The 71,767-nt window shown below is 44.7% G+C and overlaps 2 protein-coding genes across 2 annotated transcripts; both read right to left on the reverse strand.

Annotated features, from left to right (window-relative positions):
- Positions 1 to 9,383: 9,383 nt before the first annotated feature.
- On the reverse strand, positions 9,384 to 48,092 carry Gpat4 (glycerol-3-phosphate acyltransferase 4). The gene is made up of 13 exons (XM_050146729.1): positions 47,972 to 48,092; positions 31,647 to 32,633; positions 23,389 to 23,458; positions 21,665 to 21,965; positions 20,807 to 20,881; positions 19,779 to 19,868; positions 19,567 to 19,660; positions 18,928 to 19,043; positions 18,508 to 18,563; positions 17,624 to 17,709; positions 13,601 to 13,729; positions 13,438 to 13,517; positions 9,384 to 12,768 (listed from the first exon to the last, which is right to left on the reverse strand). The coding sequence occupies exons 2-13, from the start codon at positions 31,809 to 31,811 to the stop codon at positions 12,660 to 12,662; spliced, it is 1,371 nt and encodes a 456-aa protein (XP_050002686.1). The 5' UTR covers positions 31,812 to 32,633; positions 47,972 to 48,092; the 3' UTR covers positions 9,384 to 12,659.
- Positions 48,093 to 61,804: 13,712 nt separating this feature from the next.
- Positions 61,805 to 71,604, reverse strand: Gins4 (GINS complex subunit 4). The gene is made up of 8 exons (XM_050146880.1): positions 71,404 to 71,604; positions 70,932 to 71,045; positions 67,963 to 68,049; positions 66,104 to 66,217; positions 64,837 to 64,934; positions 64,515 to 64,603; positions 62,228 to 62,318; positions 61,805 to 62,155 (listed from the first exon to the last, which is right to left on the reverse strand). The coding sequence occupies exons 2-8, from the start codon at positions 71,025 to 71,027 to the stop codon at positions 62,059 to 62,061; spliced, it is 672 nt and encodes a 223-aa protein (XP_050002837.1). The 5' UTR covers positions 71,028 to 71,045; positions 71,404 to 71,604; the 3' UTR covers positions 61,805 to 62,058.
- Positions 71,605 to 71,767: the final 163 nt, after the last annotated feature.

The raw sequence follows: 71,767 nt of genomic DNA on the forward strand, positions 1-71,767 counted from the left end.
TCTTCCGGAGGGCCCGTGTTCGGTTCCCAGTTTTAGACACCTCACACCTGCCCTGTAACTCCAGCGCTAGCTGAGCCGACGCCCTCTACTGGCCTACTCAGGTACTACATGCGTGCTCGCAAACGCACAGACACATACACAATTAAAAATAAAAATAATTTTTTTTTAAATTTTGGATTTTTCGAGACAGGGTTTCTCCGTAGCTTTTGGTTCCTGTGCTGGAACTAGCTCTTGTAGACCAGGCTGGCCTCGAACTCACAGAGATCCGCCTGCCTCTGCCTCCCGAGTGCTGGGGATTAAAGGCGTGCGCCACCACCGCCCGGCTAAAAATAATTTTTTGTAAAATAAATAAATCTAAAAAAGATGCTGAAGCCATCAGTCATAAGCCCAATTGTCACCTTCAGTCACAAAGGGACTTCTAAGAGGCTCTGTGTTTAAGCAAACAAACCCAAGAACTTTCTGGAGACGAGTTCTCCTCCTGAGTTCTCTCCCTTCCTTCTGCATCACAAATGTATCAGAGTTAAGGGGAAGGGAACAGGCCTGTGCTCATAGCAGCCATAGAATCTTCCCTGACAGCTCAAGCGCTAATAGGTGACCACAGATTTGGGGCACAGTTCTCAAGTATGCCGTTCATACTAGAAGGGCTTGGCTCATGCATTAGATTAGGGGTTCAAGAACACTGAGGTGGGTGGGCTCCCATGTTGAGTACGTGACTGATTAAGAGAGTTATTAATTCCACAAAAAGACAGAACAGTGGGAGCTCTGAGCAGAGAGTTCCAGACCAGGAGTTCTGGCCTTGAGGCTAAGTGCAGGTCCTGTCTAGATTTCAGGAGGGGGTGGTCCCATGAGAGTGCTTCTCAACCTGTGGGTCATGACCCCTTGGGGACCAAATGACCCTTTCACAGGGGTCATCTAAGACTACTGCATATCAGATATTTATATTATAATTTATAACAGTAGCAAAATTACAGTTGTGAAGCAGCAATGAAAATAATTTTATGACTGGGGGGTCACCATAACATGAGGAACTGTATTAAAAGGTCACTACATTAGGAAGGTTGAGAACCACTGTCCCAGCCCACATAACTGACAGCGTACCATAGTGTTTGCTTACAGATTCCTGGGCAACAGGGGGTGGAGGGAGATTCAGCCCTTAGCTGCTGTGTGCTCATCACACATGTACCCAGATGTGCCACCTGTACCTCCGACAGCTGAGGTTTATAATCATTCTTAGGGGGAAGGAGGGAGAATGTAGACACACAGACAGCGATGGCAGGGTGCCAGCCACGTCTTTTACTGCAGCTATGGGGGCAAAGAGAGGGAAAGGCCTGAATAGTCTCAGCTCTAACCGAATCCTCGCAGGCCAGGAGAGGATAGGCAGCTGCCAACGTCATGCCAGGCTCAGAATGACCATACCCTGACAGCAACGATCAAAAGGAGGGGCAAACAAGGGGCTGCCACTTCTGGAACCTGACCTCATGCTCAGGCCATCCTCGGGGTTTGAGTGTGGAGCTTCATAACCCTCCGAGTGACACAGCACAGAGAGGCCCGTGGACTGAGTTCGGCCGTCCTCTCCACCCTTGGGTGGACTGTTTACTCATCTCTGGGACTTAGTTTACTCCTCCGTAAATGGGGTAATAATTGTGCTACTGTGTAGGGTTGAGTAAGACTAGAATAGATGAGCCTGGCACGGCAGAGCAGGTCTTTAATCCCATCGTTCAAGAGGAAGAGGCAGGTGAGGTCAAAGCCAACCTTTGTTTGTTTACATAACAGTTCCAGGCTAGCCAGGACTCAACCAAATAGAGGAGAAAATACTGAGCTTCTACTTCAGGAAGATAGTGAAACTTATTGGAAGCGAGGAACCAGGGAAGTCAGGTGGCTTGCTGGGCATTATCCTGCTCGACCCAGGCTGACTCCAGAGTGCCCACTTTTAACTATGGTAAAAACACAATAATAAAAAGTAAGGGAAAACGAAACTTTAAATAACAAAAATAGATTATGATTTCAGAATGACCTGGTCGCAAACACCTGTAAACAGGAGAGTATGAGTTCGAGACCAGCCTACACTTTTACCGTCAGAGCCTTCATCAGATGAGAAATTCGGAAGTGGCTTTTTCTGTAGAGAACAAGAATAACTGCATCCAAAGTAGAGAAGACACCAACTAGGTGACAACCTTTGTGCAATGAAATTCTGTCTGAATTTTTTTAAAGGAAGAGTCTAAGCGATAGGGTAAACTCCTGTCTAAAACAAAACAAATTATTAATAATAATAATAAAAAGTCGAATGACAGTCAGGGCTGGGACACAGTTTAGTGGCAGAGGATATGCTTAGAAGCCCACCCTGGGTTCAAGCCTCAGTCCCAAAGCTAAGTAAATAAAGGCAAGATTAAAAGAATAATAACACCAAGACAGGACAGAAGGAGGGCCAATTAAATATACATACGTATGTGTGCATGTGCATGCTTGTGCATGTGTGTGTGTGAGTGTACGTGTGTGTGCGCATGTGTTTGTGTGTGTGTGCGTGTGTGTACAAGACTCCCGTTTAGTCGCATCCACAGCAAACAGTCTGAAGATGATGTCTCATCCAGATTTCAATTCGCATTCCCCAGGACTGGGCATGAGGCTCAGTGCTTGTCTGGCGTGCACAAGGCTCTGGACCCAGGCAGCACTGAAGGGAAAAGTTGGTCTCAATTTGCAGTTTCCTCCCGGTTAGCTGCGGTAGGAGTTTTCAGGTATTTGTTAGTCACTTTCCTTCTTTAGAGAAGCATTTCTCCAAGTCGTGTAAGTTTTACCCGAGCTGTTTGCTGTCTGGCTATTGAGTTGAGTCCCTTATATCGTCCGGGTACGAACCCTTTCTGAATGTATCACTTGAAAGTACTTTCCCATGATGATGGAGAATTATGATCAACAAGCTGACTAGGAAAATAATAGTTTACGCAGGAATAAGAAAACAGAAGGAGAAACTGTCAGGGTCCTGAGACAGCAGAGTCAATGCTGATCCACTGACTTCCGCTCTGTGATCCTGCCGCCTTCCAAAGTGGAACGTTTCCTCCTCTCCCTTGAGAAGGGACCACAGCCGATACCCGCTTAGGCAGCAAGTCCTGTTTGCTAAAGGTAAAACTGTCTTAACTAGAAACCGGCAAATCTCAACTCCTGGAAAACCTGCTCAGATCTTGGGGAAAAAAAAAATCTCCTTTGGGGCAGAGATAAAAATGCCACCCCAAGACGGTCACAAGATCAAGACAATGCCTAACCGCATAGAAACCACGAGGTAGTTCTGGTGTTTTAGGCGGGGCCCGTACTCCTGCTTTCACGTCCTCAGGGTTGGTTCTCCCATACCTAAACCTTCAGGGCTAGTTCTTCTGTGGTGCCCAGGCAAGGTGCGGGGGGGCCTCACTCCTGAGTGCTGCAGCTGATGAGGGGCGGGAACAGCTCTCCCGCTTTTACGACCTCAAGGCCAGCTCTTCACCTGCCTCAGGCACTGATGGGGGTGGGGGTCACCCACATCTCTCCCCTGCCCATGCTGCCACACGACAGATGAGCAGCGAGAACCGCTCTCCCACGCTTACAACATCGGGGCTGGCTCACTCAGATCTCTACCAACAGGGTCAGCTCAACTGTGCTGCCCAGGCAAGGGGCGGGGCACACGTTTTTGAGTGCTGCAGCTGGTAAGGGAGAGTGAGCTTGCTCCCTGTCACTGGCAGTAGGGGTGAGGGGTAAGGTGGTGCATCTCTCTCTCCCTGCCACATCACTGCATGGCAGACAGCAGCGGGGACAGCTCTTCCGCACTCACAGCTTCGGGGCAGGCGCAGCTTCACCTCCGCCAACAGGATTGTACGCTGCAGGTTTTAATGCCACTTTGAAGGTGAGAGAAAGGACGTTGCAGAGCGGTGGAGGGCTGTGATGAAACACCGTGACCAAAGCAACTCAGGGAGGAGAGGGTTTATTTGACTTACAGACCCTGAGTCACAGGCCACTGAGGGAAGCCAAGGCAGGAACTCAAACTGGGCAGGAACCCAGAGGCAGGAGTTGACGCAGAGGCCGTGGAGGATGCTGCTCGTGGGCTTGCTTCTCTTGGCTTGCTCAGCCTGCTTTCTCATAGAGCCCAGAGCCACCAGGTGCCCAAGGGCGGCCCCATAATGGCTCCTTTCCCCCATCAATCGCTAATTAAGAAAATGCCCCACAGGCTTGCCTCCAGTTGGATCTCAGGGAGGCATTTTCTCAGTTGAGGCTCCCTCTTCTCCAGTGACTCCTGCTTGTGTCCGGTTGACATAAAGCTAGCCAGCATGCTGGCCTCCATTGCTTTGAGTCTGAGGAGAGGCAGGCGTGATGGTAGAGTAGAGAACCCATGGTTGAGCAAAGCTGCTCCCTCACGAGGGCCAAGAAGCCGAGAGAGAGAAGGATCAGTATCCTTCAAGAGCGTACCCCAAAAGACCTAAAACTCCGGTTAGACCACACTCTTAAGAGTTTCTACCTCCTCCCAATGGAAATCAAGCAGTTAACACGTGGACTTTGGAGGGTGCAGACCCAGATCACGGCTCCTCTGGGTGATATGCCGTGGGCTGTTCGATGAGGCTAACCAAGTCAAGCAACTGTCACTGCTCTGTAGTACTCCCGTGACATCACCTCCTGGCCGGGACTCCTCGCTCTGACACTCTTTCGCCAGGTGCCACACTGATTCTAGCCTTCCTGTGAACCCCTCCCTCACTCCGCAGGGAGACAAAGAACCATTTAACTGTGCTTCCCACCCAAGTACAAGGGTCCACATACTTGGAGAGAAGGGCAGGTCAGCCCCTAGGTACATTTGAAACCTACTGGGGAGGGGTTCTTATAAAAACTACTCCATCGGGGCAGGACACAGGCAGCTTCCAGTCCTTAATCAGCAATTCTTCCCCATGCCCTGGCCCGAGGAGGAAGCACACCATTGGAAACAGCAGACCTGTCTCTCCTGAACAGCAGTTGGCAGGATGGTGTCTCCACGGTCAGCTCAGAAACAATGTACAGAGTCCTCATGAGGCCTTTCCCGGCAGGAAACAAGCCCCATTAGTCTTACTAACCTGAGGGTGGTGCATTCACCTGGCCAAGCGTGTGTCAACAGGAAGCCAGTGTTTGCTTCCAGCTCTTACGTCTTCCCTTCACTGCAGAAAGTCCAGGGTGAACTGGGCCAGATGCCAGACCAGTCAGGAAAAAAGAAATCAAAAATACAGACGCCAGCCTGGGTGTGTTAAGAATGGCAGTAAGCAGGCACAGGAGGAGACAGAAATCCTGGCCTTGGGCTAGGTGAGGGGGCACCAGGCACAGCCAGGACACACGGACTAACAAGGTGTCCAGGACTGATCTCCATGCTGAGGGCTGTACCAGGCAATATGTAGCTGCAAAGGCTGAAGAGGACAGTGACAAAGGAGCGGCTGTTTATTGAGCACCTACAGTGTGCCAAGCCTTATATAGGCTGGCACACAACCGCCAAGAATCCTACACAGCGGTATTCTTCAGCAATGAAGCGACATCAGAGTTCAAAAAATGCAATGGGTTAGTATCAGGTCATATACACAGAGAGGGTAGACATGAACCCAGGTCCAACTCCAAAGACAGTCTTTCCTTCCCCTACGAGATCTCTCTCTTTTTCTCTATCTCTCTCTCTATCTCTCTCTCTCTCTCTCTCTCTCTCTCTCTCTCTCTCTCTCTCTCTCTATCACACACACACACACCACACTTCACACAAAAAAAATTGAACCCACACTTATGAGGTCAAGTATTTAAAAAAAAGGCCCTTCTGGGTCACTGCCCACTCCCCTCACACCCCAGGAATGCCTGGAGGTGGGAGGGTCAGGGAGAGGCTGAGAGAGGGTGGGTGCTGGGCTGTGTGCATGCCAGTGTGCCCAGGGAAAACCCAACAGGCTGATAGGATCTCCTGTTTCCAGAGCAAAGCACCAATTAAACACAAGGCAGGTGTGAGCAAATAAAGCCGTGGCATCCAGAGAGAAAAATCAATACTAGATTATACATGCTAACCCAATCATATAACAATTAATACAGAGCAGGTGGGGCTGAGGGCAGCCACCAGGATGCAGAGAACACTGGGCCTGGCCCTCGGGAGCCTCACATCTCCTAAGCACCCTCATGGGCAGGGCTCATGTCCTAGCCCTTCCAGAAACGATCTGCAAAGGCTGCCTGAGGTTTGGTGGAGTCTCCCGTGGCAACGGCAAGGTGTGGGGTGGGGTGAGGGTGACTCCGGCCCACATGAGGAATAAGCTGGATGGACCTAGAGGAAGCAAGTGAGCAAAAAGACATTTTGGGGTGAGGGCACCCACCAGAAAGCAACCACAACCCAGGTTATGCAGGCAGGCCTTGCCGTAACAAAGCGATAGGTAATCCGAGCCAAAGGGAGAAACGGGAAAGCAAGTGTGTCTGCTCTCTCTGAGCGATGCTGGCTCCTGGAGAGCATCTGTGGTGTATGTAACTCCGAAAGTACAATGAGGCAATGGCTGCGTTTTCTAGTGGGGTGACTGCAGGTGAGTCAAGGGTTTGTAGTGCGTGGGGCAGTAGTGAGGGCAGTGTGGCTATCCAGGACACCCCACAGAAAGGCTCCAGACTCATTACTGAGGGAGCAGGGATAAGACAGTATGATATAGTTGTCTGCCAAGACAGTTTACCAAGTTCAGCCATCCCTTGCCCCAGGGAGAAAGCTTTGGCACCGTGAGAAGGTGAAAAGTGCTGGTGTCCCAGGGAAGGAAAACCTGGTTAGAGCTGAGCTAGGGCTGCTCCGCAAGCTAAGTGGAGAGGAGGTGCAAAGAGGCAAGCGAAGGTTACTGCTTCCGCTTATCTCTGTCGAGAGCCTGGGCCTGGGTTCCTCCTGTACCCCCAATATTCCTACATGAAAATCCCAGAGGAAGGGGTCCTTTCTGAGTGGGAGGTAGGTCCATGGGCCAAGTACTGTTGCATGCCAAGGAAAAACAAAATTTGTTAGCCGAATATTTTTTAGACATTTTGCAAGATGCACGGCCTCCCTGACAATTTTTAATGTACTAACTGCCTGGTCCAGTGAGCTGATTAATTGGTGCTGGAGCGATCAATAAAAAACAGAAAATTAAAACAATTTTAAAGTGATTAAGTAGTTTAACACCTGTCTCCCGTCACGTCAGCGCAGGAAGAAAAATAAAGCAGGTGTCGAAGGGGCCTCCTGAAGCAAGAGAAAACAGCTCCTGTCTCAGAAATGACAAATCACAGCTGGCTGATCAATCTGCTGCAGCAAGGGCTTCTCAGGGCCCGGTACAGAGCATCATGCTCAAGGAGCAGGGCCAAGCAGGAGGGCCCATGCATCCAGTGGCCTCCAGTCGCCACCTGCTGCTTGTCTAGGTCATGGGATGGGATGCAGATCTTGGGCAGCCTGAGGACATCTTCCACCGAAACTCATGGGATCCAGAAGGAACGCCCTAGCTGCGGTTTGTTCTCTCAGTACTGCATCGGTGATCCGAGACATGGCTCAAGTGTCTTTCAAATGTAGTTGCAGGCCCACGGAGTCAAGAGAAAGAAAAAAAAAAAAAACACATGGTCACAGTTATCCCTAGGATAACCACATCCTCTTTTCTGGAGATCCCCAATCTCTGCTGTTCCCTTAATCGTACGTTGTCTCCTGGTTTCAAGAGGTGGTGAGGTTGTGGTGGGGGATGCCCAAATGTCCTTTGTGATGCCATCTTTGTCCCAGCTTCACTTCCCTCGCCTCCACTTCAGCTACAACAGGAGCTTCCGAGCAGGACGCTCCTCTCCCAGCGCTTTTGACCTCAGGAAGTCATCTTGGAGCAGAGGAAACAGATGATTCTTCATCCCTGTCTCCACGAAAAGTCCTCCTAGAATGGAATAACCTGGGCAGAAGTGAGGTGAAGTGGCAAAGGTTAGGAAGTTGTCTGTTCCGTCTTGAGCTGGGTGTGGTGGCACACACTGGTGATCTACACTCAGGAGGCCTAGTGGGAGTAAAACAGGTTCAAGATCAACTTAGGCTACAACAGAAAAAATGGGCTTGAATTTTGCACATGAAAATCCAAGTCACCCATGTTCTAGAAAGCTCTATTCATGCTTCCTTTGACTTCCTGGGGTGTGGCACACCACCCAATGACATTGGGACTGGGGCTCAGGCACAGGCCTGAAGTCCTTAGAAGAGGAGCCAGGCTCCCTGACCAACCTCCTGCATCTGGGGACACAAGTCAGGTGTTCAGACAGTCGTGTGCCAATCCTTGCGGTTCACCCTTCTTCAAAGTCCGATGACTCCCTGCCACCTCAGATGGGGACAGAAGAGGAAACTCCAGCAGTTAGTTCCCAAGAAAGCCGGCAGCAAGTAGTTGTCAAGAGAGCACCAGTCCATTTTCTTTTTCCCTGATACAGGTTCTGTGTATTCCATGCAGGTCTAGATCTCACTATGTAGAGCAAGCTAGCCTTGAATTCAGAGATCCACCTCTCCGTCTCCAGGGACCTGGCTCGTGGACTTCTTCCCACCTCTCCTGCCATGTCTCTGCCCACCACACTAGGTACTGACAGATGACCAAGAGTAGGGCCAAGAGCCTCCAGAGTTTTTAAAAATTATTTGTGTGTGCACGTCCTAGGAGGCCAGAAAGACACCAGGTCCCCTAGAACTAGAGTCACAAGCAGTAAGATGTTTGAGAGCTGGGAACGTAACTGAGACCCTTGAACAGCAGTGCTCTTAACCACCGAGCCACCTCTCCAAGCCCCAGCTGTTCTGACAGTGATCATCCAGCCTGATTGCCCTTTCCCTAACATCCCTCTGGGTAAGGACTCCGAGGGCTAAGCACCTCCATAGAGCAATTGATGTACAGCCAGGCTTCAGGTGTCAAACACTTCACACTGTACGGCACAAAAGACAGACTTGGCTCACTTTTAGGATCAACATCCATCGTCTCTAGGCATCCCCTGACCTGGGTGTGGCTTTGGAAAGATGGCCAGTTAGTTAAAAGGTCCTTTGTCTCCAATCTATTTTAAGTATCTGCTCCTACAGGTGTTTGATCCAGGGTCCACTTGACCCTGGAAAAGGTTGCTTAGTATGTGCCCCAGGGACCCGCCCAGGCCCCTCAGTGCCACCCAGAGGCAGTCAAGCAGGGGATGGCACTGCTCGCTCAGAAGCCAACACAAGTTCTTCCTCTGCTGGCCTGCCATTGCTCCCGGCAGAGTAAGCGCAACACTGACTGAGATAAAGTTTCCCTGGGCCCAAGTTCCAAACTCGGCTGTTTTGTTTCTGTTAAAATGCAATTGTTTTTCTCTGGAGTGTGCAGTGACTGCTCCACGTCAGGAAGATGTATGAAGATATCCACTTCAATTCAGCATCCCTTTTCTCCCAGACAAACATGGTCGGATTTTAATAAATCAAAGAGCTACAGTGTTTAATAAAAATTTATTGACTTACAAGTGATTATTTATCAAAAGACCATTAATAGCAGGTACTGAAATGATGTGTTACTGGGTGGTGCTGGGAGACTAATAGGAAATCAATGCTGCTGGCCGGTCGGAATGCATATGAGAAGCCCACCCCCCCAAACAGCAAGCAAAATTTCACCAGCAAAATACACCAGACGCTAGCCCTGGTGCAGTGAAAAGTTCCTCCTTTTTATTTATTGTTTACAAATGAAATAATCAATACTTTTAATCTAGAGCAAAATTTATTAACTTTCCCATCGGAGAGAGACATATTGACTGGGGGAGAGGGGAGTGAGTGCGGTGAAAGATGGATGGCCAGATGGTCATCTCTTAGCCTGTCCAAGGGTCTGTGCGCATGAGTTGGGATATTCCGGGCCACCCAGGAGGGTGCACCTGGAGAAACTGAGTCTGGTAGCTAAGATGTACAGCAGGTGGATAGCACCTGCAGTGACATGGTAGTATCTTTCAGACATCAGCGGCCAGCAGTGAACACCAACCCAGACAGTGGGCATTTGGCAAACAGTAGAAGGAAGCCACAGGGTTTATAGGCCCAGATCGCCACAAGGCAAGTGGCTAGTGTCCACTAGCCAGCCTTTCAATATCTAGAAGCCCCTTGCTACTGTCTTGGCCCACCGTCTCTCACACGCAAAGGTTCTTTCTTCTCTGAAGGATACCAACAGGGAGTGGTGCTGATGTAAACGGGCTCCCAAGCCTGGCCAGGCTGATGTCCTTCTACTGAGCTTCCGTCCTGTTATCAGAGGACTTTTACTGACCCGATTAGAAAGCTCTTTAACTAGTTGGTAACAAAGTCCTGTTTGAGTGAAAACTGTCTGTGATCCACAATCCCAGCTATCCAGCAGGTCTGGGCCCCGAGGTGGTTAGCTTCCAAGCTGAGTTTGCAGGGGGACTCAACAGCTCAAAATGGACCCACACAATTTTAGGGCTCAAGGCTCACATGTGAGCAATGGGCTTCTAATGGAGCTGGAGCTGGAATAAGAGCTCAGTCAATAAAGCACTTGCATTGCAAGCATGAAGCCCTGAGTGTGAGCTCCTAGAACCAATGTTAAAAAAAAAAAGCTAGGAAGGTGGTGCCTACTTTTAATTGCTGTGCTGGGAAAGCAGAGACGACAGACTCACTGGCCAATCATCCTAGGCCAAAGAGACCCTGTCTCAAAAAACAAGGTGAGGCCCAACTGGAGAAAGAACAGCTGAGGCTGTTCTCCGGCCTCCACAAGCACTGCTACCCACACATCTGTATGCACAGAGGTGCACACGCATACACCTACTGAAACTTCAGAGGTGTGTAAGGCCCCAGATTCACCCGGCTTAAGTCAGAAAATAGAGAAATAAAGACAACACAGCAAGGGAGCAGCAGGCTGGCCAGTGGAATCGAGCGCTCATGTATTCAGGCCGTCCATGAGACCGAGTTTGTACCACGTGGCTTTCAGTGACTGAGAACCTGCAGGACCCAGTTACACACGGCGGACCAGCCTGAGTTCCTGGACCAGTGCCAAGGAAAGATGCACAGACCTCTCACTGCTCCCCACTGTGCCACGGGTGAGTGGGATGTGATCCGAGTTAACACAAGATTAAAAACTCTCTACAGATTGTGAATCAAACCACCAGCGGAAGTCTCAAAGGATGCCTGACCCTGGACGTTTTCAGAGGACAGCACCGAAACACTATGTTCTACGTAAGCCGAGACCCACTTTTTATTTTTGAACATTTGTAAAACAGTCCCCACGAGGCTGTTCTTACAGTCATTGGTGTTTTTATTTGAAAAGTGTTTTCCACTGGGAATGGAGCAGGCAGGAGGGAATGGGAGGAAGGTGGGGTGACACCACAAGGTTCTCAAGGGTCAGAGTGGCATCAGTTCATAGCCTTGGGAGCCAGGCTGCACTCCTAGACTTGGAGATCATGTGGGTAGCAGGGAACTCTTCCTTTGGAGGAATTCAAAGTTGGTAGACCTCAGAAGAAACAGAGGCTGACTTTGGTGTTGTTGGGCGGCTTGCAGGCCTGCCATTTCTCCCATGGGTGCATGCAGTGTACCCATCCCTCCTGCCTAACTCGACACTCCTCCCCAGCACTCTGCTCCCTCCTCATGCCTTAATATCTGCAGTGTCCCACAGTTCTCAAATCCAGAATGCCACCGACAGGGCCTCTCTCCAACCTCATCAACAGTTTGTTTCCATGGCTCTCATCTGGGGAGAAAGCTAGAAACAGAGACATGAAAACATCTAATCTGAAAGGTTACCCTCTCCTGAGCAATACTATCCTCATTCCAGACCCTGCAGGCCAGGGTCATTTTCAAGTACTACCGCTGTTAACTGGCAAGAAATACATTTCTCGGGGAGTGAAGGCAAAGTTCCTAAGTTCATTTACCATCCAGTTTTATTTACTCACAAAACAAGTTTAAAATCCTGGGCAGCGGCTGTGAGTGCTGACCTTGTCCTGCCACATTCTATGAAGCCGTCCCTGTGAGACCACCATCCATTTCCTTCACATATACTAGCACTAGAATCCCCACAACAACCCTGTGAGGTAGGTTATCACCACCCTTGGCAATTCCATGTAACAGACAGGGAAACTGAGACACAGTAAATAGACAAGTCATGTGGGGGACTCAGGCTCAGCCTGGAGTCTGAATCAAATCTTCCTGGGGCTAGCTAGCTGGCCAGCGGCCCACTGGCTTCTTCCTATCTCCTCTGCTAATCTTCGTAAGCAAGACACAAGAACTTATAACTCCATCTGCTGAGCGGAACTAACACTCCTGTAGATAGCTTTCTTCTTGTCCCATCTAAAAGCTCCCAGGCTGGAGGTTGTTTGGGCACCTGCCTCAGTAGTGTCTCTTCTGACTTTCCCCAGCATGTGTATGTCCCTACACAGTAACACCCAACATTCTCTCAGGACAAGAACAGGGCCCGCCTTCCCACCAGCTAGCATACCACAGAGCTGCTTTAATGGTCTTCCTCTTACAGGCTTATTATAAAGGAACAAGAGGCATTTTGTCCTGGGGAGCCCCGGCTAGCAGCTTTCTGGTTAGAGGACAGTAGGCAGCGCATGGGGCTCTGATGAAGCTCAGGAGTCCTGGAGCCCAGAACAGCCCGAGGGCCAGAGTCTGGAAGATGCAGCAGTGGGTGGCAGGGATGGTGGCAGAGGTTGTGGCAGCAACAACTCCAGCTGGCTCACTTGTCAGAATTTAGAGGTGGCAGCTCCAGCCAGGGCCAGGCAGAGGTTCAGGACCGGCTCCGGTCCTCATGGTTACCAACAATCATCTTGCTATACAGTTTCTGCTGCTCCTCCTTGAATGTGTCCTTCACTTTTTCTCTCTTCAATCCACCATCCCTGGAAAGACAAAGGCTAATATAGCAACAGAGAAGGCCACTGGTCAGCTCTGCGGTATGACAGATGCATTATATGGCCAAAATCTGGCAGGAATCATGAATCAAGCTCCTCTTTAACTTGAGTTTAACTCCTGCAGACACTAGGTGTTAATTCAGACCCACGGAACAAAAGCTCAGACCCTGCCTTACATCTGTTCCTGTAAGGAAGTTTCAGTGAGACAGTCATGACTGCTTGTTCATGTATTCTCTTTGGTTGCTTTCATACTACAAATGGCACAAATAAGTAGTTGCAAGAGACCTATAAACTGTACAGAAAAAGCGTGTCACCTCCTTTGCTAGGAGATAGGCAAGAAAATGTAGAAAAGGAAATGAGGACTTTCAAACACAGTACACAGACAACAGAGGAAATTCTACATTCTTCCCTCTGAAGTTTCCAAACAGAATAGGGTCATCTCTACCTAGAGGCACAAACTGTCTGGAAGTCCCAACAGACCGGGCAAAGGCCCACAACTCTACATTCCCGAGGACAACACAGCACTGGCATTATTGGCTGGAACTAAGGAAAGGAGCCTGGAGAGTTCTTCTCTATGGCCAGCAGGTTTCATGCTCTGTGCCAGGGAGGAGCCCTTTGCCGCAGAGGTGCATATTCTCTGGAGTCAGCTCTACTCACCACAGAAGGTCTACCAATCCTCCCTGCCGGGCAATGGCAGACTTCACCCTGTTAGCAAACTGCACGGCATCTTCATCTTTCTGTAACAGAGAATGAATGAAAATACTCTGCCAGACTCTTGAACACACACGAAGACTTGCGCTGGAGGACTGGAGACACCTACCTCTCTGGTCATAGGAGGCAGGTACCAAACGCTGCAGACAATGGCCCAGCTGGTCATCATTCTCAGCAAGTATGTCACCATCCCGTACTTGCTGCTGTTCCAGAAGGCGTCACCAAACTGAGGGTCATACTGCAAAAGGAGAGGAGACTGGATGTAAGGACTATACCAGTGCTTGGGGAGGGTCCACAGGGGCAGGGATCCATGGCTCTAAGGTCATGGCCTCCAGGTTCACTCAGGCCATCAGGGATGTCTTTCCTGACCACCACACCCAAACAGTTGTTGCCTCAGAGAGCCTTATCCTACCCTCACAAGCAAACATTTCCAGACAATCCAAAAACAGAATGCAGGATAACAAAATACCAGCCACTCATTTCCTAGGTTCAATCATTAGGAACAGTCCACTGTGCTTGCTTCATGCATCCTTTCCTCTCTTATGAGGCCTATCTTAAACATCAAGGCATCTACTAATGTACATAAAGTATAAACAAAGACACCTTCACACATAATCAACTTTTTCATGGGACATTCAAAGGAAAATTTCTGATGCTGAAGACTAAGAAACACTTACAAAGCTTGCAATATACTATATTAAAACTTAAGTATTGCAAAAAAACCCTTAAGTATTGCAAATATAATTTACATATTTATAATTCTAACAAAGTGAATTTCTATATGGCCAGAAAACTCTGATAATTAAATCACCAGTATTCATTTAAAATGGGTCCACACCTATTAGTCTCATGAGGTCTCAACATACAGGTGTATTAGGTACTTGCGTTTGTCAATGATTTTAATGGAGAGAAAAGGCTTGTTTCCAAGGGTTTTGTGAGAAATGATTGCAGCTCCTCAACCACTAGCCCACAGTAACCTCAGCAGTAGGAAGTCTGGTGAGGAAGGTACATGAGAAGGAACAGGAAGAGCTGAGCCCTTGAGAAGGCTGCCTGAGCAGAGCATGGGCGGTTGCTACCAAATGTTAGAGGAAATAGACAAGGCAGTACACTGACTGGAAAAGCACAAACCAAGGGTCAGCATGGAGAATGAACAAATGAAAGCATCTCAAGAGCGAGCCCACAGGATCGAGGTGCCACCACTGTTGCCTTCCTGACAGAAGGATGTCTGTAGAGTACTGTCATGGCGATTCATGGAGATGCCGGTGGATGGGGTTTCAACTGTCCAATTCAGAATACTGAACTACTCTGCTGAGATTAAGTCCTAACTATAAAAATATAGATTTAACAACAGAAACTAAGAAACCTAACACATTAATGAATGCACCTTAAATACCACTAAGAGGAACTGGAGAGACGGCTCAGCAGTTAAGAGCACTGGCTGCTCCTCCAGAGGACCTGGCTTCAATTCCCAGCACCTACATGTCAACTTAAAGTCATCTGTGCCGGGCAGTGGTGGCGCACGCCTTTAATCCCAGCACTCGGGAGGCAGAGGCAGGTGGATCTCTGTGAGTTCGAGACCAGCCTGGTCTAGAAGAGCTAGTTCCAGGACAGGCTCCAAAATCACAGAGAAACCCTGTCTCAAAAAACAAAAAACAAAAAAAAAAGTCATCTGTAACTCTGGTTCCAAGGGTTCTAATATTCTTTTGTGGCTTCCTCAGGCACCAGGTACATAAGCTGTGCACAGATGCATGCAAACAAAAACAATCATATACATAAAATCTAAAAACAACAACAGCAGGGGCTGGAGAGATGGCTCAGTAGTTAAGAGCACTGGCTGCTCTTCCAGAGGATCCTGGTTTAATTCCCAGCACCAATATGGCAGCTCACAACTATCTGCAATTTTAGTTCCAGGAGAACCTACACCCTCACAAAGACATACATGCAAGCAAAACACCAATGCACATAAAGTAAAATATATATATATTTTAAAAAAGACAGCAATAGTGATTTTTTAAATAGCAGTAAAAAGCAAGGGGAAATAAAAATTTAATACTAATCTAAGGTATATGATTACAAAGATAGGGCAGCTAGCCAGTCGTACTGGAGTACACCTGTCATCCCAGCTACTTGGAAAACGTAATAGGAATGATTGAGCCTGGGAGCTTGAGACCAGGCTGGGTAACACAGGGAGACCTGTTTCAAACATAAAACTGACTCTCTTGTTACAAGCACATGAGCAGAAGCTGTGTTAGAAGAGACCAAGACCTCTGTTTAGCAATGATTCTCTTCCCATCCAGGCAGACACCACGGCAAAACACAAGTTCAATACAACGGCCAGCACTCTCCAAACCAGACTGTGACGGAAGCACTGTCACTGCTGAAGCTGCCCACGTCCAGACACCAGCAGAACTTCAAAACAAAACAACAACTAGAAATATCTGTAGGGTGGAAGTCTGCTATATAAACAGGATGGAAAATTACATGTCTTATTCTGCAGAGAAGTCCTAACTCTTCTCAAGATTCCATGTCTCACAATGGGTGAGAGTCAGGCCACATAGCAGAGGCTCTACCAACCCTAAGTATCACCCAGGGCCTAGAGAAAATGACATTTAGAATTTGGCATGAGGTCTAAATCTTTTTACTGCTACCCCCCTCCCCCAACTCCCGTGATGCTACAGAAGCTAACACAGGGAGCTCACTAAACAGAGCTGGTAAAGTACCTCCCATACACCGTTATGCCAGACTGCAGGATGATACTGGTGGGGCGATGGCTATGCTTGGCTGTCAACTTGACTACACCTGAAATGAATACATCTGTGAGGGATTTTTTTTTCCTTAACTGAATCTTTTGAGGTGGGAAGATTTAACCTTTAATCTGGGCCACACTTTCTTCTGGTGTTAGCCAATATAAGGACCTGGAAGAATGAAGCTTGCTCTTTGTCTGCTTGTTATCAATTTCACTGGCAAGGCCATTCCTTCACTAACATTGGAGCCTACAAGATTCAGGCATATACTGAAGACCAACTAAGAAATCAGCCTTGTAGACTGAACAACTACTGTATTTTTGGACTTTCTGCTGGGAAACTGGCATTGTTGGATTAGCTGGACCACAGTGTGTAAGCCACTCACACACACACATCCATTTGTTCACTCCTGTTCTTTTCCTCTAGAAAACCCTAATACATGTGGGATATAGACTCCACTCTCTACTTTCACACACAGCAGACTCTGGTAAAGACTATTCCTTGGCATGCCATCCCCACTTATGGCTGCCCATCAGTGACCCTGCAGCCAATATTCAGGTATTAGTGGGCTCAGTGTTCTGCTTAGCTAGTAGAAGGTATTGTCTACCTACCCAGGAGTTGTGTGGAAAAGCTGAAAACCAAGTGGACACGTTTCTACAACGCTGCAAACAGACACCCGAAAGACAGGGGCTAAACAGAGCTATTCACAACTTTGGATCCTGCTTGAAAATCTCAGCCTAAGTATGTTGACATTACTGAAAACAAACTGTTTGGGGGGGTAATACTCTGAGGACTAGACTCTTTTAGAAGGAATACAGATCTGCACTAGGCTAAAGGGGGATAAGGAAATTGAAAATACAGGGAGGCTGACTGGTTGAACCATTCCATGTTTCCAGGGTGTCTAAGGGATTGGTTAGGACAAGTTCCTTCCTGAAGGATGGAAACTGGAGTGGAGAAGCTCCAGGATCCAGTCTATCATTGCTCGAATGAGGACACTGACACCCACTGCGGCGGAGTGCTTACTGCACATAGTAGAACAAAGAGCCTTCCATTCTCTCCTCTCTAGCCACTGTACAAGTACAGCCTACAAGCCCTCCTCTGCTACAGCACAAGTCACCTGTGCAATCAAGTGTCCTATGCTTCAACAAAGTCTCTAAAGAACAAAGCAGCGAGGACACAATTACAGAGCTTATGAAGTTTCTGTTTGCAGAACCTGGAAGCCCTTTTCCTCCCATATCCCACAACCCTATGCATCCCACCAGCATCCTCTTCTTCTACCGCTCTGCCCACACAGTCTGGCAGTGCTGGTAGAGAGGGGAGCAGCCCCGACTAGTTCCCCATTCCCACTTCCCACTTGTGCATTCGAGCTGGCCTCAGAGGTCTTATACCTTGATAGCAACAGGGTAAACAGTGGCTCCGATTTCAAAGCTTCCCTTTTTGAACATCATCACTGATGTGTTATTGATGCAGGTTCCTGAAAAACACAGGCAAGAGAAAACCGTTTCTTTCTGGACTTCTAACCAGTTCCCCCCCCCTTCTTATTTCTTTTTTTTTTTTTTTTTTTTATTATTTTGTTTTGTTTTTTTTCGAGACAGTGTTTCTCTATGCAACAGTCCTGGCTGTCCTGGAACTAGCTGTGTACACCAGGCTAGCCTCGAACTCAAAGATCCACCTGTCTCTGCCTCCCAAGTGTTGGGATTAAAGGTGTGCACTACTATTGCCCAGCTACCCAGTGTTTCTTCAGCACTAAAAATAATGCTCAAAGAGCGCGAGTCAATCACCACCCAAATCAAGAATGAACAGTAAGGGAGCTGGACAAGTGCAGTCCTTATTCCTTTTCTCCTGTCAGGCCACTGTCCCAGCCTTAGGTTTGGAGCAGGGATGCCAAGGAGACTGAGGAGTATTCTACGAGAGGTTAGAAAGCTACCTGTCAGTAGAACCACAGAAAGGATCCTGCACTGGCGAGGTACACACTATGAAACGTAACCAAACTTCTCAACTGACCTAAATTGTTAGTCTCCCATGCTAAAAGGCCCCAGGGTTACCCAGGGCTCAGGGCCTAGTCCCCCTCCCCAGGGTTACTCAGGGCTCAGGGCCTGGTCCCCCTCCCCAGAGTTACCCAGGACTCAGGGCCTGGTCCCCCTCCCCAGGGTTACCCAGGACTTAGGGCCTGGTCCCTCTCCCCAGGGTTACTCAGGGCTCAGATTCTGGTCCCCCTCCCCAGCGTTACCCAAGGCTCAGGGCCTGGTCTCCCAGTCCTGTCACTTTGTACCTTCTGGGAAGATGAGGATGGGCAGCTTACTTTTATCTTGTACGTGCTCAGTCAGTCTTTAGGAAACAGAAATAAAAGGAAGAGTCAATGACCTTATAGGTTGCACATAGCAATCAAAGATTTTTGGCTTGCAATATGTAAATCTCAGTAATAAACCACTTGCCCAGCATATACAATACCCTACCAAGCACCACCCAAAACAAACAAGAATCACAGTTCTTAACTTGTTTATTGGGAAGGATATAATGAAAACATAAATAACTTAAATAAATAATACTGTGATTATTTACATCCTTTTTAGATGTCCTAAAACTTTACTACAACAACGGTATAACCTCAGTATAAAGGTTATACCTATATAAAGAAAATGTTTTCTGTTTACGCCCTTGCTAGATCAACTGAATAGCATTTGCCACTTACCTCTTAGCCACCAGGTGGCGATCTTTCACTTCAGAACGCTCAAACCAGATGTGTGGGCAGGCTTTGACCATGGCTCTTTGAATCACACCCATAAGGCCCCCATGCACTTGCCCCACCTAATCTCAGACAGAGGAATAATTAGTAGTGAAGTCATCCTTACACCGATCTTCCCACTCTGGGGAGGACCACAATCCCACAAAATATACACACCAACCTCTCCTTGTTAGTATTTCATAATTTTAAGTTTCTCACTATTAAGAAACCACTACTTCAACTCCTCTGATCTGAATTCCCCTTTGGCCATCAGTGTCAGAGGCTACTCCAGGTAAACACATAAAGCTGAGTAACTTTTAAAATGGTTCTCTGAGGTAATCTCAATGCCTCTCACCTGGCTTTCTCAAGACTCCCTTTTCTTGCAATCTCCTCAGTCTGAGACACAAGACACAATCCCAAGCCATACTCTCAATCACTCAACTCAGAACAGCTTCTATCCAGTCCTAGGGTGACCCTCTTAAGTTGGGACCTGCACATAAAAATATGTTTACATGTCTGAACCCTTAATCAAGGAAGTTTTCTGTGGAGGGCCTAGAGATCTGATCCTAGAACTGATCAGAAAAACCACAAAGAAAGGCTGCGTACCATGGCATAGTAGCCATCGCTGGCCAAGATGATCACATCAATGGGAGATGTATGATTAGCCACACAGATGCCACCATTTCTTGGTCTGTTTTTCCTGGGTATAAAATATATACAAGCAATAAAAATAGCAAGAATTGATTGGTTTGGAAGGCTCCTCTCACCTCACAAGCATCAATCACTAGCTGCAGACAATGTTAACGAGCCTCCCTCACCTGTTGTGGTAGGTAATGATGGCTGTCAGGGCTCGCACACAGATCCGGTAGCACATTAAGTGAACATGTTTACTCAAAAACTCCTTAAACCTGCAACAACAGGACAGCTGAGGTGTTTGTGTACTTATAGAAATATTAGCACACATAGTAAAACCCACAAATGTATTATTTAACATCTTTATATCCACATGCAATCAGAGAAATGCAATGTGACTTGATGACATTCACCTGTTAGTGGTAGAAACTATTTCTAGGCCTAGAATCTCCAGGATAGGCAAGCCAAGGTTTCTTAGATTTCTATTCCCCAACTCACAAACCCATAGTAGGTGTAAGCTCTTTATCAGCCCCAGCAAAACAAATGTCTACGGGGCCTCAGAGCTTCCCTAGGTGAGTAAAGTTTCCTTGAGAAAGAAGAGTAGTGGGGAGAGAGAAAATTACTTCTCAACTTATGGAGCTAGCAGAACCAAGCAAGTAAACATCTTAAAGATTGAGGGCACAGGCCGGGCGGTGGTGGCGCACGCCTTTAATCCCAGCACTCGGGAGGCAGAGGCAGGCGGATCTCTGTGAGTTCGAGACCAGCCTGGTCTACAGAGCTAGTTCCAGGACAGGTTCCAAAAGCCACAGAGAAACCCTGTCTCGAAAAACCAAAAAAAAAAAANAAAAAAAAAAAAAAAAAAAAAAAAAAGATTGAGGGCACAGCAGCAACAGAGAACTCATCCTACACACAGGGTCCTGGTTTTGATTCCCAGCATAAACAAACATGCTATAAAAATCGTTAATACCTGAGCCAAGACTCCTTTGTGGTATCTGCCTTTCTGACTCTAAAATGGGAAGATGGTGAGGGCTAGACTGCAAGAAGTGAGCACACACAGCTACTATCTCATATCAATTACAAAACAAAAGCATTCACTACAGACACCACTGCCAGTGAGAGTATCTGAACCACCTAGGACTCAAGGACTGGGTTGCAGTGTGCCTCCAGCCAGTCCTCACGCTCTGAGGCTGCGACGTCAACTCACTCTACTCACCTCCCATTGGGCAGATATCCAACCATGGTAGTGCCCACCACCAAGAGGCTGATCCCTGTGAATGCCAGTGCAATCCTGTAAGAAGACAAATAGAGTAAACCAGTTATTCAGTGAAAGTGTGAAGACAAAGGCAGGAGCCATAAAAACCACACGTAAGACCTGACAACAGCTTCCCCTGGAAATGTGGGAAACCATTTGTATGGAGAGATGACTGCAATTCCAAACAGACAGTAGAACTATCTCTTCAGCAGCTGCTATGCCCGACACCTGTCTGATCTTGCTTAGTTTCAACACCCTGGCAGAAGTAAAACCTCTGTCAAAAAGGAGGCAGAGTTGGAAGGTGCCAGACAGACTGAGAAGAGCACAGAGAAGAGATCAATACAGCTTCTGAACCAGAAAGGCTATGCTTAGGAAAGAGGGGTCAGGAAGGATGTGATGGTCTCTGCCCTGTGTTCAGTCCCCACAACGAGCAAATGGTCTTTAAGAAATCCAACTAGCCAGGTATGGTGCTTGGAGCACACCTTTAATCCCAGTACTCAAGGAGAGGCAGATAAATATCTGTGAGTTCCAGGCCAGCCAGAGCTACCCAGTGAGGCTCTCAAAAAAACAAAAACATTACACACACATATACACAAAAAACAAAGAAATCCAACTCTTTCTGTATGATATGTAAAGAATATAAAGGCTTGAAGGGAGAGCCCCCAGTATGCCCTTCCAAGAGTAAAATGGACTAGCCCTGGGGGGGGAAAAAACAAACACACTATCCCCCTTTATAAATGGAAAACAAGGCCAAGTGAGATGGGTGAGCCTTGCACACAGGCAGAGCAGCTCACACTGGCCTTCAAGGCCCAGCCTCACCTGAGTGGCAGAAGGAAGCAATACCGAATCAGCACTCCTAAACCCCAGAGGATGGTAAGCCGGAGGCTTATATATTGGAAGTTGTAATTGGTTCTGCTCAACAAGTTCCAAGACTCCAACTCCTCTGCAGAGAATCTCTTTGTCACTTCGTCATCCATAATAGTTTCCATTCCTTTCCGGCAAAAGTAGAAAATGTCAGAGAGCTCAAACTCCGGTGTCTTATCCAGAGCCTTGCTACTACCACTTCGGCGAATTTCTTTGATTTCTTCTTCCAGAGAAGTGGGATCTTTTGCAATGATTCCTGCAAAAAATAAGTATCCCTAGTCAAGCAGCATGCTTCAAGGATCATGTGTATGAACTGAGTTTTAAAGCACAAAGGGCACATGTGCCATGGTCAGATGTGAATATGCTCTCCAGAGTTTCATGAGCAGAAAGAGGGAGCCCTCAATACAGCAGCACTGAGAAGTGCTGGGGTTGTTAGTGGTGGGGGTCTACCATGCTCCAATATATATAGTTTTCCACCTAGGCTCATGCCTACAAGACTGTTTAAACTAAGTGAGTCACTTACACAAAAAGGGCATGAAAGTAGGCAAGAAAAAGAAGGGTTTCTGTAGAAGAAAGGAAGATGAGACAGGGAAATAGGGGGTGAAAAGGACTAAAGTTCATTATATACTTGTATAAAACTATCAAAGAATAAAAATCAACAGATGTGGTAGCAAATGCCTTTAATCCCAACATTCAGGAGGCACAGGCAATGAAATCTCTGTGAGTCTGAGGCCAGCCAGGGCTACACAGATAGACCTTGTCTTTAAACAGACAAACCTGGAATGTAAGAGATTATATAGTGTCCCTGGACAGAGCAGCACTGTTCTTCTCTGGGTGGGTGGTTCTGCAGGGTACATTCACTCCTACAACATCAGGTTGGGGTTTTGGTGGATTTTTGGTTGCTTGTTTGCTTGGTTTTGAGACAAGGTCTCAGGACCAATGGCTGGCTTAGAGCTCACTACGTAGCTAAGGATGCCTTTGAATTCCTGATTCTCCTAACTGCTGGGATCACAGGCATGTGCCACTATGCCTAGCTCTTTAGATCAGTTTGTTTTTAAAAAGTAAGCCAGACACCTACCTACTCTCTTGGCTCATTCCTTGCAACTGAAACCAACTCTTCCTCCCCTCCTGCCCTCTCACACACTCCTGCCATGTGGTACCATCTGCCATACTGCAATGTGGTCAAGGGGCCCTTGACCAGTGGCATTCTACTTCTACCCAGGTTTGCTCTTCTGTCTGCTTGAGAGAGGGGGAGGAATTGGGAGATCAACCGTATGAGTGTGTGTGCTGCAGGAGCACACAGGCCAGAGGTCAATGGGAGCTATCTGTCCCTATCACTCTCCACCACGCTCACACTGAACTTGACGTTGACTGCTAAACTAGCTTGCCACTGCCTGTCTCTAGCCCCAGCACTGGAACTTTACAGGGGTACTGTCATTGAACCTAGGTTTTACACAGTTCTAGAGATCCAACCTGTGTAAATGCAGACCAAGCATTTTATTCCCTAGGCCATCTGCCCAGCCCCTGCCTGAGTTTTCTACTTACCAGAAAGTCAAACGTTTTCTTCTACAAAGGACCCTCAGGTATTTTGTTATAGGCAAGAGCAAGTGGACTGAACCTCTACAAGGACTCTGGGTATTATTTCAGAGGCTCTTTTAGACTAAGGCACCCAATCCTACCGTTGGTGTAGGGCTTGTAAAGCTGGTGGTTCTTCTCCTTGGCTCCTCTCTCCATTCTCAAGGTAGCCCACTGAGGAGGAAAATGGCAAAATGACAGCAATGAGTCTTTTCATCAGTAATCACCCTACTTTGTTAGAATGCGAAAGGTTCGACTCTAGGTGTCTGACACGAGGTAGCAGTCATGCAGCACACCTTCCAGAGAGGACTCACCCTGCCCGCAGGGCTCACACACACACAAAGTTCCCAGCAGTAAAGCGCTAAAAAGTCAAGAATCTATGACAAGATGGTCGGGGTGCTTTCTTCACTGCCTGGATCTGCCTCTAAGACTTAGGAACTGACTAGGAAACATCTCCTTTAACTACTGCCTACTAATCACCACAACATTATCTACTTGTGGGTGTGTGTGTGGGAGAACAAGTGTAAGTCAAGAGGACAACTTGTGGGAAAATGATTGGTTCTCACTTCCACCGTGTGGATTCTGGGGATCAAATGCACAAAAGTATCTGTGCATGCCCTGATGAAACCAGTGAACTCCAAGAACACAGAAACAGATGCGGCTGGTGATATGCCAAAGGAACAAAGAGTCTTAGAGATGAAATCTAAAAGGCCCTGACCAGTCTGTTCTTTTACTTCAGCGTTCTTCCTGCTCCTTGGTGACTTTGATGAACTTCCTCTGAGTCTGCAGTCTTTTCCCGGATGCTTTGACCAACCAGAATCCCCCAAATACACTCAAGCTAGTCAACCAGGTACATTCCAACTTGATGCTTAATTTATGTGCTGATGGGGCAAACTGACTCCTTCCCATTATATAAAAGAACATCTGACCTAGAGTGCTCCTTCTTAAACTATTTTTGGGACCTTTTCCAGTGGCAGAAACCTGTGACTCTACTTTTCAATAAAAGTCCTACTTGCTTGCTCTCAATTCTGTTGTTCTCAACAGAATTTGTGAGACAACAAAACCAACAACTCCACCCCAGGAAACCAGTGACAATGGCTGTAGGTTACTGCTCTCACTGAAAAGTAACTTCACGGAGCTTCTTTTAGCTCTAGAACAGCTCAGTATTTGTTGCCTTTATAGTTATAGTTCTTCCTCTTTGGTTTTCTTAGAAAACAATGCCCAAGGACATTAATGAAGAGATTCAGGGCTGGCCAATGTGCTCAGAATAAATGTCTGGTGATCAGCCCTAAATGGGACATCTAACCATATCACAAAGACACCCCCACAGTCCCAGGGAGCACTGCAGTAGAGGGGACAGAATGCTGTGAACTGCTGTCTTCTGGATGTGGCACTGCTGCTGGTCCTGCACTCACGAACTAACTGCAGTACAGTCACCTGAACAAAACCTGCAGAGGATCAAGCATGGGTAAGGAAAAGGCTCACATGACCCCACTTGTAGCTGAGGAGCTACTAGTAACTGATGTCTTCTGGGACAAAGTAAGCTATTTTTCTTTGGAGGTAGGAACGCTGGTAGGCGGGCCTTGCTCAAAAGGAGGCCCCATATCCATGTGCAAGCAGACAAAACTAATTAGATTCAGTAGGTTATATATATATAAAAAAAAAAAGACAGAAAGAAAAAGAAGGTAAGAAGATAGGAGAGCATGTTCTGGAGGACCCGTGGGAATGGAGAATTTGGGGTGGATCAATCAAATCATCAAAGAACAAACAAAACCTTTTTTTAAACAAACCCAAATGTTCTATCGCCTTCCCTGCCAGAAATCATCCCATTCTTCAAAACACGGCCTTTTCATTACTTTCATGCCCCTCCATAGACAGCAAACAACACTAGAAAGTTTATTGAAAAAAAAAAAAACAAACCAAGTGTTCAAAAATGTTGCCCACTCTGTCTCAATCCCACAATTGTTGCAACTGCATCTTCAGCTCTGTACCACATCATAGTTTTCTGAAAGTTTCCAACAAATTCGACTGTGCAGCTGGGCACTGACCTCATCTTCTCTAACCTGACCTAATTGACTCCTTTTATATGGGTAACAAAATTCAGCTTATTTTCATCTTTTTGCTTATATCCAGGCCTTTTTCCCCCTTTCTCCAAATTACCTTCAATTCAATTGAAAATTAGTTCCTAGAAATTCCACTCCAAAAATATTACTGCAAGCTGTATAGGGAACTTCTAAAGCAAAAACACCCAAAGCAGAAAATTACTCTGAGGTACTCTGGACAGGCATGGACCCACCTGTGGCAGGCACAAAGGTATTTTTCTCCTGACAGGATTAAGTATCCAAAACAGCTGGCAAGCTGCTTAGGTAAGTGACTTATGCTTAGTCCCATTAAAAAAAATAGGTAAGTGTACTTGAACTATCAAATACCCAGTTTTAATGATCTTCATGAAAATAAAATGTAAAAATGGCTAGTGAAATGACAAGAGATGCAGACATAAAATGTATGGCTACACTATTAATATAACCAAATTATGAACACCAATGATCATAGACTGAAGGGCAATATGCAAAAAATAACAAAAGTGTAAGCTATAAGACATGTATAATTATAATTTTTGACATTATGGTACGGTCTTGTTATCTACTATCATATAAAAACTATTCCAAAACTTAACAGTTTAAAAACCCACTACTGAGCTGGATTTGCATGGTGGTATACACCTTTAATCCCAGCAGAGAAGCAGATTTCTGTGAGTTCAAAACCAGTCTATTCTACATAGTGAGTTTCAGGACAGCCAAGACTTGTAGTGACCCTGTCTCAAAAAAACAAACAAATGACGAATAAGAACAACAGCAAAACCCACTACTGAACTGGGTGTGATGATGATGATGTACCATTAATCCCAGCACACAGGAAGTGGAAAGAGGTAGACCTCTGAGTAGGAGACAAAGTCAGTACATTCTTCTTTTTTCTTTTTTGGAGAGGGTCTTATGCATCACAGACTGGTCTCAAACTCGCTTTGTAGCAGCCCAGGATGGCCTTCAATTTCTGACTTCCTGACTCTACCCCCTAAGTGGTGGGGTAAAGATGTACCACCACATCCTGCTTTATATTGTGCTGAAGACTGAACCCAATGTTTTGTACAGGCAGCACACTTTACTGAACTACATGCACAGCCCAAAATAAAGTTTCCCTAGTGATTAAAATGTATAGTCAGAAGGACCAAAGAAATATGATAATCTCTTAGCTTTCTTCCAATTCTAAAAAATATGTACATCATTCCAATTTAGGAAAAAAAATGAAGGATCTTTTGAAAGGTAAAATCAAACATTCAATGCCATGAGACAAAATCTTTGTCCTCTAAAATTCTGCTGAAACCTAACCTCCAATATGATGTTATTCAGACGTGAATAAGATTATGAAGAAAAAGTCCTCAAAATTAAGGTTATAGGGACTGAAGAGATTGTTCAGCTATAAATAAGATCACTTGCTGCTCTTGAAGAGGACTGGGTTGATTCCCAGCACCCACAATTAAGTAGTTCACACCCACCTACACCTTCAATTCCAAGGCATTTGGCACCCTTTTCTAGCCTCCACTGTACCTGTGCACACATGGTACAAATACATATACACATAAAACAGTGAAATAACTCTTAAAAGAAAAAAGAACAGGGTTATAAAAGGGATCCCAGCAAGCTCCATTATCCTGAGGATACAGTAAGAAGAGTCTAAGAACCAGAAGTAGGCACTGACTAGACAATGCTGTCAGCACCCTGTTCTTGGAGAAAGTTTGTTTTTATAGGCCATCAGAAATTTGGGCATTTCTTAAAACCAACCGAGCAATCAATCAACAAATATAAATTTTAGATGTATATACATGAATACACATATATACTTTCTAAAGTTTGATAACACCTTAGCCTGTACCTAAGTACTGTCATTGATAAAAGCAGCATCAATTCTTTGAGTCCCTTAAGATTAATTCACAGGATTGAGCTCTTTGGTAGAGTGCATGCCTAGCACGTATAAGTGTGCACATGCACACGCACAGACACACTCAACCAACTCAGGATACCAAAGATGAAAGCACAGACACTTTCAGGACTACCCTATGCCTTTGCTGACATACACCAAGTCCCTTCTAGCCCATCCTTTTCTCTAGCATGCAGCCTGTTTGTCCAGAGAGTGCTGTGAGCCCTCTGAAAGACTGGCAACATAACTCTAAAAATACAAGAAGTTCAAATGTAGTTATTTATTTATTTTAGTGTCCCAGTCTGACTTTGTGGCCTTGGCTGGCTTCAAACTCAGAGATCCACCTGCCTCTGCCTTCTGGAATTAAAAGCACGTGCATCATTCTAACTGGCTACAAATACAATTTTTGAAAAAAAAAATTGCTCATCTCCTTTTGCACTGCTAGGGTTAGGACATGCTAGTTAAGAACTCTCCCAGTGAACTTTATCTTGAGGTTACAAATGTATGAACTATTTCCATTACTACTTTATATCACTGTGCCCAGAACAGTGATTTTCAAGATGTGCACACTCTGGGGGCCTAAGGTTATATGTCCTACAGTAAACATTTAATCATCCCAATGTACATTTATAATCTACATTTAAAAGTTGCAACAATGTACTTTGTTGTTGCTTTTTTGAGACTGGTTTTGCTGTGCAATTTAGACTGGCCCTGAACTCGCTGTGATCCTTTAGTCTCAGCATCCCAAGTGCTGGGATTACAAGTATATGCCACTAGTACACCTAACTTATGAGTGTGTATATTTTATGGTCTCTAACATTTTATTCTTATTATTTTTAATTACTAGGGAGTGTGTTGTGCATGGAAGTATAGTGCCTGCAGGGCCAAACGATGGCATAAGATTTCCCTGGATCTGGAGTTCAGACTGCCCAACGTGGGTGTGGGAATCAAACTCAGGTCTCCTAAGAAGCAACATGTACTCAACCACTGAGCTATCCTCTCCAGCCCCTGAATGTGTACTTTAAAAACAAAATTATGGGGCTGGAGAGATGGCTCAGAGGTTAAAAGAACTGACTGCTGTTCTGAAGGTCCTGAGTTCAAGTCCCAGCAACCACATGATGGCTCACACCCATCTATAATTAGATCTGGTGCCCAGAACACTATATACATAATAAATAAATTTTGGGGGCTGGAGAGATGGCTCAGAGGTTAAGGACACTGACTGTTCTTCCAGGGGTCCTGAGTTCAGTTCCCAGCAACCACATGGTGGCTCACAACCATCTAAAATGAGATCTGGTGCCCTCTTCTGGCATGCAGGCATACATGGCGGCAGAACACTGTATTGTATATGTAATAAATAAAATCTTTAAAAAAAAATTATGAAAAGATTTATTTGCTCATTGGCAGAACAAATCTGGCATGTATTAAGGATTCAACAATCAATACTCTATCCCCTAAGGATTTTACTTGGATAGCAACTTCAAAATAATCTGGGACCAACTAAGACCCAAGCATCCGAGCATACCTGTGAGGGCAGTTTCTTAAATGGAGGAATTAATACTCAAGTAATTGAGGTGGAAAGACCAACTCCAAATCTGGATCATTTCAGGCTCGCAGAACCACCCTAAATCTGGGTCACACCATCTGGTGGCAGCGTACATAGAAGGGCTTGGAAGAAAGTAATTTTTGCTTTCTGCCTGCTTGCCCTCCCCCTGGCAAGTTCATCTATCCTGATGCAGAGGCACCCCCTTCGCTGGTGTCAGGATTCCAACATACACTGAAGACCAGCGAGACATTCAGCCTATGGGACTAACTACTATCAGATCTTCCCTTCCAGAGACAGCCATAATTGAATTAGCCAGATGAACTGGCTAGTTTTATGTCAGCCACAGCTGAAGTCATCTTAGATAAAGGAGCCTCAAATGAGAAAATGCCTCTATAAGACAGGGCTGCAGGCAAGTCTGTAAGGCCTTTCCTTAATTAGTGATTGATGGAGGAGTGTTCAGTCTGTTGTGGGTAGGGACACCCCCAGGATGGTACCTGGCTTTTATAAGAGAGTGAGCTGAGCAAGTCAGAAGAGTCAGTCAGTAAGCAGCTTATTCCATGACCTCTGCATCAGCTCCTCCCTCCAGGTTCCTCTCCTCACTGCTTTTGATGATGAACGTTACACGTAATTGTCAGTGAAATAAACCCATTTCTCCTATCACTGCTTTTGGCCATGGTGTTGGTCATGGTTACAGTAATAATAACCCTAACTAAGTCACTGAACCACAGCCTGTAAGCCACTTTATGAGTAAGTCTTCTTCATATACATTCATTCGTTCTATCCCTTCTATTCCTCTGACTACTACTACAGGGTATACTGCCACAGTGCGTGAGTGGAGGTCAGAGCACGACAACTTTCAAGGAGTCAACTCTCCCCATCCACCATACAGGTTAGGGAATAGAACACAGGTTATCAGGCTTGGCAGTCAGTGCCTTTACCCACTGAGCCATCTGGTTGGTCCTCCATTTTCAGGAAAGGCTATACAAGTATTCTAGGCTTTTTGATTCACACAGTGTCATCCAAGATGAATTAAGCACTAAGAAGGAGATCTAGATTTTTAACTCTTACTTCTGTTTTAAAAATGGCAATTTCTAGGGGCAGGACAGATGACCCAGTGCTTAAAGCACTTGTCATGCAATCAGGACCAGAATTCACACGAATGCCAGGTGGGCATGGTGGCCCACCTGTAATTTCGGCATCCGATGTCAGAGACAGGATCTCCATGACATACCAGCTAGAAAGACTGAGCAGACACCAGCAAGCTCTGGGTTTGACTGAGACACTCTGCTTCAATAACTAAGGTGGAAGAGCAACCGAGGAAGATGGGCAACATCAGCCTCAGGTCCCTGACATGCACACATGCTTTCTCACACACAGGCTAAAACAAACATCTCTGAAACAAGGCAAAACACAAACAGACTTAAAAACAGGTTCTCCCAAACATGGGTCCACAGCAACCAAAGGGTGGAAACAGCTCATCAACAGATGAATGCATAATCAAATTGCAGTACAGACACCTAATGAGTTATTGTTTACCCACACATAATACACAAAAGTACTGACAACTGCTACCACGCAGATGAATTCTGAAAATACTAAGCCAAAGAAGTCAAACAAAGAAGAGCACACCGTGTAGGATTCCATTCACAGGACACATTGAGAATAGGTAAATCCAGTGAACACAGTTTGTGCTAGCCAGGGCCTTGAAAGAAGAAACAAGGACAGACTGCTGAGTGAGTGTGCGGTCTTTTTCTTTAGTTTGGGCTAGCTTTGCACAAGTTATTCCCCACTCCGGAATGACTGATCTGGTTTAAGAGCTTCCTTTGAAGTGACAGCAACGTGAGGCACTAGGAGAGGTGGTGTATATAACGCGAACATACCAAATGCCATCGAACTGTGTTTAGAATGGTTTGGATTTATTTTTTGCTTATTTCACCTTGATTTCAAATTTTTCAAAATCATTTTTAATTATGTGGGTATGTGTGCACAACTGTGTGTGCCTGTACAGTGAATGCAGGTCCCACAGAAGCCGGAGGGACTGGATTGCCCTGGAGCTGGTTCCAGGTGCTTATGAGTCACCGGATGTGGGTGCTGGGACTCACAATTGGGTCCTCTAGAAGAAGCAGAACAAGCTCTTAACCCCCGCATCATCTCATCTCTCCAGTCCCACCTTGTTCTTGTGAGAGCCGCGAATACTACAGAATTGGAAGGGACTAAGAAAAAGTGGGGAAAACATTTTAAAGACTGCAGAGTGCTTGCAAAGCATGTCAAAGACCTTGGTTTGATCCCCAGAACCACCAGACAAAACCAAATAAACCTCTAAGATATTACATGAACAAGTGTATTATAGTACCATGGTACATTACTCAAATTATGCAGCTTCAGCTGTGGAAAAGAATTCCTGAGGATTTGGTGACTACTGAAAACATTCTACAACTAAAGTAGCAAATCTCTGTCTAAATATTAAAGTCCTGTGGCAAAGGTCAACTTTCAGGAGATACTACTTCTCATCTGCTTCCATTTAAAACAATCAGTCAGGTTCAACGGTACATTAACTAAGTTCTGATGTATTCTCGATCTTTCTGAAAAATTCAAATCCTCTTTTCTGTGCATTCTTTCTGCATGAAAGCAAGGACTGACCTCGGACTGCTGAGAGAGAGGAAAAAGGAGTCCACTGGCAGAAGCCTTATTATGCCCTACCACCTGTGCTGCACGAGGCAGTTTCCGATGTCTAGGCCCCACTGTGATGTAGAAGGTAAAAGGACTCCTGGTAGGAACCAGTCTTTCTGCTAATGCCCTTCTCTCCCCTGGGAGGAAACCTATCACAATAGGACAACTTACCGCAAAGATCTTTAACAATGTTTTCATGTAGAGCTTTCGGATACCAAAGGAGACTCCAAAAATGGCAGGGACTATAATGAACACAAGTAGCAGGGTGAAGAGGACAGTCAGGGAGATGCCCAGAAGGTTGACAATCAAGCTATCAAAAGGCAGCAACAGGAACATGGTGGAGGATGCAGGTTAGGCCGGTGCCCTCCTTTCTACACACAAACGCGTCTTCAGATGGTCCCTTCCAACAGAACAAGCCTTGGAAAGGAAGTCAGTTCCACATGGGTGACAAACTCCATCTCAAAGTTCATGTCATCCAACTGTCTGAATACAGAGTTGTAGAAATGAGCCACAGGAGAACCCCAGAAATTCCAGGTCTCCCTGGCACAGATAGAGCTGTGGTGAACAAGGCAGGACAAGGCTTCAGGAACGGCATCCGAGTCCTTACTAAGTTTCCGGGCAAGTGAGTGGCAAGGGAGAGCTTTCTGTTCAGCTATGTGGGCTGCTTCCAAGGTTTTACTTTTTTTCCTGCCCCAAAGCATTCAGCAGATGAATTTGTCCTAAAGGTCTGTATTGCCAGAAGTACCAAGAAGAGTTCACCTTGATGCCAGAAGAATCCTGATAATTCCAGTAGACAAAAGTAATTGCTGGCACGTCACACCAAAGGCTTCTGAATGTCAGTATGCAGAAATTAAGTAACTTTTACTTAGAATTCCTTCATAAGGTAAAACTGAGTTCACTGTAAAGAGTTCATAGCTAGTCCCATGCTCCCTTGTGGGGGGCTCCCGGTGCTGGCTGCTCCAGGACCCTCCTATCTGGAGAGCCCCAGCTTTTGCCAGTAACAAACAGAGGCTGGCACAGAACGTCTCATGCTGACTGTACCGAGCACTATTCCAGACACGCCTGGCATTGGTGTCCTCTGATATTCTTCTCCCTTAAGGCACCCTTCTCAGCGGTGACCCGGATTCTTGGCAAAAGGTTGTTTACATGCTGCCAGGGCTGGGGGTGGAAACAGAAACACCATCAGTCACACAAATCAAGACGAGAAATGTCAGTAAGTCTACATGTGTGGCAAGGGAGAGCTGTTTTAGGGTGAACCCACAGCCAGCTTCCCTAGTCATCAAGGTCAAAGGGAGCAGGCAAATAAATATACAGGTTTCCATAGTGAGAGAAGCTGTGGCCACACCAACTTTCTGATAGCATGCATTTATTTATTTATTTGTTTGTTTGTTTATTTATTTAATAAAAAAATGTACAATATTCTGTCTGTGTGTGTATGCCTGCAGGCCAGAAGAGGGCACCAGACCCCATTACAGATGGTTGTGAGCCACCATGTGGTTGCTGGGAATTGAACTCAGGACCTTTGGAAGAGCAGGCAGCGCTCTTAACCACTGAGCCATCTCTCCAGCCCATGATAGCACGCATTCTGAAAGGTAAGGGTATAGTATGGAATGTAAATCCCATTCTGACTTGTCCTATACTTACCTTAGAGTTCTTCATAACAGATGAGACTAGCTTTGTATTCTTCCCAATATAATTTCTACTTACAAGGGAAAACCATTTGTTCCTGTCTGTCTCAGCACCAAGCAACAAAAATGAGGGCATTACTAACAAGGCATGCTGTTCTTCACCTTGCTTTTTACTTTGTCTTAATTAACTTGGAAGAGAGTTTTATAAGTAAAAACAGAGCTCTCCCACTCTTTGCAGGTGCACAGTTTGTAACTAAAACAACACAACAGGATTATCCCCAGACTAAACACTACTAATTCCACCCTTATTAAATACTGCTGTACTAAATAATCCTAGCATACATGATTTAGTACCAGCAAAATTCCTAGAATAATAGAACTGTAGAGGAAAAGGAAATACACGCTTAAATTTTTACAAGATATTTATCACATTTCTTCCATAGAAATTAAGCCCTTCCAGTCCACTTCACTACACTGGCTGCTCATTTTAAAATTCTACTATTAAAGTATTTCATACAAGTAGTCCAATATACAGCACTCATTCCAAATTACAATTTACCAATCAATGCAAGTCCTGAACTTGGGTGCACCCTATCAAATCTTTCTAGCAAAAATGTTTTCCATGTGGTGTTAGGATAGAACCCAGGGCCTTCCCTGACTATGCTAGGCAAATCCTCTGTAACAGAGCTACCCCCCAGGAACGACCTACCAGTGTTGTTCAAGAAACTGAACAAATAGGTAATGACTTACCAGCAATTTTGACCAACATTTATGAACTAATGTGTGTTATCTCAGGGCTGGCAAAGTAGCTTAGTAGGCCCTTGCCACCAAGCTTAAGACCCTGAGTCTGGTCCCCAGGAACCATATGTTATGAGGTATAATTAATTTTCACAAGTTGCCCTCTAACTTCCATATAAGTACCACAGAACATGCATATGTACACATATAAACAAAAAATAAACAAATGAAATTAAAAAATGGAATTCCATCTGGCACTGAGCTAAAAGCATTACCCGTACACTGTCCTCATTTATTCTCCCAACAATTGTATGGTGAGTCACCACCACTACCATTTACAAATGAGGATGGTAAAATTAAGGAGATAACTAAACTTCCTAGGGTCATACAATCTGTTAGTACAGCAGATTGTCTTTTATCCCATGTTCTTTAACAACATTTATGGCTTCCTGCATCCCAAACTACCCTGAAATAATCAGTACCTTACTTATGCAAGGTGCTATTGGATTTCCTAGAGAGAAAAACCACAGGATAGATCTGGAATCACATATCAGAATTAGCTGTTCTCAGAATCCAAGTACATGGGTGTTTTTTTTAAATCTTATAAACTGGCTATTATTATTATTATACATGCCAGATTTCTAACCACATCCCCAAAGTGACTGAGGAATTTGCGTCACTGTGTTCCTTACACCTGTCAGGGCCTAGCCCAAATCAAGGGCCACCCCTCCACTCTCCCCTCTATCCTGGCCCCTGTTCCCCTTGGCCAGCATTCCCATGAGAAGATACAGCAAGAGCCCTCTGTCCCATTGCCCAAGGTTACCTTGTGTTCCACAGGCCAGCATGACTGTCACATACCAAATCTGACCCCACTTGCCAAAGTTTTGAACATTCTTCTTTGTATCACAAACCAGTTCAGAATTCCCAGGGTTATTCTGGGTTCATGTCCCCAAAACACTAAAATAAACACATGTAGCAACACACTCATTTCTTCAGTTAGTTCAGGAGTAGGCCAAGTACATATATCTGGCTATGGCTTGTTTTATAAGGCTCTGGAGCTTGGTATGGCTTTTACAGTTTTAAAAAGATATGGAAATAAGGGTGTGTGCCAGAAACCAGGGACTGCAAAAGCCTAAAATACTGACCACTGAGCCTTCACAGAAATGGCTTGTACCTATCCTTTTTTCCATGAGAGGTGATGGCCTCTCCTCTCCCCTCCCCTCACCCCTCCTAGAGTACTTGCTCAAGAAAGCTGGACTCTAAAGCAGAGAACACTAAACTAGTCTGACAAGTTCTCTGGCCAACACCAGTACTCGCATAAATTCTTAGAAATCAAGGAAACAATAAACAAACTGCAATTATAAAATAATGTCCTTCACACCTTGGAGGTTAGTAGAAATATTAAAGTCAGAAGTAACTGAAATTCAGAACACTATTTAGGAGACGATATTACTTTGTTTCAAGTAACACACAACACTACCTCTTAGGAATGTGTGGTAGGGAAGCCACTAATTAGTATTTGCTTATTCTCTTAGCTTCCACAGCCAGGTTCCTGCCAAACACTGAAAATCACATCGACCAAAAGCCCCCTGACTACCCAAAAAACCCAAAACTACTCAACTGTTTCAGAGAAAAACACAAAACCCAACTAGTTCTGAGTGTCAGAAGGGAAGATCGTTTCATTGTGGTCAGAGACAGAGCCAATTTGCTGAGCTAGCTAAACTTTTTAATCCTGAGTGGTCTCCAATGTCCTCAATCCTCAGAGTGGCGGATTCAACATACACTCACTGGGCAGACAGCATGTGCTTGGTACTGTGCTAACAGTCAACAAATAACCTGCAGACAGAGTCAAAGGAAAAAGCAAACACAAAGTCACTATTTCAGACGTTCATGAAGGCTAAGGAGGAAAAGACAGGACCCCCCAGAAAAGGTTAGGAAGTAAATTATTTAAATTCATGTAAACCTCTAAGCCAGTTCAGATCTAGTCACAGGCATGTGGCAGGGGCTATCATCATTCCTAAATACAGAAATATTTCAGAAAGTGTCCAGAGAAATAACTCACATCTTCATCAGGTGACCACGACTGTCAGAATATGTAAAGAGAGATGTCATGTGATAACTCTAAAGGCATAATAAAAGCATCCTTTTATTAAAAATGAATGGTTAAAGCTGGTGGGGTAGCTCAGTAAACAGAAGTGCTCGCTGTGCAAACCTGATGACCCAAGTATGATCTCTGGGTGGAAGGGGAAAACTGTCTCCAAAAGGTGTCTTCTGACCTTTACATGTACACACACACACACTCACAAATTAAAATTTAAATTGTTTAGACCACTCAAGGGTAGATACATTTTTTTAAGCACACGAAGTACATGCTTGTCACACATTAAATGCCAATTAACAGTTCATACTATTATTATCTCTGCAAGGAACTGTCCTCTCTCCTCTCTCCTCTCTTCTCTCTCTCTCTCTCTCTCTCTCTCTCTCTCTCTCTCTCTCTCTACTAATACATATACAAAAAGAAGCAGGTAGAGCTGCACCTTTAAAAAAAATCCTTTCAGGAGAAGACACAATAACACTGTATCCTTTTTTAAAAAAGAGACAGTGGGGTTGGAGTGATGGCTCAGAAGTTAACAGCACTAGCTGCTCTTCCAGAGGTCCTGAGTTCAATTTCCAGCAACCACATGGTGGCTCACAACCATCTATAATGGGATCTGGTGCCTGCTTCTGACATGTAGGCAGAACACTGCATACATAATAAATTAAAAAAAACTATTTAAATTAAAAAAATTAAAAGAGACAGACTCCAAAGATGGCCAAAAGAACTTGCTATAGAAGTATGAGGACCAGAGTTCACATTGTAGCACATACACAGTAAGCCTGGTGTCCAGAGTACAACTGTAACCCTAGCTCTGAGGCTGGTGAAAACAGGAGGAGCACTAGGGATTGCTGGCTTCCAGCCAAGCTCAAAAAAGGAAAAAGAAAAAGAAACATTAAGTCCCAGGTTTAAGGAGAGACTCTACCTTAAAAAGAATAGGAAGACCTCAACCAAAGAATGGATAAGGAAAATGTGGTACATTTACACAATGGAAATTTACACAAAGAAAAAAATAACATCTTAAATTTTGCAGGCAAATGGATGGAGCTTAGAAAACATCATTTTGAGTGAGGTAACCCAGACCTAGAAAGACAATTATCAAATGTACTCACTCATAAGTGGCTTTTAAACATAAAGCAAAGAAAACCAACCTACAAATCACAATCCCAGAGAAGCTAGACAACAATGAGGACCCTAAGAAAGACGTACATAGATCTAATCTACATGAAAAGTAGAAAAAAGACATTATCTCCTGAGTAAATTGGAAACATGGGAATCTTGAGAGAGGGTTGAAGGGGAAGGGAGAGGCAAGGAGGGGAGCAGAGAAAAATATAGAGCTCAATAAAAATCAATAAAATTAAAAATAAAAATAAAACAAACAGGCAGAGAAGGAGGGTGAGAGGATACCTGGCCACCCTTTTCTCTATGGGCCTGCATACACTCAGACACACACATAGGCAGATAAATAAATCTTTGAGAGTGTGTGTGTGGGGGGGGGGGGGACAAAGGAAGGAGAGGGAGGGAGGCAGGATGGATCACGACAGAACACCTGCTTATTCCCCAACACACATAGAACGAAGGTGGGGGGGGCACATCTACATTTACAATGATTAAAAAAAACAATGTTTTAGCAGGATATGACAGTTCATGTTTGTAAACTTAAAAGGAGGATTGCAATTTTGAGGTCAGTGTGAGCTATATACATAGCCCAACTCTATAACAAACATACAGCCTCCCAGTTAGAAGCAGAAAAACATCCACAATACCAATTGTGAAGAAGGTAATGATAAAAAAAAAAAAAACAAGTTTACAGCTATCTGCATATAGTATCTCTAGGGAAATAACACACAGGCAAGGTTGTAGGTGCCTCTCAGAGTTAATGCCACTGTTCTCCTTTTGGCATCTTTAGAATGTCAGTCAGTATTTTCAGTAGATAATAGTTTCAGTTTTCTCAAAAGAGACACCCTGTAGTCTAAACCCTGGCTTACTCCCTAACAGTGTGAATGGGATTGTGGGCCAATTACTCAATCTCTTTCAGCTCCTGTTCAGCAATACCTACTGACCAAAAGGGCCGCTCAAAGACTAACACCTGGCCATCATTAAAGACTAAAATGCAGGTCAAGGTGAGAAAAAAGGGGACATGAATGCACTATTGGTAGGAAGTGTATTAGCTAGCCACTGAGGAAAAACAGTAGAGTCCTGAAAACACTCAAAAAAGAACTTCCAATATGACCCAGAACTCCACTCCTTATCCAAGAAAGGAAATCATTTACACCCAAAAGATACACATTTTTCACAATAGCTAAAATATGTTCTAATATGCACCCAAATGATAAAATAATCAACTCCGCCCCCTTCAGTAGATGGGCAAACAAAATATCTGTTGTACACACGCACACAGGATTTTATTTAGCAATAAATAAGCGTAATTCTCTTTTATAGCAACATGGATGGAACTGGAGGTCAACACATTAAGTGAAATAAGTAAGACACAGAAAGACAAGTATCACATATTCCTTACCTGTGGAAACAGGTTGGTCAACTCTAGAGAAGAATGAACTGGAATAGTGATCACTAGATAGAAGAGTAGGGTGGACTGAGGTGTGAGGGGCACTGGGGACATGAGATGGCTCAGAAGTAAAGGCACTTGATGCCAAGGCTGATGATATGAGTTTAGTTTCTGAACGGAGAGAACTGATTCCCACAAAGCTGTCTCTGGCCTTCACCCATGTGCTCTGGCACACATGTTCCCACACACGTATTCACAAATAAATCTAACTAGAAATCTATAAACAAGGAGCACCAGAGTTCAACTGGAGGTAAGTACTGAGGTTTTAAGCACAATAGGTTAAAATAACCTATAATAGATTCCAAAATAGCTGGAAGAGTAAGTAATTTCCAGTATATAAAATGATTGTTTAGAGAAATGTTTATTTACCCTGACGTGATTAAACTGCACACATGTATTGGATTGTGATAATGATATATAAATGCTTTTTTAGTAAAAGAATCCAAAATATGGGCTGGAGAGCTGGCTCAGTGGTTAACAGCACTGGGTGTTTTCCAGAAATCCTGAGTTCAATTCCCAGCAACCATATGGTGGCTCACAACCATCCATAATGAGATCTGATGCCCTAGTCTGGCCTGCAGGCAGACATACAGGCAGAACACTATATACATAAATAAATCTTAAAAAAAATAGGAGATTATGAATATATGTGCAGACATATACCATGGCCTGCACAGCGTACATGGGGGAAATGCCCTCCATTGAAATGAGAATGAAGAAAATGTTTGGTTCTTAAAAATAGGACCTTGTGTGAATGTCTAAGTTAACATAAGACCTTCACAGTAATTCTGAAGAGGAAAGAAACCAGTGGCATTGATGGTAGGGGCTGGAGACACTGCGGGCTAGATGCAGACCCAGCCACTGCTATTCTAGGTCCACTACTGGCTGCTCTATCAGGATGCACATGTGAGTCACCCAGGCTTCAGCCCAGACAAAATCCATCAGAATCTATGTAGAGGGAGACTACTAATATTAAATGCACTAGGCTGAGAAGATAAACTTCCCAGGATCGCTGGGCAGTGGTGGGAGACAGAGGCAGGCAGATCTCTGAGTTCAAGGCCAGCCTTGCTACAAAGCTAGTTCCAGGACAGGCTCCAAAACTACAGAGAAATCCTGTCTCAAAAAACCAAAACCAAAACAAAACTAAACTTCCGTTCTTTTCCAGTTCCCTCTCAGAGGACAGGCAGCTTCGGTCTCTCCTCTCCTCCCTACTTTCCTTCCTCCCTCCTTCCCTCTCTCCCGCTCCCCCCACCTCTCTGTTCTTCTCCCCTTCTCCCTTCCCTTCCATAACCACTAAATAAATATCCAACCTCACTTTGAAAATAAATAAATAAATAAATAAACTTCCTAGGGTCACACAACCAGTGAGTGATAGGATAAGGATTAGAACAAGCATCTCTGTCTTCTAGCCCATACTGTTTAAGAACACCACCTTTTAATTTCTCAAACAACCATGAAATAAATTAACACTAGCCTCATGGCAGACCTGTTTACTAGAACCTCTTGGTAATTATAGAAAGAAACAAATTTTAAGTATTTCTAGGAAACTCAAGTGACTCAAATGTGGAACTGGATTTGGGTTTAGGATTATTAACAATGAACTCAGCAAAGAATAAATATAATTTGAGAAAACCATTAACCATCTTTGATGATGTAAAAGGCATCTTATTCTCTAGGTAGAAAAGGGAGAAGGGAATATACACAAAGTTAGGTACACCGATAAGAAGGCTCATGAAAGGATATAAAACTGTATCTTAGCCGGGCGGTGGTGGCTCACGCCTTTAATCCCAGCACTCGGGAGGCAGAGGCAGGCAGATCTCTGTGAGTTCGAGAACAGCCTGGTCTACAAGAGCTAGTTCCAGGACAGGCTCCAAAGCCACAGAGAAACCCTGTCTCAAAAAACAAAAACAAAAACCAAAAAAAAAAAAAAAAAACTGTATCTTAGGCTGCAAACTCTGGTAGTGAAAAAAAAATTCTGTTAGAGATTATGCAGATGAGATTAAGGTAGTTGCCAACTAGAAAAAGGAGACTTACTCTGGTCATCCTTAAGGTAGAGAATTGGAATTATTAGCAGTTGTGGGGGTATAAACTTTAGCACAATATTAAAAATCCAACCCAAGTGCTAGTTAGATGGCTCAGTGGTTAAGAGCACTGACTGTTCTGCCTGAGCACCTGGATTCTAAGAACCTGGGTTCCCGGCACCCATATGGAGTCTGGGATCATTTGTAACTTCAGTTCTGGGGATTCAACACCCTCTTTTGTGCATCAGTACATTCAAAGGACCACAAATTGCATGATTTCATTAAAATGAAATCAACAAATCTATAAACAAACAGATTGGTGGCTAGCACTGCAGAAAAGTAGAGAGATTGGGATTAACAGTTAAAAGGTGTGGGCTCTTCCTAAAGGGATGAGAACAGCCTCACCTGACTGGTGATTCTTAAACCTACCTGTTCATATAGTAACTACTGAGTAGATGCTTTATGTGTGTAAGTGGTTACTTTGGCTCAGTTTCAAGTTTTACTTTATCATGGAGAGAAGGCACAGTGTAGTGTAGTTCGGAGACAGGAACATGCAAGAGGGGCTCTATATCTCAGCAGCAGATAGAAGGCAGAGAAACCGGGTGTGCATGTTAAGTGGGTGAACTGTAAAGCTGTATAGTGTGTGAATTTTAAATGACCTTTAAAAGATCAGTTATTGAAAACTGTTAAGTGGGACTATGGAGATTTTTGTCTACTGGTCTCTAAAACTGAGGAACCTAAGCACTTAAAATCCCTTCCAGAGTACCAATCAACCAGATCAAGCTATCAGTTCACTGTTTGAAACAAGAGCTTGATAAATTGAAAGTATAAACATTAATTATCATTTCAAAGCTGGAGGCAACAAGCTGATGACAAACCACAAAGTTAAGATTCACACTGAGAATCCAGTCAAACCTCTGCATTTTATATGCTCTAGGGTTAAATATTAACTAAGACAAACCACAGAACAGAAGCAGGACTATAGACCTTACATTTGCTTTTGGGTGAGTTAACTTCAGACCTATCAAATGCTCATTTCTGATGTGATGGCAAACATGGCTCCCAAACACAGCTGGGCTGATTTCAACCGTTTTTAGTAATGAAACGGAAAAATGGCCAGCACGGGATGCTACAGCTCAGTAGGAAGTGTTTCTCCAGATACGAGAAGCATTGTGGCTAAGGTCGAGTGAACCTAAAGAATCACCAATATACATACATTTGAAATGTGCTCTGGGTAAAATAAATTATTCAAGGTAGAGTCAGATTACAAGAGGCAAAAGTTGACTCAGTTAACTAGGAAGAGTGGGGCTGAGTTTTAAGGTCTTGTTCTTCCCCCAAGCCCCAAAGTCATTCTCAACTCACCAGGGTTAGCACTGGATTAAAAAGTAACATGGTATATCAAGTTCACTCCAAAAGAATTAAAGGTCTCCTAAAGCTAGGGAAAACCAAGTATCTTGATATACAGTACCACCCACTTAAGGACAGCATGTAGGCTGGAGAGATGGCTCAGCAGTAAAGAGCACTTGTCCTTGGAAGGACCCAGGATTGCTTTCAGGAATTCAATGTTCACAAACAACTGTAACCCCCAGTTGCAGGGGATCAGATGCCCTCTTCTAGCCATTGCAGTCAATGCATGCACATGGTGCTCACAATACTGAAGGTAACGCACAAACGTTTTTAAAAACCAGAAAGAAAGGGAGGGAAGGAGGAAGTGGCTGGAGAGACGGCTCAGTGGTTCAGAGCACCAACGACTCCTGCAGATGACAGATTTGGTTCCCAGCACCCACCTGGTCTATACATGTATACATATGGTTATAACTCTAGTTCTGGGGTATGTGGAGGTGGGGTGGAGGGATGTCCAACACTGTCTTTAGGCTTCAAATGGCACACTCATACACATAAAAATAAGTCTTAAAATTAAAAAAAAAAGGCAATGTGGGGCGGAGCAAGATAGCTTGGTAAGAGCACCTGCTGCGAAAGCCAAAGGCCTAAATTCAAATCAACAACACATGTAAAGAAAAAAAAAGTTCAGTAGTAGTCCTTCCATGTTTCAAGTAAGCGCTGGTGGCTCACACCTTTAATCCCAGCACTCGGGAGGCAGAGACAGGTGAATCTCTGAGTTTGAGGCCAGCCTGGTCTATAAGAGTGAGTTCCAGGACAGGCTCCATAGCTACTGAGAAACCCTGTCTCAAAAAAACAAAAAGCAGAACAAAACAATACTAAAAACAAAATCAAGTAAGACTGTTGAATTATTATGCAAAAAGTTTTTTTAAATGCCAATAAGGGCAAGTGAGATAGCTCAGGGTATAAAGGTGATTGTCACTAAGCCTAATGACCTGAGTTCAATTCCTGGGAAATAGACGATGGAAAGAGAATCAGCCGGAAATATTGACGGACACCTTTAATCCCAAACTGGAGGTGGAAGACAGCAGCTCTCTTTGACTTTGAGGTCAGTGTTTCAGGCCACAGAGCTACACACTGCAACCCTGTATAAAGAGACTGAACTGACAAGTTGTTCCTCTGACTTCTACCCTCACACCACAGAACACACAGAAGTACCTATGTACACATGTACACACACACACAATAATATTAGCATTTATATGTCAGTAAGTTAGTGGTGATATAATTAGTGGTGATACCATTTGGATACTTAGAGAGGACATATATATGAATGGCAATCATGAAAAGGTTCTTCATTTTGTGTTAAAGAAATGCAAATTAGTAATTATAAGATCCATTTTACATTCATGAGTATGTGTCAAACTAAAAGGCCAGCTTTATCAAGTAGTATGGGATGTACAATTACTGCATCTTCTTGTACTCCTACTGCAAATATAAAATGAATAGCTAATTTAGAAAAGGGTTTGGTTAAACATGAAAGGATCTTTAAGTCAGCACAAGATACCTCAAGACCAAGTTCTAAGCACAAAGGAGATTTATTTGCCCCAGAGGGACAAAGGATTGTCTATGGATATAGAAGAGACAGATGTGGACCATAGGCAAATGACAGTTTATAAAGGGAAAGGGGAAACCCAATGTTAGGATCCTTGGTTAATTTTGATTGGGCATGTTAATTAGGGCCACAAAAAAAAGGGGGCTTTTTGATTGTTGGATTTCAACACTTTCAATAGCGTGGGCCTTGGTAGTCAGCCTCATGAGGAGGAAGTGGCCAAATAAGGGAATAAACCCTGGTGACTAGCTCTAGGAATGTTATCTGTAATCTAACGGTTTAGCAGGTAGAGGGAATGGGGAGAAGGGCAAAGCAAACACTGTTGGCACCATGTTTGGCATTCCTGGGCCTACTAAAGTCTTCAAAACATTCTGTAATGGTTTATGCTTTGTTCAAGGCCAATTCAAAAAAGAAAAAAGCTGGAAGTGGTGGCTCAGAGCTGAATTATCAACACTTGAGAGGCTGAGCCAGGAAGGTCATGGGTTTGAAGCCATCCTGGGCTATAACAGTGAGTTTCAGAACAGCCTGAACTAGAGAAACTTTGTTTCAAAGATTAACACAGCAGTTGGGTCTGGTAGTATTTATCTTTAATACCAGAACTCAGAAGGCAGAAGCACATAGATTTCTGAGTTTGAGGCTAGCCTGGTCTACAGTGAGGTTCAGGCCAGCCAGAACTACATAGCTAAACTCTGACTCAATAAATACATAAAGTTAAAGGGTGAGGGACAGAGCTCAGTAATAGAGAACCTTCCCAGAACACACAAGGACTGAGGTTCTACTTCGGCACTCACACACAAACACACATATACTGAGAACAGGTATATGAATCACTGTCCTCTTAGGGGAGACACCACAAGCATTGCAATCCCAGAACTTAGGAGGTAGAAGCAAGACTGAAAGGCCAGCCACAGTTATATGGAGACTTTGAACCAAGTCTGCATCAAACTATCTCAAAGACTCAAGAGGTGGGGGAATGTGGTTCAGTGGTGGAGCAGGTATCTAGCAATGTGCAAGGCCCTAGGCGCAATCTCCAACACTGTAAGTACATAAACATACAAGGTCAATGTTTAAAAACGGTTTTAAAAAATTTAATCCATTTTGCGTTTGCCTATGTGGGGGTCAAAGCATAACTTGCAGGAGTCAGCTCTCTTCCTTCACCATGTGTGTCTAGGGATCAAACTTGGTCTGCCAATACCTTTACCCACTGAGCAATCTCACCAGCCCAAGTTTTTAAAAAATTTTTAGTTGACAACTGTATATAAAGGGTTCAACAGGATCTTTCCTTCCTTCCTTCCTTCTTGTTTTGGCTTTTCAAGACAAGGTTTCTCTGTGTAGTTTTGGAGTCTGTCCTGGAACTCACTCTGTAGACCAGGCTGGCCTTGAATTCATAGAAATCCACCTGCCTCTGCCTCCCAAGTGCTGGGATTAAAGGTGTGCGCCACCACTGCCCAGACTCAGTGGGATCGTTTGTAATCACTAAAGCAAACTAACTAGCATATCACTTTTACATTCTTATAAAAGCAACTACCATAAAAATGAAATTTGTACATATCTTTACATTTTAATAGTACTAATTTAAAACTTTTAAAGGTAAACTCTGACAATAATGTATTTCCAACTGATAAAAAATAAAAAGATAAAAGTATTTTTCTCTATCATCAGAGATGGAAAAGTGGGACAAGCCCATATGATCAGAAGTGAGTTCCCACTTATGAAATGCCAAGCTATTTACACAGCTGGAAGATGTGTTTTGCTTTGATCTGATTTTAACTGTGCCCTGGATCTTTCCTTTGAAATGAGAACGTACATACGTTTTTCATTCTACAGGACACAGTTTAAGAGAGTATGGATTTTTAAAAAACCTTGGACTTTTAAAGTGTTGAAAATTTTTGCCAAGCAAATTTCAGTCAGGAGGCAGAGACAGGTGGATCTCTGAGTTTACGGGCAGCCTGGTGCACATAGCAAGTTTCAGAACAACATGATGATGTTCTCAAGCTGTAGGCTATGACCCTCTGGAGGAGCTGAAAAACTCTTTCATAGGGGTCGCCTAAGATATTTCACATTACAATTCATAATTAGCAAAATTATAAAGTAGCAACAAAAATAATTTTGTTTGGGGGTCACCACAACATGAGGAACTATATTAAAGGGTCACAGCATTAGAAAGGCTGAGAACCACTTCAGACCCTATCTTAAAGTTTTAAAGACTGCGGCATGTCTAAAGTTATGCCATTTTATACTGTTACAGTAACATGAGGTCTTGAGGATAAACAAGAAAGGAAAAATTATGGTTTAACAGTGATGTGTCTGTGTCAAATTGAAAAGGGGTCAATTGTGCTGGTTAGTTTTTGTAGCCTGACACAAATTAAATGACCTGGAAAGCGGGGAGTGGTGACACACACACACACACACACACACACACACACACACACACCTTTAATCCCAGCACTCTAGAGGCAGAGACAGTCAGATCTCCGAGTGTGAAGCTAGTCTGGTCTATAGAATGAGTTCAAAGACAGTCAGGGCTACACAGAGAAACCCTATTTCAACAACGAATTTACTTTGGGATAAGGAACCTCTACAGGAGTTATCTCCATCAGACTGCCCTGTGGGCATGTATGTGGGGCACTTTACTAATGATTGATGTGGCAGAGTCCGGTCCACTGAGCAAGCCAATAAGCAGATTTCCACCATGGTTCCTGTCCTGACCTCCCTCAAGGATCAACAATGATTGGGCTGTGTAGGTCATATAGAACCTTTCCTCTCAGAGTTGCTTTTGGCTACCCTGTCTATTAATTACTTTTCTATTGCTGTGATAAAACACTATGACCCAGGAACTTATAGAAGGATGGGTTTATTTGAGGCTGTGGTTATAGAGGAGTAAAAGCCCATGAAGGCAGAGTAGAGAACAGGTATGACAACTGCTACAGGACACTGAAGGGTCACATCTTAAATCACAAGCGAGCAGCAGAGTAGGAATTTAAGTGGAAATAGTATTTGACTTTTGAAACTTCAAAGCCAAACCTTCTAAGCATCCCCAAACAATGTCACCAACTGGGGACCAAGCATTCAAATGCTGCTGGATGAATAGCTCATTTAAAGCACATGGTGGAATAGAAAGCAAATCTGGACACCATGTCAACTAGACGTAGCTGTTTCCCATTAAACTCCGTCTGTACAACAATTACTGTATTGGTTACAAACCCACAACTGGCCATCCTGAAAGCAAATTTACAACCATGTACGGCTCACGTCTATCAAAAACTTCTCTGGGACTAGAGATATATAGTTCACTGGTGGAAAAAAAAAAAAAACAAAACAAAAGAAATCCAACCAGCCGGGTGGTGGTGGCTCACACCTTTAATCCCAGCACTCAGGAGGCAGAGGCAGGAGGATCTTTGTGAGCTCAAGGCCAGCCTGGTCTACAAGACCTTGTTCCAGGACAGGCTACAAAGCTCCAGAGAAAACCTGTCTCAAAACTAAAAAAAACCAACCCTACCCTACCCATCCATACAGAAGAGCTAATTTTTTTTTTCTGAGACATAGCAGAAGAAAAAAATGGTGATGAGACTAAATAATGGGCCTATGTTCGCTAGAAATACTATTTTTGTACATCTGAAATTCTCCCAAATATAGAACTAAAAAGAAAAGTTACTCTCAGAAAGAGAAAATAACACTCAGCGGGCAAGAGTACAGGAGTTCTGTTCAGTCTTTGACTTCAGTTTAAGTGATTTCAATGCTCATTCTTACGGGGTTGCAATACAATCTCCAAGAGGTTCCTAGCTAAAATTAAGGAAAACGAACTCCAACCCAGAGTTCTTGGAGCGCTCTCGTGGCAGTCTACTGACAATAAGCACGAAGAGTTGACTACGGGACGGAACCATTTCACATAGATTTTCTATAACTTCTGGGCCACCATCCAAATGACAAGTGACATCCAAATGAGATGGAAAATGTAAACAGGTAAATGTTTCAGGCAGGAGGATGCTGCCACCGGGGGAAGGGAAGGGAAGCAAGGGGGAGGTAGTGGAGTCTGGGGTATGAACAGGGCTGGGAAAGAGGCGGACGCGGAGGCTCAGCAAAGCGAACAGACCAGCGGAGGGCTGCCCCTCGGATGGAGCTGGAGAGACAGACCTGGAGAAGAAAAAAAATGTGAGCCCAGCGGGGGGGAAAGGGTGCATTCCAGGGGGAACCACCGGTGGAGGCGTCTCCACGTGATCTAACGCCGGGTTCTCAGTCACGCTCCTCAGCGGAGGGCCTGGCAAGGCCGAGGCGGCCGGCGGCCTGCGGGAGAAGCGTGGTCAGTGGGAAGAGAAGCCGGCTAAGGGGAGGAGATAGAAGGGCCGGCTGAGGAGGACAGAGGAGCGGGAAGGAGCTCGCACCGCCCGGCAGCATCCGCCCCACCGGCCGGACCCTCAGCGGTCCCCGACCCCGCGTCCCACGCCCGGCCGGGGCCAGGGGCATCCGTCAGGAACGGGTCCCTCCAACTCACCGGCCGTGAGGCTCGGCTGCAGTCCTCGCCGCCTGCCGCTCCCGCCCTGCCCTGCCCGCCGCCGGCCCAGGCCTACGTAAGCGCGTGCGCACGCCCGCCTTTGTCTACGCCGCTGGACGTGGCCCCCCAGCGCCCCGCCCACTCCGGCGTTAACCTCACTCGCGCTTGCGCCCTTCTCGGGAGGGGCGGGGGCGGGGCGCAGGCTATGCCCGCCTCCCAGGGCTGCCTATTGGCCGGCGAGGAAGCCGTGCCCCGCCCCGCCCCTGGCACGGAGCCGCTCTGGGCATCCGAGGTGTGAGCAAAGGTCGCCCTCTGGCCCGCCAGGTTTCCAGTTCGGGCATCGTCCCAGGGGAGAAGGAATGAGGCCGGAAGAGCAAGGTTTGTTTACTGAACCGTTGTGGGACTTCAAGTCCACTGAGATTCGGATCTGGCTGGTCACGTAAATGTTAGCTGCCATCCCAGCGCCGCCTGACCTGCCTGTGCTGCTCTTGATACACTGAGAAAGAAAGGCCAGGGGTTGGCTGGTTGGCCAGCTGCAGTTTTCCAACTCAGCCACAGTTCTAGCTAATCCCTCGTCAGACTTGAAACTTCCAATTCAGACTTGTTTCCCTGACGTGGGTCTTAGAAGAGGAAGAGGAGAAAGAAGGGCGGAGGTGGAGTTTTTTTGTTTGTTTGTTTGTTTGGAGACGTCGTCCTGTAGTACAAGCTTGCCTCAAACGCTGAGGTGGCACATGACGTTGAACTTCTGCACCTGCTGATTTCACCACCCAAATGCTGGGAATAAACCATATCCCAACTTTTATAAGGTGTTGGGAACGGAACTCGGGGCCTCGAGCATGCTAAAACAAGCTCTAGACCAAGTGAGCTACCTCCCCAGCCTCCGAGTTTTTTGTTTTTATTTAATTCCTACAGTACAGTCCCTAATTCAGGACTTAAACCTTTCCACTTTTCAGTTTCTTCTTGTCAAAGAAATTCTTACACAACTCCAGGTATGTAAGTATATAACATAGGTATACAAGACATATTTACTGATAATTATAAATTCACTTAAAATTATTTTGCTATGTATGTAGCAAATAATAGTTTTACTATTATTTATGAAAGCAAACTTATATATTACAGAGATGGATGTGCTTGCCATTTTTTATATAAAGAAATCGGCTAAATATTTGATACCAGAGTTTCCGTTTTCGAGACAGGGTTTCTCTGTGTAGATTTTGGAGCCTGTACTAAAAGGCATTTCAAGTGTACTCTGGGCAGTGTGACCTAGCAGTAAGATGCAAATGTGAGATTTAAAGTTTAATAGTGAGCAACATCTTTTTAAAAATCCTTTTCAGGGCTGGGAAGGCGGCTCAGTAACAGAGGCTAAGCACTGGTAACGTGCTTGCTAAGCGTGAGACCTGAGTTCACATCTCCAGCATCCATGGAAAAGTGAGAGTGGACCTGGTGCGCTGAAGGAGCCGAGATAGGCAGATCTTGGGGCGAGGCCCACTGACTAGCCAGCCTAGCGAAACACTGACCTGTCTCAAAAACATGTAGAAAGTACCAGAAGTTGACCTTTCTGGGCTCCACATGTGCAAGCATCTACAAACCACTGGTCCAATCTGAGAGGCGTATAATTGATAATATTCAGGAAGGCAGGATATCTTTGCTACAGACTTTTCAGGCAATTTCTGGGAACAGAAAAGAGGCCCTACCTACTCAAAGTAATACATATTCAGACCTTAAGCCTGGCCACTGCTGGATAAACCTGAACTATCTTATATGAACAGAACATTATGTCAACAGCCTTCAGAGCAAATGGTGTTTATTGTGTAGGAGTTCTTTTTATGATTTATTATTTGTGTGCAAGTGCCTGAAGAGGCCAGAGAGGGACAGGCTCCCCTGGCTGGAGTTACAGACAGCTGGAGCCACTCAACCCAAGCACTGGGAACTGAACTCGGGTACTCTGAAAGAGTAGGAAACACTCTGTGATGAGATAGTAAACTCAACCCCCACTCAAATCCCATATAAGAACATTGAAAAAAACAATGGCTGCAGTTCCTCTTTGAGACGCTCACAGCCATGTTTCCCGGGTGTCTTGCTTCCTTCTGAGTGTTTTTCTTCTCCAAGTCCTGTATGAAAACATCATTGGTATGGACTGGGGAGATGGCTCAGTGGGTGAGTAAATCGTTGGTCATGCAAGCATGAAGACCCAAGCCGTGATCCACAGAACTCACATAAAGCCAGGTTCAGTAGTGCATGGCTTGTCTGCAGCCTGAGAATAGCCTGGTATATAAAGTAGTGATGAGATCCTCTCTTTTTTTTTTTTTCGAGACAGGGTTTCTCGAGATCCTCTCTTAAACAGGGTAGACAGTAAGGACTGACATCCAGAGTTGTCCTTTGACCACTATACACCTGCTGTGGTAAACGCACAACTGTTACATGCACATGTAAGCACAAACATCGTTAACATACACACAGATATTAAATCAAGATATGGCAGTTTGACTGAGAAACGTTCTCCATAGGCTTATGTGTTTGAGTATCTGTTCTTCACTTGGTCACATTTTAAGGAGGTTATAGAACCTTTTGGAGGTGGAGGCTTATTGGAGGAAGTACGTCACTGGGGTCAGGCTTTGGGAGTTTAGAGCTCCGTTCCACTTCTGGTTCTATGTTCAGAGTTCATGGTTGAAGGTGTAATCTCTTAGGGGCTGGGAAGATGGCTCACTGGGTAAGAGCACTGGATACTCTTGCAGAGGACCTGAGTTCAATCCCCGGCACCCACATGGTGGCTCGCAGCCATCTGTAGCTCCAGTTCTTCTGACTTCCATGGGCACGTGGCACACATGCAAACTGCAGGCAGAACAGCTGTACACGGAAAACAAAATAAATCTATCAGAGAAGATGATTTGCCAGATTCTTGCTCCTGTTGCCATTCCTCCCCACATGGCTGACTTACTCCCTCTGGAATCCTAAGACACAGCAAACCCTTCTGGGAGTTGCTTTTGACCGTCCTGTTCTATCACAGCATCAGAAAGTACTATAGAATCGAATCTTCAACTGTACATCCTAAACTGGCTAATCCTGAAATTCTTTCCCAAATTTAGAGCCTGATTTGGCCTTAGTTGAGGAGGCTATCCCTCAACTAAGGGAAGTTGTGGAGAGCTGAGCCTCTTGTGCCTGTACCCTAAAATATCACACTTAAAAAATGCATCGATAGCCAGGTGGTGGTGATCCATGCCTTTAATCCCAGCACTTGAGAGGTGGTACTAGGCGGATCTCAGCCAGTTAGAGGCCAGCCTCATCTACAGAGCGAGGTCCAAGCCAGGAGTGTTACACAGAGAAATCCTGTCTCAAAAAACAACAACAAAAACCAAAACCCATCAAACCACTGAAAATCATGTATGGGCAAGTGTTTAAAGGACTCCTATATTGAGGCAGGCGGATGCTGTCTCCAAGCCTACAAGGGAGTAAGAGGGAAAAGAATGTTTAAACATGAACATAGGGGCCTATGGACTAGTTAGGGTCTGCACACTCTGGTAGTCTTTTAAATAATTAATGTCTTCTGCTTCCTCCATTGAAAAGCTGCCCTGTAAATGGAAAGGATGCCATTTCTAGAATCTTCCTGAAGTGGAAACTTGCTGTCCCTTTGAGTCAGGAACATGCTTATTTAAAATCTCTCTATAAAAGGAATACTCTCTCTACGTAGGCAACCTTCACAATAAATTTTGTTAATTGTCCTGGAATTCTAGACTCCCAGGTGAGAAGCTCCTTTCCCTTCCTATGTCCTGTCAGTTTCCCTCTCTATCCCGCTGCAGTCTGCAGCGGCCAGGGGCAGGAATTAGTCACTGATGTTGACTACCATTGCATGATTTTTTTTTTTCTGTTCACCAATACCAAGCCAAGCCTCTGGTTCAGCATACCCTGCCATTATTAACATTGTAGACTGAAGGAATAACTACCAAAAATCATACCAGGATTTGTGTCTTTTAAAAAGATTTATTCTTATTATTTTTAACTGTGAATGGGAGAGTGCATATAAGCGCAGGTGACCAAGGAGGCCAGAGGTGTCAGTTACCCCTGGAGCTGGAATTATAGGTAGCTGTGAGCCACCCTACATGGCTGCTGGGATCTAAACCCTGGTTCTCTGAAAGAACAGTAAATGCTTTGAATCACTGAACCATTTCTCCAGCTCCATGGGATTTGGTGTTTTTAGCCTACATACCTAAACTCTTTGTTAAGGCTTGGATTTTAAATATCCCCTGAGAACTGCTTATTGAAACATAGTGGCCATGTTCTTTTAGCAGCATAATAGATTTTCATCTAGACCCATGACCTTTCTAGTCTTGACACCTAATGACATAGTGTTATAACCACAGATTAGTGCCTTGCTCAGCCCACATCAGAAAGGCAGCTTGTTGCACTGTGTGGGAATTAACAGAGACCTAGTTAGGCAGTGTTCAGAGAGTGAGAGACTTCAGAGAACTCAGTTCTAAATGGGTCATCTTCATCAAACCTGTTCCCTTAAGGCTCAGGGATCCATGTTGATGAGGAGACAGAAGACTGTAAGAGCTAGAGATGGTGGATGACTCCAAAGAAACAGTGTCTTTCAGTCACGACAGGACTGACACACATATGAATTCACAGAGACTGTGACAGCATGCACAGGGGCAACATTGGTTCAAACCAGGCGAAATCCCAGTATAGAGAAGAACTGGACACAAAGCTTCACCCCTAACCGAGAAGCTAACTGATACCCACTAGTAAGAAGTCAGTTTTCTCTGCTGTAGGACAATCCTATTGTACACTGTCACTCAAATTGGTTTAATAAAACGTTGATTGGCCAGTAGGTACACAGGAAGTTTAAGCAGGGTGGCTGAACTAAGGATGATGGGAAGGAGAAGGGCAGAGTGGTACCTCCACATGACAGAACATAAATAAGGAATATGGGGTAACTTAAAGTGTAAGTGATAGTTAGTAATAAGCCTGAGCTATTGGACAAACATTTATAATTAATATAAGCCTCTTTGTGGAAATTTGGGAAGTGGCTGCCAGGTTATTGGAAATGGGTGGTCAGGACAAGAAACATCTGCTAACATTTCTCCAGTGGAGTCTCATTGAGTATATTAACCACACCTCAGGGCAGACCCAGTGCCCAGGAGTAGATGACTAACACAAAATCAACTCCATGTTTTGTTTTGTTTTTTAACTTTTTGTTTGTTTTTTCATTTGAACATTTTTTTGTACTATTGGTCTTTTGCTTGGTTGATTTTTATTTTTGTGGGTCATTTTAGAGAGAGAAAGAACACATCACTATATTGAGTGATAAGGCCCTGCACTGATGACAAATGATGTGGAGGGAGGTGAAGGATCTTGGAGGAGTTGGGGGAGGGAAAGAACAAGATCAAAACAAGGTTGAATGAAAACATTTTTTTTTTTTTTGGTTTTTTCGAGACAAGGTTTCTCTGTGGCTTTGGAGCCTGTCCTGGAACTAGCTCTTGTAGACCAGGCTGGTCTCGAACTCACAGAGATCTGCCTACCTCTGCCTCCTGAGTGCTGGGATTAAAGGCGTGCACCACCATCGCCCGGCGAATGAAAACATTTTTAAAAGTCAGAAAAAAATGGTTTTCCAGCATGTTCTGTTGAGAAGTGGCAGAACCTTTATGGAGAGGATCCGGATAGAAGTTTATCACTGAGACTCCAGTCTGCACCCCTTTCCTGGTCAGCAGGACCTAAGCAGCTTTGTCTTACCATGGTATTCTGCTTCACTAGGCCACAGCAATGGAACCTGTTAAATAAAGACTGAAAACCCTGGAGCTGTGAGCCCAAGTAAACCTTCCTACTTATAAATGGTCCAAAATAAATCTTTTTTATTCATAAGGTTATCACAGATCACAGTAATAGCTTAAAATACCCCACAAAACTGGCTAACCACATAAAGACATCTTAAACACAAGTCTGAAAACATGTAAACGTTTCAAAGATTCAACAGCCTTTCACCCACAAAGAGACCTTGAGTTGGAATAACATTTCAACCAGTTAGAAATGGAAAAGATCTACCAAATCAATCATATTACTTAACTCAGTTGGGAACCAGCCAGCTGGACAGACATAGCCTGTGTGAATGCCATCCGAAGAGCTCAATACCAGGCCTCTTATTTTCCTTCACAAACAGTGGGGTCAGGGAAAGGTAACTTGTTTTCTGAGGTGGAGGTTGCAAGCTTAGCCACACTACTTAATTGGCTGTGGGAAAACTGAAGTGCTTATATTTGCAAATTTGTACCAATTGGGCAAAAAGATAAGATCGTGCCTGTTTGAGAGCAGTGTCACAACCTATGATTCCAGCACTGTGGGAGGGTGATCAAGAGTTCCTGGCAGCATGAGCTACCTACAGACCTTGCCTCTCAACCGCCAACATGGAAGGAAGGAAAGAAAGCTGGCTGCACTGAACTAACTACTGTGCAACTCAAGAAACAGTGATAAATATATTTCTAGTGCACATGACTGACAAAGGACTACTAGGTACCGTATAGAAGGTACTCATTCCACAGCTACCATTTGTGAGCAACAAGTGTACAAGGGCATTCAACGTAGCAAAGGTTATTGTTGTAAAAGTTTAGGAACAATCTCAAGTGATTGGTCAACTAAACTATGGTTATTCAGGTAATAAAATTTCATGTGGCTGGAAAAGAAATCCAAGATTCCATCCTCATTCCCAACTAGTTAGATCTTGAGGAGGGTGTGCTATTAGGAATCAAAATGAGAAAAGAGAAAAATTAAAAGCTGTTACATTTTGTATGCTTTCCAGTGTAGATGGGACATTGTAATTTGTATAATAAAATTAAGACGAAGTTACATTGTTAGGAGTTACTGATTTTCTGTGCTCCACAGTCAGAGTCACCTAGTGAAGGATATTGAGTGATAAGGCCCTGCACTGATGACGAAATGATGTAGGAAGAGGGTAAAGCATTATTTCCCATAAGGCTTCCAAGTTGCTCATGGATAGTAAAACTGCTTGGGAATTACAGTTACCTGGTATCTAAGTTAGGGTTTCTATTGCTGGGAAGAGACACCATGACCACTGCACACTTATAAAGAAAAACATTTGCTGGGTGGTGGCGGTGCATGCCTTTAATCCCAGCACTCAGGAGGCAGAGGCAGGCGGATCTCTGTGAGTTCAAGGCCAGCCTGGGCTACAAGAGCTAGTTCCAGAACAGGCTCCAAAACTACAGAAAAACCCTGTCTTGTAAAACCAAACAAACAAACAAACAAAAAGTAAAACATTTCATTGGGCCGGCTTACAGTTCAGAGGTTTAGTCCATTGTTGACATGGTGGGAAGCATAGTGGCATGCAGGAAGACATGGTGCTGAAGAGGTAGTTCAGAGTTCTACATCTGGATTGGCAGGCAGCAGGAAGAGTGACGCTGGGCCTGACTCGAGCATCTGTAACCCCAAAGCTCATCCCCAGTGACATACTTCCTCCAACAGGGCCATACCAACTAATAGTGCTACTTCCTCGTGGGCCAATGGGGAGTTTTCAAACCACCTCACGTGGTTCCTGTAATTAGTAATGTGTACAGAAATCTAGTCCCGTTAAATCCTTAGTCGAGGAAACTAGTAATGGTTTCCCACTGACTCCAACCTTACTAAAAAACACAAGCAGTAGTCCTCAGTGTGTGGCTATTTGTCCCTTTTCTCCATTTCATTTTGATAACAACTGATTTCTACCCTGGTTTGGCCAATCTTAAGAATAGCTGAGAACTTATATCTGACTCATAAGCATGAAGCAGAATTTGGGGTACACACAGCTGAGAATGGCATGGGCTTTTGAAACCTCAAAAAGCACACACCACTTAGTCCTTCCCAAACAACTATCCTTCCACCAACTAAGGACTGAACATTCAAATATATGAACTGTTTCATCCTCTAAGTCCTAAGGATTTTCTATTTTCCAGGGTCTTTTCAAGCTGAGGCTGGCAGGGATGGTTGTCTTGATCAGCTCATCACCCAGAGCCTCTAGCATCTGACTGTATTTATCCCTAGGGCAGATATATTTTGGAACCAAGTTATCATGTCTGGTTAGGAGAGACAGGAGGCATAAAACCCAATTGTGCAGCTGTCCATGCCAGCTTGAGATGGTGTCCTGAGCAAGGCAGCAATTGTTGAACTCTACCGAGGTAGGCACAGACCTGTACTGTGGCACACAGTGGGATGTACTCAGCTGCTAATTCCCCAGCAGTCAACAGTGCTCTTGGCTCCACCCCTCCCTCCCCACCCCTACACCCTGCCTTAGGTTCCTTCCCCAGTGGTGACTATCTGGCCTGTATCCCTTCCAGATGAGTACAGAAGGATGGATGTTTAGGTACAATGAAGAACAGGTGCTGTGGTTGGTCCCCAACCCATGAACAAAAGTTGCTGCTGCTTTCAGCTTTACAAGATGAGGGATGTCATTATTCTTTCCTGCAGCAATCTGGAAATACTATTCTGGGATAAAATCTGACATAGAAATAAACTTGGGGAACTAAGAAGCAGACTGATGAACTTTCTCTAAGCTCTCTCATTTCATTTATCAAACCGTTGTCAAAACTAGCAAGCAACATCAACAAGCATTTAATGTTGACTGGAGATCATAATAAAGTACTAAGACTTGAGAGGCGAGGATCAAGTATAAAAGAGTGAGGCAGAATACCCCCTCTCCCAGCATGGGCCAACTTGTTTGGGGATGGAAAGCAGGCTTGGCTGTAAAGAGAGTTACAAGTGTCTGGTACACATTTCAACACGCTATACTTAACAGAAGAAGCTAGACATGAATGATGCCATTTTCATTAGGTAACTTTCATGACCTGTTCTAAACGGGAGATGGCAGGTTTACCATTACACTGTGTGGATTTCTCCAGAATGACTTACATGAAATTCTGAGTAATTCCTTAGTTCCCTAAGGAATTCTGTGGGATTTAAGTGAAGGTAAAATAGCAAAACTGTAGATACAAATGGAGGTAAAAGAGAAAGGACAACATGACCAGGACCTCATGGCCAATAGAGAACTGTGCTTGTTCAGGAGTCTAAATAAGGATTTAAAGGCATCCATGGAATGCAGTTTGTTCCTTGTCCACAATGTAGAAACAAAAGCTAAGTTCCTACACTCTAACAACTGGCCATGACTCCTTGGAGCCTGACCCCTAGGAACTTAGTGATATTTTATTCAGATATATAGACCCTAACTACTAACGATCCCATTGTATTTTATACAACTTGTGCTGTAAAATTGATTACTAGTCAACAAAAGTGAGGTGCCTGCCTATCTATTCAAACAGCACCCCCCACAAATGGTTCTCGAGGTAAGACTTAAGACCTCTCCCTCTTAGTGGCTGATGCTTTGGGAACTCCCACTTCCTCTCCTGCAGTGATTTATTGTTTATTTTTTCTGGATAGGGTTTCCATGTGTAGCCCTGGCTGTCCTGGAACTCACTCTTTAGACCAGGCTGGCCTTGAACTCAAAAGATCCACCTGCCTCTGCCTCCCGAGAGCTGGGATTACAGGTGTGTGCCATCAATCCTGGCTTCTTGGTATTTTAATGTCTCAGTTATGTCCCCTGTAAATTCTTTTTACCCACCCATGTCTTCTGACACCTGTTGGATGCACACTAACCCCTTTACTCCTTCCTCTTCTGGAAGCAACTGATAACCAACAAAGCTTTTGGAGAAGCAGTATGATAGTTAAAATTATGTTTGTGGAAAATCATAGGTTCAGAAAAAAACAGGGAACAATAAAAACAATCATTTGGGCTGGGATCAATTTGGGTGCCAAGTTGTATCCCAAAGAGGCTTAAAACTTACTCTCATATCAAAGCTTACAACCCAAGAAAGTCATCTAAGCTGTGGGTCAGAATACTTCCCTATTGATCCAATCTCGTCTGTGTTTTATGCTTATAGCCAAAGTGTCTTAGTAAGCCTCACTGTATTTTCCTCGAGGAAAGAGAAAAAAAGAAAGCTTGGTGGTACCAGGGCATGGTACCACTCTATGACTGAACTTACAGTCTCAACCCTGTTATTTAGCTGGGTTGTCTTGCATAGTTGTCGAAACTTACAACAAAGGATGATGTAATTACTTGAAGAAAATGTCTGTCATTTTAGTGGTAAGTTTTTAACCCTAAAGCAAAATACTATGAAACAAAAAAGTAAAATCCATGACAGCCAAGCCTTTCTTGGTTTTGAAATGCAAATTTCCCTTTACGTAGAGATGAAAAATTTCACTCCTTCTCAAAGAAATGGAGCAATTGACCCCGTGGCTTTAGCAGGGAATCCAGCTCCTCCATACAACCAGGCATGCACAGTACAGGTGTAAACCTGCTGCTCAGTGTGGTCCCTAGGGCAGCAGGTTGCACAACTTTGGACCTCATCCACCCCTCCTGTAACAGCATCTAAATAGAGCTTTTGTCTATGAATGCACTGCTTCCAACCATTAAGCTAAGCCCCTAGTTTGAGAATCTAGATCTTACCAAGATCTCTCGGTGATTGAGGTACACATCCAAGATGTAAGAACTATTCTAGGGCTGGCAAGATGGCTCAAAGGCAAGGGCACTTGCCAACAAGACAGATGACTAATCTTCATCCTTACAACCGACATGCTGGAGAGACTCACTATACCCAGTTGTTCTGTGACATCCACATGCGTGCTGTGGTTTGTACATTTCCACCCACATTTAGACAAACACAAGAATGAAAAAAGGACAGAGCTGTTCTAGACAACAGTCCCGGTTGCTCTCCAGAGGCTGAGCACCACAATGCGGTGTGAAGGCAGCTTGGTCATTTCCACCACTAAACAGCTATTTCTCAGGACTGCTGTGAGAACCAAATGATCCAGTGAATTCTGTGTTCTGGTCCCAATCTACCTCCTAAACTTTATTCTACACTGCCCTCTACCCGTGCCACCACAGGCAGAAAATGGCATTTCTGCTTTAGGACCTCACACAACTTTCTTCTCCACCTAGAATTCCCTGCCATGTGATCTCTGCATGACCAGCTTGTCATTCAGACCTCAGTCCAAGTATCTTTACAGTGGGAACATCCTAGACTGTGCTAATCAGTATTATTTATGTCAACTTGACATAAACTAGAGTCATCTGGGAAGAGGAAGCCTCATTTGAGAAGATCCCTCTATCTTATAGGCAAGTCTGTGGGGGCATTTTCTTGACTAACGTGGGAGGGAGGGCTCAGCCCACTCCTGGGCAAGGTGATTGAGTTGTATAAGAAAGCAGACCGAGCAAGCCATGGAGGGTCAGTCAGGAAGCAGCTCCCCTCCATGACCTCTGCCTCCAGGTTCCTGCCTTGCCCTCCCTTGATGGAGTAAGCCAAATAAACCCCCAAGCTGCTTTTGGTCCAAGTTTTACCGTGGTAATAAAAAGAAAACTAGGAGAGGACTTAGTACCATGGAGTACCATATCGTGGGGGAGGATTATGGGAAGTGTGTGGAACTATGGGTTGGAAAAGTGATTGTACACCCAAAGTTTAATGGGCTGTTCCACGGGAACTGGAAGATAAAAATGCTGAGAGCAGTGCAGATCGTGGAAGCCTGAATTGTGAAGTTACAGAACAAAGTTTGAGAATCTCTCAAAGGATTTATTAGGACTGTTCATTTATTTTGTATTAAACAACTGTGGTTTTTAATCTGCTAGGGCTGAAGAATCAGCTGTGATTAGCAAGGCTAGTGCCACCGAGATAAAATCTGGAAAGTATTTCCTAAGGATTAGCACCAGGTGAAGCTTTATCTCAAGCTGGTAGGCAAACTTGGTACAAGTAAGTCTTCCATATGTACTGGCTTTGGCAACATGGAAGCTTACAGGTCTGAAGAGGTCATGGGGAGCAGTTGAGGCTTGCATTGGTGATAGTCTCAGTTGCAGTGAAGACCCGACAAATTAGATGCCAGGACTGTGGGAAGGTCATCAAGGACAGCAGCAGGTGTGGACTGGAGCTGGCCTGAGCCAATGAGAAAAGGTGCGTGTGTTGTGGAAGGCAGAGTTGAAGCAGAACTGCCTAAGCTTTAAGATCATGAGTGAGTAAATCTCAGATACTGTACAGATTTACACTGTTGGTTTTGGTTTTGCTTTGTGCCTGGTTCGTCCCTCTTGAAATAAAAAGCATGCAACTTAGTTTTGACTTAACAGGAACCAGCTTTTCCAATTTTAGAGACTGGATATTTTAAGGAGACTGAATTTTAAGACTATAGGATTTTGAAAGCTAGATGTCTTTTATATTGTAACATTGATATCTTGGGGATAGACAAGAAAGTAAAGATTAAAATTTAATAGTAATGTTTAGGTGTGTCGAGTAGAAAAGGAGTCAACGGTGCTAGTTACTTTTTATTTTTGATCAACTTGACATAAGTTAGAATCCTCTCAGAAGAGGAAATCTCAGTTGAGAAAATGCCCCATAGGGAAGTTTGTAGGGGCATTTTTTTTTTCTTTCTCCAGACAGGGTTTCTCTGTAGCTTTGAAGCCTGTCTTGGGACTAGCTCTTGTAGACCAGGCTGGCCTCAAATTCAGAGATCCACCTGCCTCTGCCTCCTGAGTGCTGGGATTAAAGGCGTCGTCCACCACTGCCCAGCTAGGAGCATTTTCGTGATTAGTGATTGATGTAGGAGGGCCTAGCTAACTGTAGGCACTGCCAACCTTGAGCAGGTGGTCCTGGGTTATTTAAGAAGACTGAGCAAGCCATGAAGGGCAAGCCAGTAGTGTTCCCCCATGGCCTCTGCTTCAGTTCCTGCTCTGACTTCCATCAGTGATGAACTTGGTTGTGGAAGTAGAGGAGAACCCAAGATGCTCTTGGTTATACTGCAGCAATGTAATGCGAAGTAGGACAGCCACACGTCTGCCGCTCTGGCGAGCATTCTGTGGAGACTTACTACACTTTCTGAGCAGGGACAAAGAATATCTAATTCAGGATCGTGATCCTGGTGTTCCAGCAGCTGTGCCCAGCACGCGGTCTGCTCACTATACATTACTTAGCGCAGAGGACAAAGCTACTCTGAAGAGTGCAGTCGACTAGAAGAACATCAAACACTTTTGTTTACAGAGAACCTTCCTTGTTTTGACCTACTGGGTTCTCTGGGCAGTGGTAGAAATTACACTGGTTTACTCTCTGATCATGCTATGTAAGTGAAAATCTGCATTGTCACGAAGAGACTGGCTGGGCATGGAGATGCACATCTTTAATTCCAGCAACAGGGAGGCAGAGGCAGACAGGTCTACATAGTGAGTTCCAGGAGAACCAGAACTACCCCATCTCAAAATAAGTAACAATAAATAAAAAGGAAAGACTGCTTTTCATCAGTCTCGAGGTGCTTAACTCATGAGCTGTCCGTCTTCCCTTCAGGTGTTAAGCTGTTCACATTACGCCATTTTACCCATATCCCTGGATACGCTGAGGTCCCAGCTTAAGACAGTTCATAATGATGACGTTCCGTTCAGAGGCTGGAGCACAATGGCCTGAAGACCTGATAGGCAAAACTGCCTAAGACACAGGGAGAATCTACTTCCTTAGACACTAAGCTAAGAATCGTCCAAAGACTCCTTCTACCACAAGTCTGACGTTTAACAGTGGCTTATTTAGCTGTGGCTTTCATCAGTTATGCATGACAGAAATTTGTGTTAAGTTAAATATTTAAGGTTCTAAAACATTAGGTCACATATTATATGATGTATAAAAATAGCTGCTTATAATCTTCTACCAGGAAAGCTAAAGGATTTCTCTTGTTACCATCAAGTTATGCTCAATTCATCTCCGCATCATGGCAGGGCGGAGAAGCCTCTTCGTGACGTTTCCTGAGTTCAGTAAATAGTAGAAAAAAAAGGCACACATCTGACAGTCCATTTATTTGCTGAGAAGCCAGACAGAGCAAGGGCCCCATCTGCTGGTGCTGGCTAGAACAGCAGGGAGTTAGAGAAGGCTGTGGTGATGAAGGAAACCCGCACTGATCTTTTCCGTGGCCAAGTAGTCCGCATGTTGCTGAGAAAAGCCTACCGCATGGCTTCATTATTCTTAGACACAAAAGGAAACGGGGTTTCTAATATTGTCCATGATTCCACATCCTCAGGCTTGTTAGTTGTTTTATATTAACTGAACGGCTCCAGAAGCAACAAGAGGTGCAATGGTTTTGTACCGGATCAAGTGCTGTGAACCCTCCTCCAAGTCAATAACATAGTCTCTGAAAAAGAGGAGATATTTTATGTACAGAGCTTAGCCACTTCTCCATGGGGAAGCCACACATGCCACTCACCTCTGCTCATCTGCTTCTGGTTCTACGAGGATGTTTTCTTGTCGCTCCTTCACTCTCAGAAACACGTATGAGTCTAGGTCTGGTTTGGGAACTGCCAGGAAGAGACAATGTAACATAAAACAGCTGACATGTTCAACAGGACAAAAGTCACTAGGGTTAATGCTACTGAGACTGCTGATGAGGAGGGAGATGCGAGGGGTGATCAACAGTGTGGAGGGGACTCTCCTATGCAGCAGTTTCCTATTTTGAAAGGGGTTCATTCCAAGAACCCCAGTGGATAGTACCAAACCTTACATATACCTCTCTTTATGTACGTACTTATGATAAAGTTTAATAGCACTGATCATATAATAGAGCAATTATACTGTAATAAAGTCAATGTGGCTTCTGTTATTGACCTGTACCCACCTTAAGCCTGTGATGAGAGGACATAATGCCTACATGATAAAGGAGATAAACTATTAGGAGATAGTTTGGGCACCACTTTAACACAAGTGCTGAGGTACAGTATCAGTGATCTGATAAGTGAGACTTCATAATACTGTTCAGAACAGCACAGGATTAAAAACTATTTTTAAGTATTTATGTGTGCCGGGCGGTGGTGGCGCGCGCCTTTAATCCCAGCACTCGGGAGGCAGAGGCAGGCGGATCTCTATGAGTTCGAGGCCAGCCAGGTCTACAAGAGCTAGTTCCAGGACAGGAACCAAAATCTATGGAGAAACCCTGTCTCGAAAAAAAAAAAAAAAAAACCTATTTTTTAAGTATTTATGTGTATGAGTATTTGCCTGCATGCAATGCCACAGAGACCAGAAGAGGGTGTTGGATCCCATGGAACTAGAGTTATAGACAGTTCTAAGTTGCCACGTGGGTAACCAGGAATTGGACCCAGGTCTTCTGTAAGGGTAGCAACTGCTTTTAACCACTGAGCCATCTCTCTAGTCCCAACAGCTCAGGATTTAAAAATTACAAGTCATTTCTAGAACTGTCCAGGTTGTATTTTTGGAGCATGGATAACTATAGATAATAAATATTGAAAAGTGAAGCCACAGATGAGTGGAAAGCACTGCACACTATGGAAGATACAAATAAGTATTAACACGTCTCCCCAGACGATGCGGTAACAAGCTGTAAGCGAAGGCTCACGTACTTCCAGTAGTGTGGACAAAGGAGCAGATGTGCTTCTTTTCTTTAAATAAAAGCCCAGGGTTTAAAGACGAGAAATGAGACTGACATAAAATATACACAGAGATCTAGGAGCTTATGTGCAGGGCAGCTTGGGTTCAGCTGAGCGCTAGCACTAGACAAAGCAGTCTCTCAACGACGAAGGCTAAGGACCTGCTGCTCCCCTTCCACCACCACTGCTCCAGTTTGCTCCAGGTCTCACAGGCTCAACTGCATCTCTTTGGAATTCATATATGCAAGTTATAATTTCTGGTATTTGGAAGAAGGCTTTTAAGAAGGTGTTTAAGTTTAAATGACACCATTAGGGATAGGTCCTAAGTCAATCTGACCTGTGTACTGATAAGAGGAGATTAAAACACAGAAGGGTATAGTGACTTTAAAAAGAGGTCCGAATGCTTGCCTCTTCCCTTTGGCTATGGAGGACACAGAGAAGGAACCATGAAGGGGACAAGTTCTTACTAGACATCAAGTCTGGTGCCTTGATTTTGGACGTCCAGCTGCCAAAACCGGGAGCTGTTCAAATGTACTAGGACTTGACTTTCCTTACCACAGGCCGCCTGGGGCAGCACACATGACAGGGCAAGAGATGAGGACACCACTATATGTGTGCCCTGGAGACACTAAGCGCAAGTTTGTCTTATTAGACTGCACTGTAGCAGACTGTGAAGCCCAGGGACCCACAAAAGCCTAGCTGGCCAAAGTTTACAAGAGCTGAAAAGTCCTTTCTAGAGGCAGAAAACTGTTTCTAGCCTCCTTTGTAGCCACCACATTCTAAAACCCATGAAACCTGTGAGGGCTGCTCCCCTAGAACTCAGAAAGGTCCAGGACCCTCCAAGATGCTCAGAAGGTATGCAGCTGAAGAAATGAGGAAGTCTGTATCTGGGGTAGCTGCCACTTGCAGGACACAAGGGTGAGTACTGCTAAAACAGTGGCCTTGACATCTAGTTTTGCTTACTTTTTTAACCAGACCTCCCTCTTTCCTCCTATTATCTTAGCTACACATTTTCCTATACCGACTAAAGCGCGCCGACTCTCAGCTGTCTGAAGATGTCCGGGATGTATATTATGGTCCTGATGCTGATCTGGAAAAGGCAGCTTTGCTTACCTGCCCTCAAGAGGTCCACTTTCTGCAGGTTGGGAGGCATGTGCTTTAAGGCAACATTTCTAAGATGGGTCTCTGTGTGATCCATATACCTGGAACAAAGAAATTCAAACTGGGGAAGTAGAAAAAGACAAGATCTCCTGAGTTAATTGGGAGCATGAAGACCTTGGGAGAGGGCTGAAGGGGAGGGGAGAGGCAGGGATGGGAGCAAACAGCTCTGGTGTGCAGCAACAGGACCCACCAGGGCTACCAGGCTGACCACTGTGGACAAAGCCCACACGGGACGCCACGTGCAGAAGCAGTTCCACATCTCGTGTTCACTTACTCTTTGACAAAGACAAACTCCTCTGGAGAAAGGATGGAAGGCTCCCCCATAGAGCGCGTTTTCTCCTTTTCTAGGATGTGCGGGAAAAACTTCTCTATCTGTAAAGATAATAAAAATGAAAATTCATCATTTAGGGTTCATATACTTGCTTCCTTGATCTCAGTGCCTTGCATAAACTAGGCTCTACCACTAAGCTACACCAAGCTCAGTTTTATTTTGTGTGTGCCTGTGCATGTTCATGTGTGTGTGTGGTGGGAGTACACGTATGCATGTGCACACATGTACAGGCAAGAAGACAACCTTGGGTTCATTTCTCAGGAGTCAATGACGTAGATTTTTGAGACATTGTCTCTCACTGTCCTAGAACTTGCTGAACGAGGTTGTCGCTAATTTTAAAGTTGACAGGAAAGGGCTACAGAAATTGTTCAGTGGTTGAGAGCATTTATTGCTCTGCAAAGGACATCATAGCGCCTGGTTGGGTAATTATACTTCAAACACTTCAGGACGGTTCAGTGCAGAAAGACCTTACTGAGATGAATCTAGCTGTCAGCTATGCCAATGTCATCTTAAGAGGTCCTATCCTCCTTCCGTCCTCAATAACGGGTGTGACTGCTCTACTCCACTGTAGTTTGATCACTTCTATGGAATAGGAAATCAGATAGCCAGAGTTACACACGAGACCCTGTCTCAAAAACAGTTTCAACTTCATTTTTGTAAGTCAGGCTGCCACAGAGCTCTAGTAGAATGGCAATTATCATAGCCCATTTGACAGGTGCTAAATAACTGGAAGTGGCTCTCACTAGCCAGGCAGCTCTCTCTCCCGAGGAACTCTGTCTTTAGCTCTGACTCATTCTAGCTCCAGAGGGCACCGCTGTCATCAGATGAATCAGATTTAAAATATGTTAAATTTTCTTTTTTCTTTCTTTTTTTTTTGTCTTTTTTGGAAGGGAAGGGGAGAGGGGTAAGGGAAGAAGGGGAAAGAGCAGAGAGAATCAGAGAGAGAGAGAGAGAGAGAGAAAGGGGGGAAGGGGGAGAAATGGGGAGATGGCAAGAGGCAGAAACTGTCTCTTCGGGGGAGAGATAGAAAAGCTAAAATATGTTAAAATCTCCTGGGCTTGTCCAACCTATAGCTTCAGCTACACTTCCCAGAGTATAGTCTCCTTATTCTCTGGCTTTAGTGTTGCTGGGCTCTTAGAATCTGGAGGCCCTGAACTTCCCCCCATTCTATTCAATATTCCAAATTTTACTGGATTAACACCGATCAAACCTTCATGAGTCGACACCGCAAGTAGCTGCTAAGGACATAGCGGATCCTCTCCATCTCCATTCGATGAATGCTGACCTTCAGATCCCCTCTTTGGGCTCTTCTGAGATTGTCTTCCTATTATAAGAGAAATTTAAATCAGGATGTTCAAACACTAAACAATATAATAAACATTGGCAAAGTCAAGGACCAAAGATTATGCAGTTCTAAGATAACAAAGAACTCTATTAGGTATATAATTCTGAAGTACCCACTTTAAAGATGACTATTTGAATAGAATCTGAAAATGAACAGTCACAGGACTCAATCCAACTGTGAAGGAGACAACACGGCATAGAAATGTTTAAGGGCCTCCTATAAACCAGTGTGGAGCTCAGCGGGTAAGGTACTGTTGGCAGAGGCTGCTTGTTTCCCGGCTATCCAGAGTCCCGAAATAATCAAACAGAAATCTGAATTCACTGCAAACTGTTGGGCCAATAGCTTACGTTATTTCCAAGCTAGTCTTATTTACTAAACTAACCTATCTCCATTAATCTGTGCATCAACACAAGGTCGTGGCCTCTGCTAAAGTTTTGGCAGGCTCCAGTGGAGGCGTCTGTCTCCTGTGGCGGCTCTATGACTCCTCCTGACTCCACCTGCTCTCTCTATATATGCTCTCTCTTTCAGCCTAGCTTTACTCTGTTAAGCCACTGGCCAAAAGCAGCTTCTTTATTAACCAATGGCAATAAAACATATTCACAACATATATCACCTCCCACATCACTTCCCCTTTTCTGTCTAAATAAAAAGGAAGGTTTTAATTTTAACACAGCAGCTAATAACCATTGTAACCTAGTTCCAGGGAATCTGATACCCTCTTCTGGGCTTTGTGGGCACCAGACACGAATGTACCACACACACATACATGCAGGTAAAACATTCACACATAAAATAAAAATGAACTGAAAAATTTTATGGAAACCTTGAAGTTTATAAACATAGATGCAATGACCAACTTTGGCAGTCACCTTGACCACATCTGGAATGAACTAAAACCCAAGCAGCTGGGCACACCTGCGAGGGTTTCCGTGATTACATCACGTGCGATGGGAAGACTGACCAACCACTCTGTGGGCAGCCCACATAAAGACACGGGAAAAGGAATCTCCTGCTTTTTGCCTGCTTGCCCTCACTGTTGAGGGCAAGTTCATCTGTCCTTCCCTAGTAATAGAACACTCTTTGGGATGCCAACTTGTACTGAAGATCAACTGAGACATACACCTTATTGGACTGAATTACTTTCTATCAGATTCTTGGCCTTCCTGTTGAGAGTCAGACCACAGCCTGTAAGCCACTGCACTATGATGTGGGATTCCCCTGTGTATGCAGTGAATACTATTGGCTAATAAAGAAACTGCTTTGAGCAGAGCGGGGATGAAAAGAGTTAGGCAGGGGAAACTAAACTGAATGCTGGAAGAAAGAAGATGGAGTCAGGGAGAAGCCATGGAGCCACTGCCAGAGACAGAAATCCCAAAACTTTGTGGGTAAGCCACAGCCACGTGGGTTAGTTAAGGATGTAAGAGTTAGCCAGAAATACCCTTAAGCTATTGGCCCAACAGTATTGTAAATAATACAGCTTCTATGTGGCTATTTTGTGAGTCTGGGCAGGTGGGAACACAAAAGTGGATTTCCACTACAGCAATAAATTCCCCATAGATATTCATCTTTCAGTTCTCTTCTTCTAGAGAACTTGACTGATACAGTTGGAACGTCTTTTAAAGTACTGGGCTGAATCAAACAAGGCTTGCTGTCAGAGCACTTTCCACTTTCCTGACCAAATGCTTTCAGCTTTCTCCTCTGCAACCGAGACAAGTAACTCTTACCATGTGCTCTAGCTGTTCCATGACACACTCGACAATTTCAGACCTGCTTTCCAGTAGCTCAGGTGCAAACTTCTCATTCATCCACGCCTAAAACCAACACGGGAAAGATGAGCGAAACAATGGAGCAAAACACACTAGAGACAGCTCACGGGCCCAGGAACGTTACATGCATCTCACACACAAGACTAGCAGAGGGGACAGCGCATGCTTTACGGTGGCCTCTCCATCTCTTCTCTTAGGGGGGAAGCTTTATTCAACTGAAAAAAAAAAATGTTTAAATCACTGTTTACTTCATTTGTCACCATGGTAACTTCTAAGTAAGGCCACCTGGTGCTCTAGCCTTACCTGTCACCTGAGAGCATCAACTGGGAACACATTTCTACTTCCTTACCAACACGGAGCATCATTAATTTTCTTCCTTTCTCCTTTGAGGCAGGAGACCAGTTGCAGACCAGACTGGCCTCAATCCCATTGGCCTGCTGCTACCTTCTGAATACCAGAATTAAAGGCAATGTCACCACACTTGGTTTACACTTAATCTTTCTAATAACTGTTTTGTTGTGTGTGTGTGAGAGAGAGACAGACAGACAGACAGAGTCACAGCACATGTAAGTCCTGCTGGTCAAACTCAGGTCGTCAGGTTTGGAGGTGTCTTTACCCACTGAGCTACCTTGCTTGCCCAGAATACTTATCTTTCAATTACAGGAATTTCAATGAGCTTAGTTCAGATTTATATGACAATCACGCTCAACCTTTCTGATTTGCTTACCCAATTATCATCATGACACAGTAAACATTGTGTTCTGATATAACTGTAAATTTTATTTCAAACTTTTCTAATAGTGATACATCTATATAAAGAAATTCGTTGCAGCCGGGCGATGGTGGCGCACGCCTTTAATCCCAGCACTGGGGGGGGGGGGGGAGAGGCAGGAGGATCTCTGTGAGTTCGAGACCAGCCTGGTCTATAGTGCTAGTTCCAGGACAGGCTCCAAAGCCACAGAGAAACCCTGTCTCGAAAAACCAAAAAAAAAAAAAAAAGAAATTTGTTGCAGTTCTGGGGATGAACCCACTGGAGCTTAGTGCATGGTAGGGCAACTCTCTACCACTGAGCTATACATACTCCCAGCCTCCAGTCAGAATATTAAATATATTCATCATTGTTATGAGCTGAATTTTGTTCATTAAAATCTGTGTGCTGGCTGGGTTCTGACTCAACAGCAGAGTAGTTGCCTAGCATGTGTGAGCTCATTGGTTCTGTCTTCAGAACCACAAAAACAAACAAAATTCCTATGTGGTGATCCTAACTCGGTGCCTCCAAGTGTGGCTGTTTGGGAACAGGGCTTGACGGAGGTGAAGGTGCTAATGTGAGCTCATTAGGACAGGACCTAATTCAATGTGACCTGTTTCCTTTTCACAAAACCAAATTTTATCACCATACAGCCAAGAGGTCAGATTAAGTGAAGACACAGGAGAGAGCCACCTGCAGGCCAAGGAGAGAAGTCCCAGAAGAAAGCAACCACGCAACTACAGGGGACACCAGCCTCTTAAATACAAAAATAAATCTCTTGGGTAAGCCACTCAATCTGAGCATGATTATGCAGTCCCGGCAAACAAATGCAATCACTGGAATGAGAACACAATGCACTGCAGGAAATCCTTTTTTTTTTTTTTTTTTTTTTTTTGGTTTTTGGTAGCTTTGGAGCCTTTCCTGGAAACTAGCTCTTTTAGACCAGGCTGGCCTGGGACTCACAGAAATCCACCTGCCTCTGCCTCCCGAGTGCTGGGATTAAAGGCGAGTGCCGCCATCACCCGGCTTGCAGGAAATCTTTCAAACCTTTTATTTAAAATACACCTTCCCCTTCCTTTTCTCCCTCTCACCCCTCCCATACCCAATCCCCTCGCAAATTCATGGCCTCTTTTTAGTCATCGTTACACACACATGCAAATAAGCACACAGCTGCAGCCTGCTTAGTTCATTTAGTGTTACTTGTATGTTTTTAGGACTGACCGTTTCGTATCGGATAACCATAGGGATTTCATCCCCAAGGAAGACTAATTCTCCCTCTCTGAGCAGTTGTTGACTGCCGGCAACTAAGTCAGGGGTGGGGCCTTGTAAGATTTCCCCCACTCCTGCTGGGACGCCAGCTGGTATTGTCATGCATTGTTCAGGCCTTGCTTAAGCAGCCGCATTATCGCACTTTCAAGGGTGTAGCTTCCCTGTCATACTTAGAAGACAACTGCACAGCAGATTTCCTGGTCCTCTGGCTCTTAACAATCTTTCTACTCCCTCTTCTTTGATGTTCCCTGAGCCTCAGGGGTAGGGGCTGGGTTGTAGATACATCCATTGGAGCGGGGCACCCCATGGTCAGCTGTCCTCTAAACACTTGACTAGTATATGCAGCTCATGCCCCAGAACTTGTGGGGGATCGTAGTGCGTGCTTTACAGATAGCACACAGGCGATCTCTGAGAGTTCAAGGCCAGCCCTATCTCAAAACCAACCAACCAAAAAACCCCAAGCATTTTTAAAACTCCTAAACTACCAGTTTCATGAGATTATATATATATGTATAGTTATATGTATAATTATAGATAAGACTATACATACAATAAAATAAAACCTCATAAAACCTTTCTATAAAGCTAAGTTACCAGAGCACAGAAACAATCATTACTATTATGGCTGGAAGGAACGTTGGTTTTTGTTTTTTTTTTTCTGCTAAATCAGACATTCTTCAGTGGAAAAAGAAACAGGCAACAAAGTACTGCAGACTCCGGCCACACTCATCTTTATGTCCTGAGAATACCACTGTGGTGCCCTTGTGAACTGTTCTACTAAGCAGCGTCACAAACGCTGCTCTTTGGAAATAACCCTTGGGCGTCCTTATTTTCTGAGCCCCGGTATTGCCCACCTGGAGTGAGTTAAGGCCTAAGAACGGGGCACAGGGGTCCTATTTGGGGTGCTTACCTGCTCCAGCCTTTCAATGAGCTCAGCAGGAGTTAGGACCACCTCCTCACTACCCCCATCAGAGTCCTGTCCATGGAGATCCAGCTCCTCGGTCATGGTTTCTGAATCAGGAACCTAACGAGAATAAACCAACACTCTGTCACGTTTTTCCCGTTCACTTGCAAATGGCTTTTTAGGGCAATGTTTACTGGGGCTGGAGGACCACCGGCCAGGGATGGAGAACTCACAGACTAATTTCCAGTGTTGCGCTTAGTCCCTCAAGAATTAGGTCATTTTCTCTAATCTTTTCGCACTAAACGGAAAGTGCTCCTTTTTGTCCCCAGAAGCAGTGGTTTTTTTTTTGTTTTGTTTTGTTTTGTTTTTTGTTTTTGCCTTAGTGGCCCAGATGTGAAACTCGCATCGCGCTAGGTGCTTGGCACAGTCAATCCGCGGCTAGAGCTGACCCACGTCACCCCGGCGCCCCTACGCTCACCTCACAGCAGTCACTTAAAGCGGCTACACGGAGCGTGAATTCGTCTTCCCTCCCCTTCCAGCCCACACGCTGGCGAGGAACCGCGGGCAGACCCTCCACTGGCGGCGGACTCCGGGCTGGAGCTCCCGCGGAAAGGATGCTGCGGACCGCTTCACCCAGACCCGGCCTCCGGAGGTGCAAATCCCGCGCTTCTAGCCCCAACTCAGCGTCCACCGGAATGACGTCAGCGCGCTGGGGAGCACTAACCAATCACGCAACGGAGAGCGTGCTCAGGCGCCACCCTTTGCCCCGTCCACCAAAGGGCGGGCATTCGCGTTGCCACTGAGCGTACTTCCGGAAGGCGGTGGCGAAGGCTGGGAGTGCA

The sequence above is a fragment of the Alexandromys fortis genome, unplaced genomic scaffold, assembly GCF_014885135.2.
Source record: "Alexandromys fortis isolate MF-2015 unplaced genomic scaffold, M_Fortis_MF-2015_v1.1 scaffold_55, whole genome shotgun sequence".
In the NCBI taxonomy this organism is placed as follows: domain Eukaryota; kingdom Metazoa; phylum Chordata; class Mammalia; order Rodentia; family Cricetidae; genus Alexandromys; species Alexandromys fortis.

Coding starts and splice junctions, on each gene's coding strand:
- Gpat4 (XM_050146729.1), bottom strand. CDS start 31,811: ATGTTCCTGTTGCTGCCTTTTGATAGCTTGATTGTCAACCTTCTGGGC. Junction 20,882..21,664: donor TGCTTCCTTCTGCCACTCAG/GTGAGGCTGGGC, acceptor GTCTTCTTACAG/GATTGCACTGGCATTCACAG. Junction 19,044..19,566: donor GCGATGGCTACTATGCCATG/GTACGCAGCCTT, acceptor GTCTGAGATTAG/GTGGGGCAAGTGCATGGGGG.
- Gins4 (XM_050146880.1), bottom strand. CDS start 71,027: ATGACCGAGGAGCTGGATCTCCATGGACAGGACTCTGATGGGGGTAGT. Junction 64,935..66,103: donor TGCGGTGTCGACTCATGAAG/GTTTGATCGGTG, acceptor TTATCTTTACAG/ATAGAGAAGTTTTTCCCGCA. Junction 62,319..64,514: donor AGTGGACCTCTTGAGGGCAG/GTAAGCAAAGCT, acceptor TCTTCCTGGCAG/TTCCCAAACCAGACCTAGAC.